General features: G+C 42.3%; 2 protein-coding genes and 1 pseudogene across 3 annotated transcripts; all 3 read left to right on the top strand.

Annotated features, from left to right (window-relative positions):
• The first annotated feature begins 20,016 nt into the window (after positions 1 to 20,016).
• On the top strand, positions 20,017 to 21,137 carry LOC308241554 (serglycin-like). The gene has a single exon (XM_080655063.1). The coding sequence runs from the start codon at positions 20,044 to 20,046 to the stop codon at positions 20,539 to 20,541; it is 498 nt and encodes a 165-aa protein (XP_080511189.1). The 5' UTR covers positions 20,017 to 20,043; the 3' UTR covers positions 20,542 to 21,137.
• A 15,261-nt stretch (positions 21,138 to 36,398) lies between these two features.
• Positions 36,399 to 36,767, top strand: LOC308241290 (small ribosomal subunit protein eS25-like; annotated as a pseudogene). The gene has a single exon. The product of its transcript is annotated as a small ribosomal subunit protein eS25-like (transcript).
• Positions 36,768 to 38,136: 1,369 nt separating this feature from the next.
• LOC308241289 (nmrA-like family domain-containing protein 1) lies at positions 38,137 to 66,564 on the top strand (the record flags this gene model as incomplete). Its single annotated transcript, XM_080654699.1, has 5 exons — positions 38,137 to 38,176; positions 44,977 to 45,215; positions 48,676 to 48,925; positions 53,791 to 53,981; positions 66,385 to 66,564. 5 exons carry the CDS (start codon positions 38,137 to 38,139, stop codon positions 66,562 to 66,564), a joined length of 900 nt encoding a protein of 299 aa, XP_080510825.1.
• Positions 66,565 to 67,982: the final 1,418 nt, after the last annotated feature.

The following is a 67,982-nucleotide window of genomic DNA, read 5'->3' as shown; positions in this document are numbered from 1 at the left end:
AGTCCAGGAAGCGCACAGAACCCCAAACAAAAGGAATCCAAAGAGGACCACACCAAGACACATCATAATTAAAATGCCAAGAGCAAAAGACAAAGAGAGAATATTAAAAGCAGCAAGAGAAAAACAATTAGTTACCTACAAGGGAGCACCCATAGGACTGTCAGCTGATTTCTCAACAGAAACTATGCAGGCCAGATGGGAGTGGCAAGAAATATTCAAAGTGATGAATAGCAAGAACCTACAACCAAGACTACTCTACCCAGCAAAGCTATCATTCAGAATTGAAGGGCAGATAAAGAGCTTCACAGATAAGAAAAAGCTAAAGGAGTTCATCACCACTAAACCAGTATTATATGAAATGCTGAAAGGTATTCTTAAAGAAGAGGAAGAAGAAAAAAGTAAAGAGAAAAATTATGAACAACAAATACATATCTATCAACAAGTGAACCTAAAAATCAAGTGAATTAAAAACCTGAGGAACAGAATAATCTGGTGAATATAATAGAATCATGGGCATAGAAAGGGAGTGGACTGATAATTCTCAGGGGGAAATGGGTATGGGGGGTTCATGAAGAGACTGGACAAAAATCATATACCTATGGATGAGGACAGTGGGGGGGAGGTAAGGGCAGAAGGTGGGGTGGGAACTGGGTGGAGGGGAGCTATGGGGGGAAAAAGGAGAAACAATTGTAATAATCTGAATAAAGATTTATTAAAATAAAATAAAAAAATAAAATAAAATATCTTCCTCCTCAAAAAAAAATGGCTTTTATTATGTAGACAGAATTGTGCAACCATTACCACAATCAATTTTAGAACAGTTTCATTACCCCCAAAATTACACCTGTACTCATTAATAGTCATTCCAATCTCCTTTGTCACCTTCTCAACTCTAAGGAATCTCATATCTACTTTTTCTCTATAGTTTTGCCTATTCTGGACATCCTGTATAATAAAGAGCTAATATGCAAATGGTCGTTGTGCCTTCGTGCCATCCTGCCTTGAGCCCTCACGCCCTCGCGCTGGGGTAGGGGGACCTGAGGCTGTGCCCCCCGCCCTGCAGGGCTTGACATGGGTGGGTCCGGCCAAGTCTGGGTCTCCTGTGATATCAAGACGTGTGTAGGTGGGCGGAGACTTGACTCTGGGTCCCGCGGCGTGCCCCAGACTTTGACAGGAGGGAGATTTTCATATACATTTTACTAATTTTCTTCCATCTTTGACACTTCTATTATAGAGAAAGGGCAAATAGCAATATTAAAATACTTCCTCTAATTAATTCCCTTTTAATGTGCACAAATTTCGTGAACCGGGCCACTAGTTTCATATAAATGGAATCATGTTACATGAAGTCCTTTGTGACTGATTCTTAAACTTAACATTTTTAAGGTTCTTTCATGTTGTAGTATCTATCAGTATTTTATTCCTTTTCTTTTAAAATGTTTATTATTTTAAATTAATTTTTATTGTTGAAAGTATTGCAGATGTCCCCTTTTCCCTCCCCCGGGGTCTCCCTTCACCCGGCTCCAGCCCCTTCCCAGGCCTTCCCTGCACTACTATCTGTGACCATGGGTTATGCGTATATGCATATAAATTTTTTGGTTAATCTCTCCCCCTACCCCCTTCCCTCTGACATCCGCCAGTGTTTTGCATGCTTCCATGTCTCTAGATTTATTTTGTTTGTCAGTTTAATTTGTTCATTAAATTACACATATAAGTGAGATCAAGTGATACTTGGCTTTCTCTGACTGGCTTATTTCCCTTAGCATAATACCCTCCAGGTCCCTCCGTGCTGTCTCAAACAGTTTACATTCGCCCTAGCCAGTTTGGCTCAGTGGATAGACCGTCAGCCTATGAACTGAAAGGTCCCAGGTTTGATTCTGGTCAAGGGCACATGCCCAGGTTGTGGGCTCAATACCTAGTGGGGGACTTGCAGGAGGCAGCCAATCCATGAGTCTCTCTCATCGTGGATGTTTCTATCTCTCTCTCCCTCTTCCTTCCTCTCTGAAATCAATAAAAATATATTTTAAAAAAAAACAGTTTACATTCAATATTATTTTGTATTAGTTTCAGTTATACAGCATAGTGATTAGACAATCATAAATGTTATATAGTGTTCCCCTGATATTATCCAGTACTCACCTGGCACCATACATAGTTATTACAATATTATTGACTCTGTTCCTTATGTTGTACTATACATCATGACTATTTTGTAACTACCAATTTTTACTTTTTTTTCAATTGTTTAAAGTATTACGTATGTCTCCCCCCTACCCCCACTCTTTGACCTTCCCCAGCCACTCCCACCCCCGAGGGCACGCCCACACGGGCCAAGTGTCTGTGTCCATTTGTTATTCTAATATGCATGCATACAAATCCTTTGGTTGATCTCTATTCCCGCCTCCACTCCCCTTCCATTTGTCTCTGGATCTATTTTTGTTCATCAGTTTATGTTTATCATTATATCCCACATATGAGTGAGATCATGTGATATTTATCTTTCTCCGACTGGCTTATTTCACTTAGCATAATGCACTCCAGTTCCATCCATGCTATTGCAAATGGTAAAAGTTTCTTCTTTTTTATAGTGGTGTAGTATTCCATTGTGTAGATGTACCACTGCTTTCTAATCCACTCATCTGCTGATGGGCATTTAGGCTCTTTCCAACTCTTAGCTATTGTAAATTGTGCTGCTATGAACATAGGGGTGCATATATCCTTTCTGATTGGTGTTTCTGGTTTCTTGGGATATAGTCCTAGAAGTAGGATTACTGAGTCAAATGGGAGTTCCATTTTTAACTTTTTGAGGAAACTCCATGCTGACTTCCACAGTGGCTGCACCAGTCTGCATTTCCACCAGCAGTGCATGAGGGTTCCTTTTTCTCCACATCTTCACCAGCACTTGTTGTTTGTTGATTTGTTGATGATAGCTGTTCTGACAGGTGTGAGATGGTATCTCATTGTTGTTTTGATTTGCCTCTCTCAGATGATTAGTTACTTTGAGCATGTTTTCATATGTCTCTTGGTCTTCTGTATGTCCTCTTTCAAAAAGTGTCTATTTAGGTTCTTGACCCATTTTTTGATTGAATTGTTTATCTTCCTTTGGTTAAGTTGTATGAGTTCTCTGTAAATTTTGGAGATTAAACCCTTGTCGGATATAACATTGGCAAATATGTTCTCCCATGCAGTGGGCTTTCTTGTTTTGTTAATAGTTTCTTTTGCTGCACATAAGCTTTTTATTTTGATGTAGTCCCATTTATTTATTTTCTCTTTATTTTCCATTGCCCTACTAGCTGTATTGGTAAAGATATTCCTACGACATATATCTGATATTTTGGTGCCTGTGGATTCTTTTAAGATTTTTATGGTTTTCCGTCTTATGTTTAAGTCCTTTAGCCATTTTGAGTTTGTTTTTCTGTATGGTGTAAGTTGGTGATCTAATTTCATTTTTTTTTGCATGTATCTGTCCAATTTTCCCAACACCATTTATTGAAGAGACTGTCTTGACTCCATTGTATGCTCTTGCCTCCTTTGTCAAATATTAATTGAGCATAATGGCTTGGGTCGATTTCTGGGTTCTTTGTTTTGTTCCATTGGTCTATATGTCTGTTCTTGTGCCAGTACCAGGCAGTTTTGAGAACCACAGCTTGGTAATATAGCTTGATATCTGGTATTGTGACCCCTCCAACTTAGTTCTTCTTTTTCAGGTTTGTTGTGGCTATTCAGGGTCTTTTTTAATTCCATATGAATTTTTGGAGAGTTTGTTCTAAGTTTTTGACATATGCCGTTGGTATTTTAATGGGGATTGCATTGAATTTGTAGATTGCTTTGGTTAGTATGGACATTTTAGTGATGTTGATTCTACCAATCCGTGAACATGGTATGTTCTTCCATTTGTTAATGTCTTCTATCTCTTTTTTTCAATGTCCTGTAGTTTTCCGAGTATAAGTCTTTTATCTCCTTAGTTAAGTTTATTCCTAGGTATCTTAATATTTTTGGTGCAATGGTAAGTAGGATTGTTTTTTTAGTTTCTCTTTCTGTGAGCTCATTATCCTATATAATAAAAACCTAATATGTTAAGTGACCAGTCATCTGATCATCCATTCAACCAATCAAAGTGTAATATGCTAATGACATGCTAAGGCCACTCAACTGCTCACGATGACGTGCACTGAGCACCAGGGGGACGATAGTCAACTGGTCAACCAGTCGGTATGACATGCACTGACCACCAGAGGCAGATGCTCTGACTTGTAGGTTAGCTTACTGCTGGGGTCCGACCGATCAGGACTGAGCAAGATGGGCCAGACACACCCTGGAGCCTTCCCACGGCCCCTCCCAGGCTGGCCAACCTCCCATGTCCCTGCGGTTTCCGATCCTGCACTGGTGGGGTCCCTCAGCCTGGCCTGCACCCTCTCTCAATCCAGGACCCTTCAAGGGATGTCAGAGAGCCAGTTTTGGCCCGATCCCGCAGGCCAGGCCAAGGGACCCCACTGGTGCATGAATTTGTGCACTGGGCCTCTAGTTGGTGTATAAAAAGGCCATAGATTTCTGGGTGTTAATTTTGTATCCTGCTACATTGCCGAATTCATTTATTAAGTCTAGTAATTTTCTGATGGAGTCTTTGGGATTTGCTATGTACAGTATCATGTCATCTGTGAGTAAGGACAGTTTTACTTGTTCTTTTCCAATTTGGGTCCCTTTTATTTCTTCTTCTTGTCTGATCGCTATGGCTAGCACTTCCAGTACTATATCGAATAGGCGTGGTCAGAGTGGGCATTCCTGTCTTGTTCCTGTTCTTAGGGGAAATAGATTTAGTTTTTGCCCATTGAGTATGATGTTGGCTATGGGTTTGTCATGTAGGTTTTATTATGTTGAGGTTTGATCCCTCTATTCCCACTTTTCTGAGAGTTTTTATCAAGAAAGGGTGTTGGATTTTGTCAAATGCTTTTTCTGCATCAATTGATATGATTATGTGATTTTTGTCTCTCAGTTTGTTTATGTGATGTATCACATTTATTGATTTGCAGATATTGTACCATCATTGCATCCCCGGAATATATCCCACTTGGTCATGGTGTATGATCTTTCTAATGTAATGCTGGATCCGATTTGCTAGAATTTTGTTGAGGATTTTAGCATCTATGTTCATCAAGGATATTGGCCTGTAGTTCTCTTTTTTTTATGGTATCTTTATCTGGTTTTGGAATTAGGGTAATGCTGGCTTCATAGAAAGAGCTTGGAAATGTGCCTTCCTCTTGAATTTTTTGGAATAGTTTGAGGAGGATAGGTTTTAGTTCTTCTTTGAATGCTTGGTAGAACTCCCCTGTAAAGCCGTCCGGACCAGGGCTTTTGTTTGCTGGAAGATTTTTGATTACTGCTTCAATTTCTTTGGTACTTATCAGCCTATTTAGGTTTTTTTATTCTTCGTGATTGAGTTTTGGGAGCTTGTATTTTTCTAGGAATATGTCCATTTCGTCTAGGCTGTCCAGATTGTTAGAATAGAGATGTTAAAAAGTATTGTTCCAGAATCCTTTGTATTTCTTTGGGATCAGTTGTTACTTCACCTCTTTGATTTCTGATTTTGCTTATGAGGGTCCTCTCTCTGTTTCTTTGTGAGCCTGGCTAGAGGTTCATCAATCTTGTTTATCCTTTCAAAGAACCAGCTCTTGGTTTTGTTGATCCTTTGTAATGTTTTTTTTTGGTCTCTATGTTGTTTATTTCTGCTCTGATCTTCATCATTTCATTCCTTCTGCTTACACGGGCTTTTCTTGGTGCTCTCTTTCTAACTCTTTGAATTGTAGGGTTAGATAATTTATTGCCATTTTTTCTTGTTTTTTGAGGTAGGCCTGTAGAGCTATGAACTTCCCTCTCAAGTCTGCTTTCACTGTGTCCCATAGATTTTGTATTGTTGCATTTTCATTGTCGTTTGTTGACATGATGCTTTTTATTTCTTCTATGATCTCTCTGGTAACCCAGTCATTATTTAATAGCATGTTATTTAGCCTCCAAGTGTTTGATTTGTTTCATTGTTTTTATTGTACTTGATTTCTAATTTTATGCCATTGTGATCTGAGAAGATGCTTAATATGATTTCTATCTTCTTAAATTTGAAGAAACTTTGCCTGTGTCTCAATATGTGGTGTATCTTTGAAAATTACCTGTGTGCACTTGAGAAGAATGTATAGTCTGTGGCTTTGGGGTGAAATGTTCTGAAGATGTCAATTAATTCCATCTGATCTAGTGAGTCATTTAGAATTGATGTTTCTTTGCTGATTTTTTATTTAGAGGATTTATGCAGTGGTGTCAGTGGGGCAGTTAAGTCCCCTACTATGACTATATTGCTGTGGATATCTCCCTTGATATCTTCCAGAAGTTTTTTTTATGTATTTGCGTGTTCCTTTATTGGGTGCATGTATGTTTACCGGAGTATCTTCTTGTTGAATTTCTCCTTTTGGTATAATGAAGTGGCTTTCCTTGTCTCTTGTTATAGTCTTCACTTTGAGGTCTAATTTGTCAGATACAAGTATTGCTACCCCAGCTTTTTTTTTTTTTTTTCATTTCCATTCACCTGAAAAAAAATTTTTTTCCATCCCTTTACCATCAGTCTGTGTGAGTCCTTTGTTCTGAGGTGGGTGTCCTTTAGACAGCATATACATTGATAAGGTTTTCTTATCCATTCAGCTACCCTATGTCTTTTGATTGGGGCATTTAATCCATTTACATTTAAAGTTAGTTTTTGATAGGTACTTGCTTGTCCCATTTTTATTCTTTATGCTTGTGTTCCTTCTTCCCTTCCTATTTCTTCTTTATACAGCAGACCCTTTAGCATTTTTGAATTGGTGGTAATAAACTCCCTTAGCCCTTTTTTGCCTGATTTCACCTTCAATTTTGAATGATAGCCTTGGTGGGTATAGTATTCTTGGATTCAGACCCTTGCTTTGCATGACTTTGTATATTTCATTCTATTCCCTTCTGGCCTGATGTATTTCTTTTTAAAAAAATATATATTTTATTGATTTTATTACAGAGAGGAAGGGAGAGGACAGAGAGACAGAAACATCAATGAGAGAGAAACATCGATCAGCTGCCTTTTACATACCTCCCACCGGGAATGTACCCCCAGCCAGGGCACATGCCCTTGACCAGAATCGAACCTGGGACCTTTCAGTCTGCAGGCCGACTCTCTATCCACTGAGCCAAACCAGCCAGGGCCTGCCGCATTTCTGTTGAGAAATCAGTTGATAGTCTTATATGAGATCCCTAATAGGTAAATTTCTGTCTCTCTCTGGCAGCCTTTAATATTCTTACTTTGTCGTTGGTGTTTGCCAATTTAATTATAATGTGTCTTGGTGTAGGTCTTTTTGCGTTCATCTTGTTCGGGAGTCTGTGAGCTTCTTGGACTTGTGTAAGTTTTTTCTTCCCAATATCAGTTTTCTGTCATTATTTCTTCAAACAGGTTTTCTATTCCTTGCTCAGTTTCCTCTCCTTCTTGCACCCCTATTATGCGGATGTTGCTTCGTTTCATGTTATCCCAAAGCTCCCTTAGGCTCTCCTTCTGTTTTTTAATTTTTTTTCCAGTTGCTGCTCTGCTTGGGTATTTTTTCCTATCTTGTCTTCTAGCTCACTGATGCGGTCATCAGCTTCTTCTAGTCTACTGTTGATGCTTTCTATTGTGTTTTTTATTGCAGCTATGTCACTCTTCATTTCTTCTTGGGTCTTCAAATCCTCTTGGTTGTTACACATGTTGTTGAATTTGTCTTCCATCCTTTTCAGCATCCTTAAGACCATTGCTCTGAATTCTTTCTCTGACAAATTGCTTGCCTCCATTTTGTTTACTTCCTTTTCTGGTGATTCCTCCTTTTCCTTCGTATGGGGCTGTTTCTTTGTCTCCCCATTTTCACCCTTCTCAGGGTGTCTGTTTATGTGGCTCATTCTCTACCATGTTGACTTAAAGGCACAAAATACAACTCGACAAGACACAACACAGAGGGCACAAAACACAAATGTATTCACGATACCAATAACCCCAAATAAAGGTGACCACCAGAGAAAAGACAATTAGAGGAGAGATAAGGTCGCAAAAATGATATTGAGAAAAGGAAAAAAAGTAAGAGGGAAAAGAAAAAGAAAAAAAAGGGGGGAAATATATGTATATGGGGAGAAAAATCCAAAAAACCAACAACTAATCCAAAAAATGCAAACAATAAACACCCAGAAAAGAAGGAAACTGAATGTGAAGAGGCAGAGCTTATTTCCAGAATGTAAGTTCATGGAATTGAATGGGAAAATGGCCATGATTCAGTATAGAGGAGGTAGAAAGAGAATGGGTGTATAAGAATAAGAGTAAAAAACAAAATACTAAAAAAAAGTAGAAAATAATAATTGAAAAATAATAATTAAAAAATAATAATTAAAAAATATATATGAGAAAAAAATAAATTTTCCCCTTTCTTAAATCTACCTATCTATGTATTCATCTATTTTTGGAAAAGGAGAATAGAGAGCAGATAGGCCTGAGTTGGTGATTGAAACTAGTTAAGCTATTAGAAGAAGAGAACAAGCGAGGAGATGAAAACCAAAAGCATAAAATAGAAAAACAACAACAAACTAACAAACAACCAAACAAACAATAACTACAAAAAAGAAAGAAAGAAAATTTGGGTAGTAAGAAAGAGAAAAGAGAAGTGTGCATGAACTTGGAGCATGGGAGAGGAAATTATATATATGAGTCAGTCAACAGAGACTACTTTAATACTAATGCATCAATAAAACAGATAAAGAAGATCAATTTGTAACAGGAAGTAAATAAAAGAATAGAGAAAAATTAAAGTAGGAATAGAAGAGAAACATGATGAAAAAGGGAAAGTGTGGGTGAAAGTGTTGGCATAAAGGAAAAAATGAGATAGAGTAAAATAATGATAAAAAATAAAAATAGAATGTAGAAGACTAATCCAAAAAAAGTGGTAAAAAAGGTAAAAAAAATAATAAATTAAAATAATTTAAAAAAATAAAATGAGAAAATTTTTTTTAGTTTCTTAGGTTATAGATAAAAAATAAAAAAGTGAAGTTCATTCGCTTCAGCAGAGCTTCAATGTCCTATAGGGGCTGGTTTAAGACCCCTCTCTACTCTTCTTCCTGTCAGGTAGTCAGCACAAAGTTGAAGTTCCCAGCGATCCAGGTTTCAAGCAGGTGGGATCAATCTTCCCACTTTGTTTTTCTGCCTGCTTTCGGTCGTATTTACACAAGCATCTATTTCTGACATAGCCCTTAGGTGGCATGTTTCTGTATTAGTTTCTGGGACCAAATGGCCCCTCAACTCATTCCCCCAGGGGTCCCTGGGGGTATTTAGAATCTTCCTTTCCCTGCTGCACTCAAGACTGGGTGCAGCTGCACTGCTAGGAGGAGCCTGGTCTTCAGGAGAAAAATGACTTCAGGGTTGAAGGGATGGACTGTCCCAGATCTGGCTTCCTACTTGTCTCTCCCCATTCTGCTCCCCAGTTTCCACAAAAACCACCTTCCCCTGCAGTCTCGGTGAGTATTTTTTAATTGAAAGATCCTATGCACTGGGTATAGCTGTGGTCGGCAAACTGCGGCTCGCGAGCCACATGCGGCTCTTTGGCCCCTTGCGTGTGACTCTTCCACAAAATACCATGGCCTGGGTGAGTCTATTTTGAAGAAGTGGCGTTAGAAGAAGTTTAAGTTGAAAAAATTTGGCTCTCAAAAGAAATTTCAATCGTTGTACTATTGGTATTTGGCTCTGTTGACTAATGAGTTTGCCGACCACTGGGGTATGGGAAGTAAAAGCAAGGAGGTTATAAAGACAGAGCAGCCCTGACTGGTTTGGCTCAGTGGATAGAGCCTCGGCCTGTGGATTGAAGGGTCCCAGGTTCGATTCCAGTCAAGGGCATGTACCTTGGTTGTGGACACATCCCCAGTAGGGGGCTTGCAGGAGGCAGCTGTTTCTCTCTCATGGATTTTTCTAACTCTCTATCCTTCTCCCTTCCTTTCTGTAAAAATCAATAAGATATATTAAAAAAAAAGAAAAAAAAAAAAAAAGACAGGGCAACCATGCCACCTCGCGTCTTTCTCCCCCCACCCCTGGCACTGCATGGAACTTCAGGCTGCCTTTCTGGGTACAGCCTCCCACGGCTAAGGGCTTAGATCTAGAGTCTCCTGCTGCCAGCAGCCCTGTGGACCCCCTTCCACATTCAAGGGCTACAATGACCCCAAGGGACGCGGATTTGGTGCAGAGACTAGAGTCCCTGAGACTCTAGTCCCGGCTGCATGGGTTTCTTCCTCCAGCTCAAATCCCTGATCCCACCTCTCTCCAGGCGTTCTCTGATCTTTTCACCACAGATTGCCTCAACAGCTGTGTTTAATTTGACAATTCAGGGCAGATGTTATTCGATTCAGCTGTTTCTTCTATCTGCTCTGTGAGAAGGTGTAGCACCTGTCCACCTATTTGTCTACCACCTTGTCTCCCCCTGGACCCGTGGTCGGCAAACTGCGTCTCGCGAGCCACATTCGGCTCTTTGGCCCCTTGAGTGTGACTCTTCCACAAAATACCACGGCCTGGATGAGTCTATTTTGAAGAAGGTGTGTTAGAAGAAGTTTAAGTTTAAAAAATTTGGCTCTCAAAAGAAATTTCAATCGTTGTACTGTTGATATATGGCTCTGTTGACTAATGAGTTTGCCGACCACTGCCCTGGACAAACTTTTTAGTTGCCCTTGGCTGGGGAGGCTGGAGTCTCGGTGTTTGTTGGTTCACAGCAGAGGCAGCCGGCCCCTGGGTGTTTTGGCTCTAGTGTCCCAGGGTGAAGGTAAATCTGGGCTTCGGATCCCAGCTGCTCTCCCCTTCAAGACAGTGCAGTCTCTGTAGCAGAGTTGGCTTCCCTGGGAGAGATTTCAGCACTAGTAGAGACTGTCCAGCCTGGGAAGCCTGGTCCGCCAGTCCCTGATAGTCCTTTGGAATATAACTGTTCCTCACTCACAAATACACACACTCCCTGCACATCCATGCACTCTCCTTTTGCTCTCTGACTCACTCACAATATCTTGCTCACTGCCATCCTGTTGGCCGCCATCTTGGATCTCCAATTTTTACTTCTTAATCCCTTCAACTTTTCACCCAGTATCCAACCCCCACCCCTATGGCAACCATCAGTCTGTTCTGTGTGTCTATAAGTTTGTTTTAATTTTGTTTATTTTGTTCTTTAGATTCCACATATAAGTGAAATAATATTTATCCCTTTTCATTGCTGAATACTATTCCATTGCATAAATATATCACATTTATTTATCCATTCATCAGTTGATAAATTTTTGGGTGGTTTCCACTTTTTAGCTATTATGAATAATGCTTCTATGAACATTCATGTACAAGTTTTTGTATGAACATACATTTTCAGTTCTCAATTCTTTTGGGAAAATACCTAAGAGTGGAATTGCTGGGTTGTATGGTAACTCTTTGTTTAACTTTTTGAGGAAGTGCCATTTAATTCTAGCCACCCTAATGGATGTGAAGTGGTATCTCATTGTGGTTTTGATTTGCATTTCCCTAATAATGATGTTGAGCATTTTTATGGGCCATTTGTAGGTAGATCTTCTTTGAAGAAATGTGTATTCAGATACCTTGCCCATTTATTAGTTGGGTTATTAATATTTTTTATTGAGTTGTAAGATTTGGTGATTATATTCTTGCTTGGTTTAAAGTAGTCATCTGGGACAGCATCAGTATTTAAGGCACCTGACGCCCAGAGATTTGGTGATGACTCAAGATCTCGTTTTACATAATATCCAGAGCCAACTTCATCTACTTTTATGGTTTCAATCAGGGACTTAAATGCTTACTGGAGGCCTGGTGCATGACGTTCATGCACTGGGGGATACGGGGAGTCCCTCAGCCTGGCCTTCACCCTCTTGTAATCTGGGACCCCTCAGGCGATGTCTGCAGAGGGGTCCTTAGCACTGCCGCAGAGGTGGGAGATGCTCCTGCCACTGCCGCTGCACTTGCCAGCCATGAGCCTGGCTTCTGGCTGAGTGGCGCTCACCTGTGGGAGAGCACTGACTACCAGGGGGCAGATACTCAATGCAGCTCATGCATTGAGTGTCTGCCCCCTGGTAGTCAGTGTGCATCATAGCAACTGGTTGTTCAGCCATTCAGTTGATTTACATATTAGCCTTTTATTACATAGGATGGTTTCCAAATTGATGTTTACAGCATTAAACACCATCCTCAGTTTTATGCTTAAATTCCAGTTGTCTACTGGAATATTTTTTAAATTTTGTTTGTTAATTTATTTTTGCTCTTTAGATTTCACATGTACACTGAGTGGCCAGATTATTATGATCTCTGAATGCATAATAATCTGGCCACTCAGTATGTGTGTATATATATATTAGAGACCTGGTGCATGAATTAGTGCATGGGTGGGGTTTGGCCAGCCTGGCCAGGGGGATGGGACATGGGCAGTTGGCCAGCCTGCCTGCTGGTCAAACTCCTGGTCGAGGGGACAATTTGCATATTAGCCTTTTATTATATAGGACTAGAGGCCTGGTGCATGAAATTCGTGCATGGGGGTTGGGGAGGTGTCCCTCAGCCCCGCCTGCACCCTCTCCAATCTGGGACCCTTTGAGGGATGTCTGACTGCCCGTTTAGACCCTAGGATCGGGTCTAAACGGGCAGTCAGACATCCCTCTCACAATCCAGGACTGCTGGCTTCCAACTGCTTACCTGCCTGCCTTCCTGATTGCCCCTAACCACTTCTGCCTGCCAGCCTGATCACCCCCTAACCACTCCCCTGCCAGCCTGATTGATGCCTAACTGCTCCCCTGCCGGCCTGTTTGTCCATAACTGCCCTCCCCTGCAGGCCTGGGTCCCCCCCAACTGCCCTTCCTTGCAGGCCCGGTTGCCCCCAACTTCCCTATTCTGCTGGCTGGGTCACCCCTAACCGCCCTCCCCTGCAGGCTTGATCACCCCCAACTGCCCTCCCTTGCAGGCCTGGTCCCTCCCAACTGCCCTCCCCTGCTGGCCTGATCGCCCACAACTGCCCTCCCTTGCAGGCCTGGTCCCTCCCAACTGCCCTCCCCTGCTAGCCATCTTGTGGTGGCCATCTTGTGTCCACATGTGGGCAGCCATCTTTGACCACATGGGGGCAGCCATGTTGTGTGTTGGAGTGATGGTCAATTTGCATATTACTCTTTTATTAGATAGGATAGAGATCTGGTGCATGGGTGGGGGCCGGCAGGTTTTCCCTGAAGGGTGTTCCGGATCAGGATGGAGGTTCCCTTGGTGCGTGGGGAGACCTGGGCAAGGGGCCTGTGGTGGTTTTCAGACTGGCCATGCCCCCTGGCCAGCCAAGCGGAGGCCCTGGTATTTGGGATTTATTTATCTTCTATAATTGAAACTTCGTGGCCTTGAGTGGAGCCAAGCCTCCTGCTCACTCCATGCTGCAATCATTTCTATTGGGATTTATGTATCTTCTATAATTGAAACTTTGTAGCCTTAAGCTGAGTCCAAGGCAGGCCAGGGAAGGCAGAAAGCTTGGCTTTCTCCATCTCCGGGAGCAACTCAAGCCTCCTGCTCTCTCCAGCTCTGTGGCTGCCGCCATTTTTGTTGGGATTTATTTATCTTCTATCATTGAAACTTTGTGGCATTGAGTGGAGGCCTGGGCTGGCAAGGGCAGGCGGAAAGCTTGGCTTCCTTCATTGCCAGGGAAACCTAAGCCTCCCTCCTGCTCTCCATGGTTGCAGCCATCTTGGTTGGGTTTATTTGCATATTTGCTCCTGATTGGCTGGTGGGTGTGGCTTGTGGGTGTAGTGGAGGTACTGTCAATTTGCATATTACTCTTTTATTAGATAGGATATTGTAGAGAGCACCTGGTAAGGCACATGGGCATTCTTTATTGTCAGCTGAACCCAAGGCGACAGGCGAAGCCGCATCTTGGATACACACTTACCAAAAAGGCAGGTGTGTTATCAGCACTGACTCTTACCTTTACCCAGGTGTCAGGGAGTGGGCTTTGATATGTAAATCCAGTCAAGCACCAGGAATGCTTGGACCTACTCAAGAATGCAAATAATCTCCTTTGTCTTGACTTTTGGTGAAACTTCCTGGTATTTGGGGGTATAAAATAAACATGCTGTATTGGCTCTGGGTCACTGTCTCTCCAGCAGAAGAGGGCAGCAGTCCCACCCAGTTCCCAGCTTTTCCCTTCCATTTTGTGTCTTGTTTCTTTCTTTCTTTTATTTCTCAATCCCCAGCTCCTCTACTCAGGAATTGGACCTGCTTGCTAGCTGCGCTGGACGTGGAAAAGAGAAATATTTTTACATTATCTGGTGCCCAACGTGGTCTGGCAAGACCCCGCCATATTTGGCACCTAATGTGGTCCCGCTGAGTACAGAGGCAAGAAGCGAGGGGATCGCTCCAAGAAGTGTGCGCACCACAGATTAAAGAAGTAAGGTAAGGAGCGGATTGTTGCAAGTTGTATTAGCTGGGTGTAAAACGTGGGTAATTCTCAAATGCTTACAACTATGCTCAAAGCTCAAGGATGCTCTGTTAAGCATAGTCAGATTCTTGATTTCTTAAGTTTTGTTGATGAAATGTGGGAAAAGGTCAGAAAGCAGTTGCGTGACTGATACTCAGCAGAAGGTCCAGAGAAGATTCTTATTCCTACTTTAATTCATGATGGCCTTGATCCAGCACAGGAGAGTTTAAGAATGTCTAATCAGGATGTAGCCGTGGCCTTACAGCCTACAGTGGAGGGGTGCGAATCTCTAAGAACACCACCTCCCCCCTCTGCGCCTCCTCCGCCTCCACGTGTCGCTCCTGCGACTGCAGTCAAAAGCCCACCTGGTAAAGATTTATCTCGTAATTATGAGCAGGAGCTAGAGTTTGAGGCAGAATGGGACAAGCATCACTGTGAGCAGGATAAGAAAGGTTTTGCTCACAGCTGCCCAGCCTTTACGGCTGGATGCAGGCGCTTGGCCAAAAATGACTTCATATTTCATTTTGTTGGAGGCTCAAACTACTTGTATTAGGCTGAACCAAGTAGAAAGGATTAAAGGAATTTCTCAGCAACTGCCAATGATTCTTTATCTTAAAAAATCTTTTTCTTTCCTTAAAAAATAAAAAATAAATAAAAATAAAAACAGTAGACACTAGACCATTACTGAATTTTCCCCCAAAGCAAGAAGGAGGTGGGGGAAGGGAGACACGTGACAATCCAATATGGACGCCCACTCCCCAAGAAAGCCATTTTATTTTATTATTTTATTATTTTATTATTTTTTTAAAGCAGACTTTTTTTTTAGAATGTATTTTATTGATTTTTTTACAGAGAGTAAGGGAGAGGGATAGACAGTCAGAAACATCGATGAGAGAGAAACATCGATCAGCTGCCTCCTGCACACCTCCCACTGGAGATGTGCCCGCAACCAAGGTACATGCCCTTGACCGTAATCGAACCCGGGACCCTTCAGTCCGCAGGCCGACGCTCTATCCACTGAGCCAAACCAGTCAGGGCAAGAAAGCCATTTTAAAAGGTCTCAAATCTGCCATCTTTAAGCATGGCGAGGGAAAAAAATAAAAGTCAAGCTTCTGAGCCAGGCCTGTCCGCCGGAAACTTAAAAACTTTGAAGTTTACCAAATCAAATGATAAAAACTTATATCTAAGTATATTGAAATGATATAATACTGAAATGTTGATCTGAGTATGCCTCGTATGAAGTCTAGAGGATAGAATTTAATCTATTAATTGAATATGCCTTCTATTTTATTTGAAATGTATCTTTAAAAATGTAAAAGTATTATTGATTTGAGAAATGCTAAGTATTTAATTTGCTACCTAAAACTTGAAGATCTAAAAGTTTAAGGTTCAGATTGAATTGGGAGAAATTATATAATTGTGATAACTAAATGCCTAGAGTATAGCAATTTATTTTTGAGAAAATAAAATGTTGTGTTTTCTCTGATAATTAGGAATTCAAAATATGTTGCTTATTGGTCTAATTTTTTTTTTAAATATATTTTATTGATTTTTTTACAGAGAGGAAGGAAGAGGGATAGATAGTCAGAAACATCGATGAGAGAGAAACATCGATCAGCTGCCTCCTGCACACCCCCTACTGGGGATGTGCCCGCAACCAAGTCACATGCCCTTGACCGGAATCGAACCCGGGACCTCCCAGTCCGCAGGCCGACGCTCTATCCACTGAGCCAAACCGGTTTTGGCACTTATTGGTCTAATTTAAAAAGAGGATTAATTCTGTGATCCAGTTTAAATTTAATTGATATTCCTTAAGATAATTTAAGTATATAATCTTTAAATCATATATAAATATTTTATCTTTCCAAGTTATTTCAAGACTTTGAGAGTAACTTTTGGACATTTCTCGGGCCCTGAAATGTTTTCAGAAGTCTGTTCTCTCTTAAAAGAAATATTTTTTAATTAAACCAATTGATACTTGAAATCTCATGGAAAGCTTTATCAAATAAAAATTAATCAATATATTTTACTTATATTCCTATATTTTAAATGTTATGAAGGTTTTGGCCTCTAAGGAGGGCAAAATATTTCTTAAAATCCAATAGCAAAATTGTAAGTTGGAATTTAAAGTAACAAACAACTCATAGCCGCCTGCATTTTAAATAGGTTGGTTGTGGGGAAGCGTTTGTGCTTTGTGAATCAGACCTATAAGTTTACTGAATTTGCTTGCTTTGCTTTTTAATAAAAATACCTACTTAAATTACTTTATAAATTAGCTTTTTAAAATATAATCAAGGTCTCATATAAAGTAAGTCACATGAGAAGCCAATGTTTTTATAAGTAATTGAATCCAAGTAAAATCTAAGAACAGATTAGAAGCCACCATGAGGACTGCCTGACATGGCAGCCACCATGTTGGCCTCATGGCTTGCTGCTCCCATGGGGGCTGCCATCTTGAAGCAGCAGGCCCCCCCCCCCGCTTCCTTTGAATAAGCCAATGTCTTTATAAGCAATTTAAATAAGTCTTCTAAGAAAGTTACTGAAGGCTTCCCATAATCCTCCTGTGTATGCAAATAAGCCAAAGGGGATACTCTTTAAGAATATAATTATAAATTTAATAAAAAGCAGAAGTTTGAAAATTTTGAAATCTCTTCCACTAATATTTACAGTGTAAACTAAGATTGTTGTTAAAGTATTAAAGCTGACAGTAAATTAGTAGTCAACTTTAACATAAAAGTGCTTGTGATATGGCTACTCAGACGTATGACCCAGTACTTGTTATTGGTGTAAAGAAAGACAAAGATTTTTAAATAAAACTCTCTGTAGCCTAAAAATTATTACAGAGGGAAATAAAGAGATTTCTGTCAAATGTCGTAAGGATTGTAATTAAAAGTCAATATATTTGGCCACATAAACTGAAGTAAATAATTTCTGTTTTTGCCTCCCTGATAAATTTTATGTAAAGTTGAAGACTAATTGCAGAAACTTAATGTCATTTACTGTCCATAACCTAGGAAAAATAAAGTTAAAGTTAATAAATAAATTAACCTTATTTCAGACTAACTTAAATTGGCTACTTGAAATAAGTGAATATTCATAAAAACTTAATTGTACTGGACAAAAAAACAAAACTGTTCCTGAAGTATTAACAAAAATTTTTTATTGATGGTTCATCTCATAGTAAAATTGCTAAAAATGCTATCAATCTAAAGCAGTCATATTTCTGTGCAAAAATAAAAAGTTATCAAGACTGCATTAAAAAATTTTACAAAAGCCTCATAATAATAAAATAAAAAAAGGGGGATAGTAGAATAATATCCTGAAAGAAATATCCTGTAAGTAAATTACATCAAACCTTAATTGCTTTAAAAATTTTTACTTTAAAAATTATTTTTCGGTCATGTTCAGAGAGGATCCAAGATGGCGGCATAGGTAAACACCTAAACTGCTGCCTCACACAACAATTTCAAAACTACAAATAAAAGACAAAACATCTATCACCCAGAACCACGGGAAAGCTGGTTGAGTGGAAGTTCTACAACTAGAAGGAAAGAGAAAAGAGCATTGAGATGTACACAAGTGCTGAAAAGCTGAGGTATGGAGACGCATGAATCGGGCTGGCAGCGGGCGACTGGAAGCGCTGCTTTTTTCAACCCGAAGGGAGACAAGCTCCCAATTACTCCGAACTCCAGTTTCTGGGGAGACACTGGAGACCCAAACTCCTACGGGGAGAAGCTGGACTGTCTGCCATCGGGTCAGAAAGTGAGGGTGGCTTGCTTGCAGGGCTGCGCGCAGGAATAATTGTTTACTGCGCTGGGGCGCGGGATGCGGGGACGCGGTCGGAGACGCAGAGCCGGCTTACTGGCAGTCATCGCTGTTTGCCATGCCCTAGCCTAGTGACACCCTGAGACCCCGCCCCGCACAACCTACAAACCCACCCAAGCTCCAAGCAGCGGCTTTAGCATATGAATGACCTGCCCTATCGCAGCTTAACCTAGCAAACTTGCAGCCCAGGTCAGACAGCTCCAAAACTCCAAACCCCAAGCAAAGAGGAGAAAACTGTAGTTCTCGCTGTAGCTCCTGCTGGGTGGCCTCAGACAGTAGCTGACCTGCACCCCATTAGAGATCCAGAAGCCAGTGTACCTAGTGGTCAGTGTGAGACACCAGATTTCAACTCCTCACATCCATAAGTGACACATTCAAGAGGCAGACTCAGTGAGCACCAAAGCCCCACTGAAACAAGTCCTGCACCATAAGCATGTCTCCAGCGCAGCAGTTCTTCCATTATAGACACAGCGGGTCCTCACAGCCAATTGGCCTGGAGGTCAATTCCTCCCAGTGTACCAACAGCAATCAAGGCTTAACTACACCAAGACTTTGCACTCAGCCCACAAAGGGGTGTACCAAGAGCATCCACCTCAGGTGATTGGGGAGGCTGAGCTACTGGCCCCTATAGGTCACCTACCACACAAAGCCACTCCATCAACACAGGGAAGCAGCAAAATGCAGAGACAAAGAAACATATCACAAATGAAATAAATGGAGGAAAGCAAACTACTGGATGACATAGAGTTCAGAACCACATTTATAAGGTTACTCAAGAATCTTCTAAGAGAGCGAAGATGAAATGGCACGTGGCAGACGTGTTGAAAGGGAGTGTGGCTGAACCTCGGATGGAAGTAAGGAAAAGGCATGTGGCTCTTGTTTATTGTGTGACTTCAATGTGGAGCCTGTACCTCGTGTTCCTCAGTCTGGAACCTGGGAAAACGCTGTTGCTTCATTTACAGGGCCAGTGGACTGTGTGTTTCCTGAGGCCCAGTAAGTAGCCTGCTGAGGGGACAACCTCTCCTTGTTTCAGATTTTCAGCTTACTCAAGGCCAGACGATCCAAAACTCAAGCTGAAAAATATCACCAGGAGAAAAGGTGAAAATGTAAATGCCATCCAATCGTAAGAAATACTCAGTGTGAAGGAGCAGAGGAATGCAAAAGCATTTTTGTTGCACCCAGTTCTTTATAACAGAAAATACTCTATTCTTGAGGAAGAGGGAGAATCTGTGATCCAACGGGAGAAACTGAGTCCAAGAAGGAGGAACCAGTTATCTGAAATCTGACAACATTTTCTTGTAGTTGAGAACTCAGCTTTGAAGTTTCACTTCCTGAGCTGGGCTCAGTGAGTTATGCTACTCCTGAAGAAAAAGAAAATTAAGAATATTTTATGTGGAAGGTGCTCAGTGATTTAAAAAAAAGAAAAGCTGTACCTAGCTCCTTATCTCATCAACAGTGCACTGGACTCAATGCTAGCAATTTTGTGTTAAATTGTTACTTGAAGAAAGAGAAAAACAAACTCTACTCAATGCTGATTCTACTGGTTTAATGGAAAAAAATTTCTAACAGGCAATGGCAAACAGCAGAGCTTTTGAAAACCCAGACCTGGGAGAGAAATGCTGTTTCATAATGGGAAATTATGACGTGAGCTCTGGGCAGGGTCTGCGGTTTTAGAACCCTTTCTAAAAGGGACAGAGAGCACCTTCTGCATTTCCTAACTGTGGGGTTGATGTGCAAGCGGCAGAGCTTTGGAAGGCTGGTCACGATGCAGGTGCTTCTCCCATGCAGTCGGCTGGTCCTGGCTCTCGCCCTCGTCCTGATTTTGGACTCTTCAGTTCACGGTTTACCTGTGCGGAGAGCCAGGTACCAGAGGGTCCGCTGTAATCCCGACAGCACTTCTGCAAACTGCATTGATGAAAAGGGACCACTGTTCGACCTACTTCCAGGCGAATCCAACAGAATCCTCCCGCCAAGGACTGACCCCTTTTTAATGACGAGATTCCAGAACTTGAATGATGTCTTCCCTCTTTCTGAGGACTATTCTGGATCAGGCTCTGGCTCTGGCTCAGGATCTGGAAGTGGCTCTGGAGATGGCTTCCTAACTGGAATGGAGAGTGAATACCAATCAGTAGATACAAATGATGCTTTTTATTACAACTTTAAGCCTGTGCCTGCAGATGATCAGGACTTGGGTCAAGATGGACCAGAAGAGAATTTTATTATATAAAAGAGAGGGTTTCCCACCTTGATACCAGCCAATGCATTCAGTATATTTTGTGTACCACAGTTAAATGATTAATTTGGGGACAAAAAGTTTTATAGAAATTTTAAAACATCTGAAAAAGAAGTTTAAGTTTCATCAACTTTTTTCTCATGAATTATTAAAGCCTCCTTTATCTATACTATTGTCTTAGAAAATATTTGCACTTTCTTTATATCAGTATTCAATCAATATTTCTATGAATTAAATAGATTCCTCATGTCTATAAAATTGCTTTACAGAATAAATTATACTGTTTTTCTTTTTAAAAAGGAGTTTGAAAAGCAAATTGACAGGCAATATTTCATACCTAAGTCTTCAGGAACCTGACTTTGATCGTGAATTATAGATATGCCCTTTTTTAAGTGAACACAACAACAAACAGATGAAACACAGTGAATTTAAAGAGTGGGTATTTGACATGTTTTACAGTGTAAAGGGTACTGCCCTAGTATTACCATTGGATGTGTTTGCAGAGCTACTGGACATGGTTTGTTTAGAAGCATGATTGCTGTTTCAGTTATAAACTTAAGACCCAAAGTAAAGCACAGTTGTGCTCTCCATACCTCATACTGCTTTACCTTTTTTTCCTGGATACCTGTGTATTTTCCAATGTTGTTCTATTAAAGCAGAAGTATAATCAAAAAAAAAAAAAAAGAATCTTCTAAAAACCGCTGAGGAACTTAGTGAGACCTTTAAGGATCTTAATGAGAATGCCAAAAAAATGGAAAAGGACCAGTCAGAAATTAAGCATACCCTGTCTGAAATAAATATACAGAAACTCAACTGTAGATCAACATACCCCAAGAATCAAACCAAAGATCTGAAATGTGAGGAAACAAAAAACACCCAACCAGAAAAACAAAAAGAAAAAAGAATCCAAAAATATGAAGATAGTGTAAGGAGCCTGTGGGACAACTTTAAGTATACCAACATCCGAATTTTTGGGGTGCCAGAAGAAGAGAGAGAGCAAAATATTGAAAACCTATTAGAAGAAATAATGACAGAAAACTTTCCCTACCTGGTGAAAGAAATAGACTTACAAGTCCAGGAAGTACACAGAACCCCATACAAGAAGAAACCAAAGAGGACCACACCAAGACACATCATAATTAAAATGCCAAGGGCAAAAGACAAAGAGAGAATCTTGAAAGCAGCAAGAGAAAAACGGTTAGTTACCTACAAGGGAGTACCCATACAACTGTCAGCTGATTTCTCGGCAGAAACCATGCAGGCCAGAAGGGAGTGGCAAGAAATATTCAAAGTGATGAACAGCAAGAACCTACAACCAAGATTACTCTACCCAGCAAAGCCATCATTCAGAGTTGAAGGGCAGATAAAGAGCTTCACAGATAAGAAAAAGCTAAAGGAGTTCATCACCACCTAACCAGGATTACATGAAATGCTGAAGGGTATTCTTTAAGAAGAGGAAGAAGGCTGAAACCGGTTTGGCTTAGTGGATAGAGCCTCGGCCTGAGGACTGAAAGGTCCCAGGTTCAATTCCGGTCAGGGCATGTACCTTGGTTACAGGCACATCCCCAGTAAAGGGTGTGCAGGAGGCAGCTGATCGATGTTTCTCTCTCATCGATGTTTCTAACTCTCTATCCCTCTCCCTTCCTCTCTGTAAAAAATCAATAAAATATATTTAAAAAAAAAGAAGAGGAAGAAGAAGAAAAAGGTAAAGAAAATTATGAACAACAAAATGACATCAAATACATACCTACCAACAAGTGAATCTAAAAATCAAGTGAATAAGAAATCCGAAGAACAGAATGGACTCATGAGTATAATAGAATCAGGGACATAGAAAGGGAGTGGACTGACAATTCTCAGGGGGAAGGGGGTGTGAGGGGTGCGGGAAGAGATTGGACAAAAATCTTACACCTATGGATGAAGACAGTGGCGGGGGGTAAGGGCATGGGGTGGGGTGGGGAATCAGGTGGAGGGGAGCTATGTGGGGAAAAAAAAGAGGAACACCTGTAGTAATCTGAACAATAAAGATTTATTAAAAAAAAAAAGAAAGAAATGGTCATGTTCAGACAAAGAGCTGCAGCCTTTATAACCTGGAGACAAAGAGACTCCTCCAGGATTGCTTTTTTCCCTTTAGAGAAAGAACAGGTTTTTCCATCTGGGGACCCCTGCACAAGGAGAGTTTGTAGATGCTTCCAATAAACTTCCACATTTTTTACTAAAGAAAAAAAATTATTTTTCATTTATAATGCTGATAACAAGACGCCCATAAAATCTTATGGTGTCAAAATAAGCTAAAGAAAAATCATTTGGACAAAAATCAAAAGGATCCCAAGTCTAATTTATAGAAAAGTTTTCTTGATTAACTTTTGGTCGAGAATATGTTTGTATATTTCCAGGAAAGCCCATATGGATTCCTGCAACAACGGATCCCAGAGAGGATCTGATAGGACTGTTCCAGCCACAGAAATAGCAGTGGCCCCCGAGAACAGAGGAGAAACAGTCCAGAAATAAAGATGGTGAAGACGCCTTGCCATGCTAGCAGTCAGCAGCTGTGCATTGCTGCAGGTTGCCCAGGACCAAGGGCAAAGAAGGTCGGTGTGCGTGTGCTTCCAGACCATGTGTGTGCACCCTTCTGCATTGAAGTCAAAATACTTGATGTTTTGTGTTCTACCAGGACCCCTGACTTGGGGGGCGGGGGGGCTTGCCTTATTTCTAACACAGGAAATGGTATTAGCTGCCACATTAAAAGAGATGTTATACCTCAGGCATTAACCATTTTTGCAGTTGGATCCCGTTCTGGAAAGGCTGGATCTACTGCAGCAGGGGAGCAAAGGTCCTTCAAACCCCTTATTTCAGTAGAAATACAAGCTCTTATTTATGCCTTAACAGATTTTGCTACGGACCCCATCAACCTATAGTGATAGCGCTTATGCGGTAAGTATAGTCAAAATTATTGAAACAGCTACTATAGGGCACACTAATTCAGAGGAACATTTTCATTTATTTTTCAGCCTTCAAAATGTTATTTGAGAACGACAATTTCCATGTTTTATTGGAAGCAATGTCCTCAGTGTGTTATCCACCTCCCTGTGCCAACTTTAGGGGTAAATCCCCGAGGACTTAAACCTAATCAAATCTGGCAAAATGGATGTCACTCAATAGTGGAAAGAGCCAATCGTACTCTTAAAATGCAATTACTAAAACAAAAAGGGGGAGACGGATGTTATGTGTCACCTCGGGACAGACTCAGTCATGCTCTTTATGCTTTGAAATTTTTGAATTGTGATGCACAGGGTCATACAGCAGCCGAAAGCCATCAGGCCTCCTGTACAATAGTCTCCACCAAGTTAGTTAGGTGGAAGGAAGCATAAACCAGACAAGAGTTTTATCAGATTCGGTAATAATGTGAGAAAGAGTTTGTGTTTTATATTTTTCCAGAAGGAGCAGTGCAGCCAATTTGGGTGCCAGAGAGTTAGTGCCTCACCACAATAGACCCAGACAAGCTCCTTGTCCCTTCACTCAAAAGGACTGAGAGTTGCCCCATGACAGCAAAGTGGAAGAAGAAGAAAACTGAAAGCTACGCAAGGGACTGAGGTGCCAACATGGGGTCATCTGAAGAAGTTAACAACTGAAGCGCCGTTTATAAGTAGAAAAGCAAGAAGTGGAAGCTACTTCTTCAACCATGTTCCTGCTTATGCTAGCGTCTGTTAGCTGCCAGTCTTCTGCAAAGTCTTGTGCAGCCAAGTCCGAGGACTCTGAGTAAATTACACCAGCAGCAAAAGAAACTTTCTTTCATTTAGTAGCTAAAAATGTTAACATGTCTGTAGTTTTGATTTCTCTCTTATTGCTGTGTTGCATTGGCATTGTTTTGATTTATTTTAATAGCCAGAGTTTTGCTCTTGACATTCAAGTTTTAAAATGATAACATGTATATGGTTTGGTTTTTTCATTGTTTGCAATTGTTTTAATATTAGAGCTTTATTCTTGATGTTTAAATTTTACTTTTATTATACTATCTTAAAAACAAAAAAAGGGTGAGATGTAGAGAGCACCTGGGAAGGCACATGGGCATTCTTTAATTATTGTCAGCTGAACCCAAGGCGACAGGCAAAGCCACATCTTGGTTACACATCTTACCAAAAAGGCAAGGGTGTTATCAGCTTGACCTTCATTTCAGCCCAGGTGTCGGGTAGTGGGATTTTGATATGTAAATCCAGTCAAGCACCAGGAATGCTCTGGCCTACTCAAGAATGCAAATAATCTCCTTTGTCTTGACTTTTGGTAAAACTTCCTGGTATTTGGGGGTATAAAATAAACATGCTGTATCAGCTTTGGGTCACTGTCTCTCCAGCAGAAGAGGGCAGCGGTCCCACCTGGTTCTCAGCTTTTTCCTTCTATCTCTGTGTCTCTTTCTTTCTTTTATTTCTCAATCCCCAGCTCCTCTACTCGAAGAACCAGATCATTCTCTCTTTCCGTGCTGGACGTGGAAAAGAGAGACCCCGTCAGCCAATGACTGCCTAGGAGGAGGAGCTTTTGACAGTGACTGGCATAGAAACTGACCAATCAGAACCAAATTGGCTGGCAGAGGAGGGCAGTTGGGGGCCAGATCAGGCCTGCAGGGGAGGGCAGTTGGGGGCCAGATCAGGCCTGCAGGGGAGGGCAGTTGGGGGCAACCAGGCTGGCAGGGGAGGTCAGTTGGTGGGGACCAGGTCAGCAGGGGAGGACAGTTGGGGGCCATCAGGCCAGCAGGGGAGGGCAGTGGGGCGAGAACAGGCTGGCAGGGGAGGGCATTTGGGGGCTACCAGGCCGGCAGGGAAGGGGAGTTGGGGCAACCAGGCCAGTAGGGGAGGGCAGTTGGGGGTCATCAGGCCAGCAGGGGAGGGCAGTTGGGGGTGATATCAGGCCAGCAGGGGAGGGCAGTTGGGGGCGAGATCAGGCCGGCAGGGGAGGGCAGTTGTTGGTGAGATCAGGCCGGCAGGGGAGGGCAGTTGGGGGTGATCGGGCTGGCAGGCAGAAGCGGTTAGGGGCAATCAGGCAGGCAGGCAGGTGAGCAGTTAGGAGCCAGCACTCCCAGATTGTGACTGTGGGATCGGGCCTAAACCGGCAGTCGGACATCCTCCGAGGGGTCCCAGATTGGAGAGGGTGCTGGGGGGCGTGGTCGGCCTGGGCGAGGGGCTGATGGCCGTTTGGGGGTGGTTTGGAGGCCGGCCAAGCCCCCAGCTTTGTCCGGAAGGATGTCCGGAAGGTCTCTGGGTCTAATTAGCATATTACTCTTTTATTAGTATAGATTAGTATAGATTATACTTTTAGTTGGTTACTGATAGTGTGAGAAATGCTATTGGTTTTGTATATTGATTTAATATGGAGAGAACTTATTGAACTTACTAGTTCTAATAGTTTGCATCTAGATTCTTCTTTTAAAATATATTTTTATTGATTTCAGAGAGGAAGGGAGAGGGAGAGAGTAGAAACATCAATTATGAGAGAGAATAATTGATTGGCTGCCTTCTGCATGCCCCCTACTGGGGATCGAGCCCACATCCCAGGACCTCTTGGTCCATGGGATGATTCTCCATCTACTGACCACCACAGTCAGGCTGTATCTAGATTCTATTGCTATTTTTAGATAGGTGATACATTCATTTGCAAATAATGATAATTTTACCTCTTTCTTTCCAAATTTTATAACTCTTATTTCTTGTTATTACTTGATATAAGGTACAAGGAGGAATCTAAAGATTTAAAGAAATTGGAACATTATAGTGGATTTCTCTTTTGCAATCTGTTCATCTCCCCTCTAGCTATGTCCTGAAAGAACCCAGGAGATACTTCTCTCATTCAAGCACTGAGAAATACTTTCATGAAATGAACACCAACGTTAAAAAAATAGACCTATGGAGCCCAGCTGGTGTGGCTCAGTGGTTGAGCCAGGGACCAGGAGGTCATGCTTCGATTCCTGGTCAGGGCACATGCTGGGTTATGTGCTCGATCCCCAGTGTGGGGCGTGCAGGAGGCAGCAAATCAAAGATTCTCTCTCATCATTGATGTTTCTATCTCTATTTTCCTCCCTTTTCCTCTCTGAAATCAATAAACATATATTTTTAAAAATAGACCTATAGAGATTGTTCTTTGTCAATATTTAGCTTCTGTGGGTAATATGAGGTAGAGGATGACCCCAATATTCGTAATTTGGACCAATTAAACCAATGCCAACTAGTCCTTATATTCCTGGAATTATTGTAGTTGTTCTGGAAGTCCTGGCCATCCACAGGACTCAGAATCACCTTAATTAAATTTTAAATGAGAGTAGATCATTTCCACCAGGTGGTGCCATGCCGCAACTGGAACAGATGTGCTTACAAAGCACTGGATCTGAATCTATGGATCAGTCCTAGTTTGGCTCACCCGGAGCATTTTATTAGATCCTCAATAACATATTTCTGCATTTTTGGCAATTGATGTTTTGGATTTGACTTTTTTAATGTGTTTTATTGGCATATTACCGTAGAAATTTACCATATTTATTATGTGGCATAATCTCTGTATTGTCTTTCTGACCTATAGAGTAAGAGTTATTATGGTAGAAAAGCCAAGTGGAAGCCCCTGGAATTCTTCTTTCCTATCATCATAGTGAAATTTTGTAGAACCACAGATATTAGGGCCAACATCGAAGAATTTTGAGACACAAAGATAGTGGTTCCTTTCTTAGACCCATTTAACTCACAAGTTTGACTGTGCAAAAGGCAAATGAGTATTAGAGAATGACAATGGATTACTTTAAAGTTAATTAGGTGATAACCCCAATTGAATTTGTTATTCCATATGGTCTCCTTTTTTGGGGAAATAAACGTAAGGCCTGGTAACTAATACCTAGCTGTTGATCTAACAAATTATATTTATTCTTGATCCCAATAAAGTGAGAACATCTTTTTCCCAGGAGGGACAGCAGTACAACTTCATTGTCTGCCATCAAACTTAGCTCAATTCTGACTCTGTGCTACAGGAGGATTTATTGTTTCATCAGTCCACAGGCTGTTACACACTAGCCCACTACATTGATGATATTAGGATACAATGACCTACATGCCTTTGTAAAAAACAATTATGTCAGAGGGTGGGAGAAGAATCCCATAAAATTACAATGGTGTGTCATCTCACTGACATTTTTGGGGACCAGTTGGTTTCTCTCCAAATGGAAGGACTAATAGTTGCACCACTAAGAAAGAGGCATAATTTTTGATGGGTTGTTGACCAGTAATGGTAAATCTGGTGGTAAAAAATTATGAAAAGTATAGCCCTAGCTGGTGTTGCTCAGTTGGTTGGGCCTTGTCCAGTGCACCAAAAGGTTGCTGGTTCAATTCCTGGTCAGGGCACAATGCCCTCGTTGTGGGCTCGATCCCCAGTGGCGGGTGTGCAATCAATGTTATGCTCTCACATAGATGTTTCTCTCCTCTCCCTTCCTCTCTCTAAAAATCAATAAACTTATTTCTTTAAAAAGAAAAACTATCATAACCTTACATAGGTAGTTGTAATTCTAGGATGTAATTTAATTCTCTCAAGAATTCAAGTCTTAGAATTAAAGTTTGATTAGCTGAGGTGCTGCTGGCTATCCACAAAGATAACAATGGGTAGTTGAGAAGGCAAGCTGTAATACCAGCTATGGCCTTGGATTCAGTTGCATTTTTATGTACATATCGATATATTTGGGGCTGATTTTTAGCTTTGTTCTCCATTTCCCTCAATATTTGATATAGAAAAATAAGCTTGTTAAGTTAAAGAATAGTGGGAAAATTTTCAAGATGGAATATAAGAGAATTAAAAGATAGATGAGCATCATCCTGAGATGATCCTGAGTACAATAATTGAGATTTTGGTTTAATCACATTTAAGAGAGGTTAAAGATATAAGAGGTAGTTGCATTATGTTAGATATTAGTGTAAGTGTGGGAAGAAACATATATGTTGATTTTGGGGAGCCAAAAGGGTAGACTATGTGAAATTTGCCTCTCTCATGGTCACTTAGCATCTGAATTCCTTTCCCATGTTTAGAGGAATCTCCACACAGAACAGAATCTGATTCTAATGCAAAAGTCATGGATCCCAGATATTTGCTTTCCCCTATTATTAAATATTTCTCTCTTTACTGCGTCCAGCGTGGCTAGAGAGCAGACAGGAGTCCTGAGTAGGGGCAACGGGGGATTGAGAAAATGAAAGAGACAGACGCAGAACCAGTAGGGAAAGTTTGGACCGGTTGGAACAGCTGTCCTCTGATGGAGAGACAGTGACCCAGAGCTGGTGCAGCACATTTATTATATACACATGATTCCAGAAAGTTTTACTAAAGTTTAAAACAAAGGAAATTATAAGAAATCCTGGTTAAAGGAGACAGAACCTCACCTCACATTCACCCTGCTTGGCCCTGGAGGATGGCTGGTTAGCCAGAGACAGGTAAGATTCCTCAGGGAAGGAACAACCTAAGAAGCACAGTCGCAGAGGGGCCATCAGGAGAGAACTAGGGGGTCAATGGAGGTGGGGCACAGACCCTCACCCCCCAAACTTGGCAGGGGCCTGAACCCTCACCCCTTCTGAGGGAGGTCTCCTGCCCCCATGGCTGCTTCGCTTCCCATGCCCAGCTTAAATCGGGACCCAGGCAACAGACAGAGACTTGGCCAACAGCAGCTGCCCTCTCAATGCAGCAAGACTTGTTTGAGTTGTCTTGTACCCATGGTGTGGGGAAGTGGGTTTTTGATATCTAAATCCAGCCTAGCACCAGGAATGCTCAGGGCCTACTCAAGAAGGCAAATAATCCTTTCCACTAATATTTACAGGGTAAAATAAGATTGCTGTTAGAGTATTAAATTTGACAGTAAAATAGTACTTAAGTTCTCAGACTAATTTAAATTGGCTAATTGGAATAAGTGAATATTCTAGAAAATTAATGTTACTGGACAAAAAGCTATTTCTAAAGTGTTAACTAAAATTTTTATTGGTAGTTCATCTCATGGTAAAATTGCGTAACATGTAATGAACCTAAAGCAGTCATATTTTAGTGCAAAAAATTAAAATTTAAAAGCTATCAAGACTACATTATAAAATTTCCAAAATGCAATATTTAAATCAAAAAAGGGGGGATAGTAGAAGAATATCATGTAAGGAAAAATATCCTGTAAGTAAATTACATCTAGGAAATTTTTACTTTAGAAAATTAACTTTTTTTTTTTTTTTTAAATAAATCTTTATTCAGATTATTACAATTATTTCTCCTTTTTCACCCCATAGCTCCCCTCCACCCAGTTCCCACCCCACCTTCTGCCCTTACCTCCCCCCCACTGTCCTCATCCATAGGTGTATGATTTTTGTCTATTCTCTTCATGAACCCCCCATACCCCTTTCCCCCTGAGAATTATCAGTCCACTCCCTTTCTATGCCCCTGATTCTATTATATTCACCAGATTATTCTGCTCCTCAGGTTTTTAATTCACTTGATTTTTAGGTTCGCTTGTTGATAGATATGTATTTGTTGTTCATAATTTTTCTCTTTACTTTTTTCTTCTTCCTCTTCTTTAAGAATACCTTTCAGCATTTCATATAATACTGGTTTGGTGGTGATGAACTCCTTCAGCTTTTTCTTATCTGTGAAGCTCTTTATCTGCCCTTCAATTCTGAATGATAGCTTTGCTGGGTAGAGTAATCTTGGTTGTAGGTTCTTGCTATTCATCACATTGAAAATTTCTTGCCACTCCCGTCTGGCCTGCATAGTTTCTGTTGAGAAGTCAGCTGACAGTCGTATGGGTGCTCCCTTGTAGGTAATTAACTGTTTTTCTCTTGCTGCTTTTAATATTCTCTCTTTGTCTTTTGCTCTTGGCATTTTAATTATGATGTGTCTTGGTGTGGTCCTCTTTGGATTCCTTTTGTTTGGGGTTCTGTGGGCTTCCTGGACTTGTAAGTCTATTTCTTTCACCAGGTGGGGGAAGTTTTCGGTCATTATTTCTTCAAATAGGTTTTCAGTATCTTGCTCTCTCTCTTCTTCTGGCACCCCCATAATTCTGATGTTGGTACGCTTGAAGTTGTCCCAGAGTCTTCTTACATTATCTTCAACTTTTTGGATTTTGTTTTTTGCTTTTTGCTTTTTCGGTTGAGTGTTTTTTGCTTCTTTGTATTTCAATTCTTTGACTTGATTCTTGTGTTCCTCTATTCTGTTTCTGGGTCTCTGTATAATATTTTTTATTTCAGTCAGTGTATGTTTAATTTCTAGTTGGTCCTTTTTCATATCTTCGAGGGTCTCGTTATATTTATCGGCCTTTTCTAGGATATTCTTAAAAAGTCTTATAACCGTGGTTTTGAATTCTATATCCAGTCGTTTGTTTTCCTCCATTTCTTTCGTTTGTGATCTGATTCTTTGACCCCGCATTTTCACTGATTCCCTGAGTTGGTAAGGTAGATATTTGTGCTAGGTTTCCAATATGGCCCAGTGGGTCTGCTTCCCCAGTTAAACTGAGGTGGACACTCTTGGTGCACCCCTTTGTGGACTGTGTGTACAGCCTTGTTGTAATTAAGTCTTTATTGTTGTTGGTATCACTGGGAAGAATTGACCTCCGGGTCAGTTGGCTGTAAGGATCAGCTGTGTCTATGCTGGGAGAAGCCCGGTGCTGGAGACAGCCCTATAGGATTAGACTTGCCAAATTGCAATAGCCTCTGTGCTCAGCTTGGATTGGGTGGAGCCTCAGTCTTGGCTTCCTGTCAGCCCCGCCCCTGCGCGCACGTGCGCTTTCAGTCCTCCGCCTTCCCCAGCTCGAGTCTCCGCCCGAGAGTCCAGACTCCCCCCACAAGAGCGTGGGTCCCCAGGGGCTCGCCTGGAACTGGGGTTCACTGCAGTCAGAACTGGGGCTCAGTGCAGTCAGAATCCTCTGACTCCCCTCCACTAGGGAAAGCCTGTGGCAACCCCCGCAGCCTTTGTGCGCACCGGCGCTCGCGCGTGTGTGCACTTTCAGTCCTCCGCCTTCCCCGGCTCCCGAGTCTCCGCCCGAGAGTCCAGACTCCCCCCACAAGAGCGTGGGTCCCCAGGGGCTCGCCTGGAACCGGGGTTCACTGCAGTCAGAACTGGGGCTCAGTGCAGTCAGGATCCTCTGACTCCCTTCCACTAGGGAAAGCCTATGGCAACCTCCGCAGCCTTTGTGAGCACTGGCCCGTGTGCACCTTCAGACTTCTGCCTTTCCCAGCTCAAGTCTCCGCCCAAGAGTCCCGACTCCCCCTGTAAGAGCGTGGGTCCCCAGGGGTTCGCCCGGAACTGGGGTTCAGTGCAGTCAGAACTGGGGTTCAGTGCGGTCGGAGGCTTCCTTCCCCCTTCCGCCAGAGGAAGTCAGCCAGGCTCTCAGCCGCCCTTCCTCTCTGCGCGCACAAAGCCCCTTTGCCGTACCTCCAATTCTCTGTGAGCTTTTCTCCTTCCTTCTAGTTGTAGAATTTTCACTCAGCCTGCTTTCCTGTGGTTCTGGATGGTGTCCGTTCTGTCTTTTAGTTGTAGTTTTGAAATTGTTGTGCGAGGCAGCAGTTTAGGTGTTTACCTATGCCGCCATCTTGGTTTTTTCTCTAGAAAATTAACTTTCATTGGTAATGCTAACAGCAAGACACCCATGAAAAACACACATGGTGTCAAAACAAGCCAAAGGAAAATCATTTGGGCAAAAAAATGAAAAAGGATCCCACGTCAAATTTATAGAAAAGATTCCTTTATTAACTTTTGGTAGAGAATATGTTTGTATATTTTCAGAAAACACCTCCAAGACCATGTGGATTCCTGCAACAGAGAGGAATTGACAAGACTGCTCCAGCCATGAAGACAGAAGAGAAACATTCCAGAGATGGAAGACGCTGATGACGCCTTGCCATACTAGCAGTCAGCAGCTGTGCATCGCTGCAGGTTGCCCAGGACCAAACCAGAGAGGGTCGGACCTGCATTACCACTATTTGTCCACCATTCAGAACTGAAATATCATAGCTGACATGTACACATAAGGATCTGTTTGACATTGAAATTGGGACTCAAAAGAACTGTTCGCCCAGAAAGAAACTCACTACAGACTGACTCATTTGCCTCTCAACATAACCATTATTGCTTGTCTCATTTTTGGTTCTTATAAGTGTATTTCTAGTATCACATGATCTCACTCATCTAGGGGAAATAATGAACAACATAAAGTGATGAACAAAAACAGACCCGGAGACAGGGAAGTATCGATCAGACTGTCAAACCTCAGAGGGAAGGTAGGGGAGGGTGGGGGTTAGGGGGAGAAATCAACCAAAGGACTTGTATGCATGCATATAAGCCTAACCAGTGGTCACGGACAACAGGGTGGTGGGGGCATGCATGGGGAGGGGTTTGGGATGGGAATGGGGGGATGAGGACAAATATGTGATACCTTAATAAAGAAATTTAAAAAAAAAAGAAAGAAAAAGAAATTATGGTTAAAGATCAAGCTATAATTTTTCCTTCTTGTGGCTTCTTTGTAATCGTCATTCCTGGCTAAGCCCAGATAATTGTGCCCGTTCCTTGTGCCTGGCTGAATTTAGATAATGAAACCTACCCCCTGGCACCTGAGGTAAGGGTCAGGCTGACGACGTACCTGCCTCTGGCATGGTACGTCTCCAGGATGTGGCTCTGCCAATGCCACTGGACTCAGCTGACAATAATTAAAGAAATGCTCATGTGCCTTCCCAGGCGCTCTCTACAAGGTACCACCCCAGTCTTGGAATCAGAAGTTAGTGATGCAAAGGAACAATATTGTAGAGAATACATTCTGGAAATGGGTATAGGCACCAGCAGCAGCTACATGCAGTTACCAGAGGCAGCAGGGTAGCGGTTCTAATTCTCCTGTCCATATCCAGAGTCCACAGTGTTGGTGGTTATAAGCTGTGACGTCTCAGCGGCAGCAGTCATGGTATTTTTGCCAGACCAGTTTTGTGAGATCATTTTGAGATATGTCCTGGCTGCTCAGCCTCTCTGAGCTTTGTTCTCAGCATTTCTGAATTCTGAGATTGTCCCATATCATTTGAATAATTTCCATAATCAGTGTCTGTTGTGTGCAAATAAGAATCCTGATTAATTAAATCTTTATTTTTTTATTTAAAAAATTTTAAATTTAATTTTTAAAATCTTTATTGTTTAAAGTAGTATATATAATATTACATATGTCCCCTTTTCCCCCCATTGACCTCTCCCTGGCCACCCCCACCGCCCAGCACATGCCCTCACCCCACTAGTGTCTGTGTCCATTGGTTATGATTATATGCATGCATACAAAATTGGTTGATCTCTTACCATGCCCCCCCTCTCCTGCCTTGCCTCTAAAGTCTGATGGTCTGTTCGATGCTTCTGTCTCTGGGTCTACTTTTGTTAATCAGTTTCTGTTGTTCATTATATTCCAAATGAGTGAGATCATGTGATATTTATCTTTCTCTAACTAGCTTATTTCGCTTAGCATAATGCTCTCCATGTCCATCCATGCTGTTGTGAATGGTAAGAGTTCTTTCTTTTTCACAGCAGCATAGTATTCCATTGTATAGACATACCACTGTTTTTTAATCCATTCATCTACTGACGGTCACTTGGGCTGTTTCCAAATCTTAGCTATTGTAAATTGTGCTGCTATGAACATAGGGGTGCATATATCCTTTCTGATTTCTTGGGATATATTCCTAGAAGTGGGATTAGTGGGTCAAATGGGAGTTCCATTTTTACTTTTTTGAGGAAATGCCATACTGTTTTCCACAGTGGCTGCACCAGTCTGCATTCCAACTGCACAAGGATTCCTTTTTTTCCATATCCTCACCAGCACTTGTCGTTTGTTGATTTGTTGATGATAGCCATTCTGACAGGTGTGAGATGGTACCTCATTGTCGTTTTGATTTGCATCTCTCACATGATTAGTGACTTTTTCAAAAAATATATTTTATTGATTTTTTACAGAGAGGAAGGGAGAGGGAGAGTTAGAAACATCGATGAAAGAGAAACATTGATCAGCTGCCTCCTGCACACCCCCTACTGGGGATGTGCCCGCAACCAAGGTACATGCCCTTGACTGGAATCGAACCTGGGACCCTTGAGTCCACAGGCTGACGCTCTAACCACTGAGCAACACCGGTTAGGGCTGATTAGTGAATTTGAGCATGTTTTCATATGTCTCTTGGCCTTCTGTATGTCCACTTTTGGAAAGTGTCAATTTAAGTCCTTTGCCCATTTTTTGATTGAATTGTTTATCTTCCTTTTGTTAAGATGTATGAGTTCCTATACATTGTGGACATTAGGTCCTTATCGAATATAACATTGGCAAATATGTTCTCCCATCCTGTGGGCTTTCTTGTTTTGTTGATGGTTTCTTTTGCTGTGCAGAAGCTTTTTATTTTGATGTAGTCCCATTTGTTTATATTCTCCTTAGTTACCACTGCCCTAGGAGCTGTATCAGTAAAGATATTGCTACGACATATGTCTGATATTTTGATGGCTATGGATTCTACTAAGATTTTTATGGTTTCCCATCTTATGTTTAAGTCCTTTATCCATTTTGAGTTTGAGTTTATTTTTGTGTATGGTGTAAGTTGGTGGTCTAGTTTCATATTTTTTTTTTGCATGTATTTGTCCAATTTTCCCAACACCATTTATTGAAGAGACTGTCTTGACTCCATTGTATGCTCTTGCCTCCTTTGTCAAATATTAATTGAGCATAATGGCTTGGGTCAATTTCTGGGTTCTCTGTTCTGTTCCATTGGTCTATATGTCTGTTCTTGTGCCAGTACCAGGCAGTTTTGAAAACAGTGGCTTTGTAATATAACTTGATATCTGCTATTGTCATCCCTTCAACTTTGTTTTTCTTTCTCAAGATTGCTGTGGCTATTCAGGGTCTATTTTTATTCCATATGAATTTTTGGAGAGTTTGTTCTAGGTCTGTGAAATATGCCATGGGTATTTTAATGGGGATTGCATTAAATCTATAGATTGCTTTGGGTTGCATGGACATTTTAATGATGTTGATTCTACCAATCCATGAGCATGGTATATTCTTCCATTTGTTTATGTCTTTCTCTTATCTCTTTTTCCAATGTCCTGTAGTTTTCTGAGTACAGGTCTTTTATCTCCTTAGTTCAATTTATTCATAGGTATCTTAATTTTTTTGGTGCAATGGTACATGGGATTTTTCTATTATTTCTCTTTCTTTTGAGTTCATTATTGGTGTACAAAAAAGCCATAGATTTCTGGGTGTTAATTTTGTATTCTGCTACATCACCTAATTCTGGGACCCCTCGGGGGATGTCGGAGAGCTGGTTTCAGCCCAATCCCCGCAGGCCAGGTCGAGGGACCCCACTGGTGCACAAACCTATTCACCGGGCCTCTAGTTTTATTATAAGAACATTGAGAAATTGTTGAATACATACCATGTTTCTACTTGTCCTGGAAGGGATTAGCCTAGTTAAAAAAATGAAGTTTTTGATTTCCATCCAGTGCAAATATTTACAGGTTGGTACCTGCCCATTTTAGCTTTTCCTGTTCAGTCACTTCTTGTTTTTCCTATAGGTTATTTTTAAAGTAAACTTTCTAATGAAATATAAACAGAGAAAACTACAGATTCTAACTATATAGCTTGTGAGGATATGTAAAAAAAGGAACCCTCGTGCACTGCTAGTGAGAATGCAGATTGGTGCAGCCACTGTGGAAAACAGTATAGAGTTTCCTCAAAAAAGTAAAAATGGTACTCCCGTTTGACCCAGTAATCCCACTTCTAGGAATATATCCCAAGAAATCAGAAACACTAATGGGATCTTGGTGAGACAGCAGTGGAGCCTTGCTCTCCAAGTCTTGCAATGCTGCCCAAGGATGACAAGAAGAGGAAAGATGCTGGAAAGTAGGCCAAGAAAGACAAACACCCCCATGAACAAGTCCAGGGGGAGGCCAAAAAGAAGAAGTCGTCCAAAGGCTAAGTTTGGGATAAGCTCAATAACTTAGTCTTGTTTGACAAAGCAGGATATGACAAATTCTGTAAGGAAGGTCCCAACTATAAGCTTATAACCTCAGCTGTTGTCTCTGAGAGACTGAAGATTTGCAGCTCCTTGGCCAGGGCAGCCCTTCAGGAGCTCCTTAGTAAAGGACTTATTAAACTAGTTTCAAAGCATAGAGCTCAAATAATTTATACCAGAAACACCAAAGGTGGGGACGCCCCAGCTGTTGGATAAATTTCTATAAGATTCAAAAGCAGGAAAAACTAATCTATGGTAATGGACATCAGAATAGTGGTTACTTTTGGGGATAGTGATTGGAAGGAGCTTAAGGGGGCTTCTGTAGGGGCTGCTGTAGGGCTGTAATGTTCTATTTCTTTTTTCTTTAATAAAGTTTTATTTTTCAAAATGTACAGCCGGTCAGACCTGTTGTTCATGCATCTTCTCCAACAGCTGGGGCATCCCCACCTTTGGTGTTTCTGGTGTAAATTACTTGAGCTCTGTGCTTTGAAACTAGTTTAATAAGTCCTTTACTGAGGAGCTCCTGAAGGGCTGTCCTGGCCAAGGAGCAGTGAATCTTCAGTCTCTCCGAGACAACAGCTGAGGCTATTGTGTTGTCTGTTGTAGTTCATTATTTATAATTATGTATAACAGGATATGTAAAAATTAAATTACAAAATTTTTATTAAAACGTTTCTTACATATCATTATATTGGCTGGACCGCAAAAATATTCGTATTCAACAGCCTAGGCTGGATGCCTAGGTGGCAACTCTTTTTTTTTAAGTCAGCTTAAAAAATGTGCATGTCATAGTATTATGCTCTAATCAAAGTGTGAGAATAATAATGTCACATCATGCCTAGTCCTCTGACCTCCTACCAGCATATTACATAAAATGAACTACTCGTAGTCTATATATGTGTATGCATGTATGTGTGTATAGTATTTTCTTTACAACCCGGAATCACACAATATATGCAGTTCTCTATTCTGTTGATGGTCTTTCCCTCATTGAATAACTCATGGCGTCTTCAGGTAACTGCAGCAACATCTCTGAAAAACCTTCCCTAACACCTCTAGTCTGGGTTTTGTGTCTTTCCTCCATAACCTATGTCCCCTCTGCCATTTCTCTCTACTGTAGTTTTTTTTTAAAATTGATTTTCAGAGAGAGAAGAGAGAGAGAGGTCGATTTGTTGTCCTGCTTATTTATGCATTCATTGGTTGATTCTTGTATGTGTCCTGATCGGAGGTTGAACTGCAGCCTTGGTGTATTGGGACGATGCTCTAACCAACTGAGCTACCTGGCCAGGGCTCTCTATTGTATTTTTATTTACTAGTTCATCTCCCTTAAAAGATCTGAATCAGCAGGCCCTCTAGTTCAATGCTTAATATACCAAAGGCACTCAATACACATTTGCTGAGCACAGGAGTGAGTGAGTAAGCTAGCTGGGAACAACCCAAAAACTATACAAATGAGGAGCACAATAAGGGGTGTGGTAATCAGACGTGGCTTATAGCTCTCATGCTTGAAGAGGAATTATTATAGCTGCTGTTGCTGCTGGAGGAAAGTTCAGCTACTCCACTAACTCCTTCTTTGTCCGGTAACATGACCAGCAAGAAGATAATTGCAGTGTTTGGAGCAACAGGTAAAAAACTTACTTTTAAAGTGCCTGCTGACTGCTTACTTTCCTGTCTTTTTGTTTTTAAAGTCAGAGCCTGCCAGTGAGGGTGACTTTCCTGCCCTTTGGAGGAAATTAAGAAAAGTGTCCTATTGCTTGGATTTCTGATCTGGTAAAGGGGCTGGTGATTTTATTTGTCAGAAACGGTCTCAGCAGGACAAGGACAACTGACATATTCTCTCTTTCTCAGTCGTGTGCTGACTTGGTATGTTTCATTTCACCATAAGCTATCCTCTGGAGACTGTTCTCCGTTCACTTCCTGACAAGAGAAAGAAGCAAGTGGGGGTCTGTAGGGCATATCTGTGTGCCTAACCAATACCCCAGCCATTCTGAAAGGATGGAGGGGGTGGGGGTTAGGCAAGTGTGCTGAGTGACTTTTCTGGCTGGGTCAGCTGCCCCAGCCTTTTAACTTCCCTCCCTGATTTCAATCTTATCTCTTTTACAATCTCTTCTTTACAGCCAGATCCATCTTTGCAAAATGTTGATCAAATACCCATTCAATCTGTTCTCATTTCAGCCTCCTGATGATCCATTTGAAACTATCAGATCATGACATGCCTCTGCTCACAATCTTCCAACAACTGCCTCCCCCTCCCCCATCTCACTCCAAGTAAAATGCAAAGTCCAGCTAATGGGCCCCCATCTTTTACCCTCCCCTTTACTTGCTCAGGTGTTCCTCAAGTACACTCCCACCTTAAGTCCTTTGCATTGGCCACCCCCTCGGTCTCCAGCTACCTACACTGCTTCCTCCCTCATGTCACCCAAGCCTCTGCTCAGATGTCCCCCTTTCCATGAGCACTTTCCAGACCTCCATATTTAAAATTGCAGCTCCACTCCCCCTTGCTGTTATCTGGCTGCCCTTCCTGCTTGATTTTCTCCCTTACCGCTTGTCTTTCCACAGGAGAAGATAAGCTCTATGAGCAAAGGAATTTTGTCTAAAAAGAGGAAAGGACTAAAGCAGGGAGAAGAGAGAAATAAATTTGCAAAAATAAGCAGCCAGTTATGACATTGACTTTAGAAGGAGTTCTTACCTTTTGAGACAGCATGGATGGACCTGGAGATTATTATACTAAGTGAAATAAACCAGTCAGAGGAAGAAAAACATCATATGATCTCACTTATATTTGGAATCTAATGAACAAAATAAACTGACAAAATAAAAACAGAAGCATGGTTATGTGGAAAAACTAACAGTTGTACGAGGGGAGGGAGGGGAGGGTGGTGAGGGGACTAGATGAAAGAAGGTGAAGGTATTAGTCCAAAAACATCCTATATAATAAAAGAGAAACATGTAAATTGACCATACCTCTGTTACACTCCCTAGCCAATCAGGAGTGAGTATGCAAATTAACCCAACAAAGATGGTGAGTTAATTTGCATACACAGGCACTGAGCAGCCTGAGTCCCGGGAACATCCTCGGGACCCAGGCCGCTCCTAGCCTGTAGGCCCACATGTAGGCCCTGAGTGACCGGGGTCCCAGAATGCCCCCGGCCACTCTGGGCCTATGGGCGCCAGTGCCAGGCAGCGGCCCGGGTCCACGGCCCCAGCCCGGCACCCACAATGTGGGGCTGGCTGCTGACCTTGGGCGTGTGGCCCCCCCCCCAGCCACTGGGACACGCCCCTAGCCCAGTATACACAACGCAGGGGGCCCTCTGAGCATGAGCTGCAGAGGAAACACCTTTTCTTTTCTTTTTTAAAAAATATATGTTTTATTGATTTTTTACAGAGAAGAGGGGAGAGGGATAGACAGTCGGAAACATTGATGAGAGAGAAACATTGACCAGCTGCCTATTGCACACTCCCCACTGGGGATGTGCCCCCAACCAAGATACATGCCCTTAACGTGAATCAAACCTGGGACCCTTCAGTGTGCAGGCCGACACTCCGTCCACTGAGCCAAACCAGTTTGAGTGTAAATACCTTTTCTGACCACTCATTGGCTAAGCTCCCTGTACGCCGTCACTTGCAGTGTTCTTAGTAACATGGGTTATAAGAATCCAAGAAGGTGATCTAGGGTTTTTCCACCACACTCCTGGAAGAAAAAACAAAGGTCTGCTGCTGGAGGGGCTAAGAAATGTCATATCCTGCCCTAGCTGGTTTTGCTCAGTGGATAGAGCCTCAGCCTGCCAACTGCAGGGTCCGGGATTGATTCTGATCAAGGGCATGTACCTAGGTTACAGGCTCCTCCCTGGCTGGGGCCCAGGTCAGGGCTCATGCAGGAGGCAACCAATCAAAGTGTCCTCACATTGATGTTTCTCTCTGTCTCTCCCTCTCTCTTCCACACTCTCTAAAAATCAATGGAAACATATCCTCAGATGAGGATAAAAAAAAAAAAAAGGAAATAAAGAAATGTCATATCCTATGAAAGACACATCTTGAAAATGCCTAAAGAAAGTTGTCATTTTTTCATGATGAAGGGACTGGAGTCTGTGTTGATGAAAACAGCTTGGCGGCTAGGGTGGCTGGCAGTGGCTGCAGCAGCGGGGTGATGGGGCTGGCGCCTTCCCCTGATCAGCCCGGTTGCCTCCCGCAGAGGGAGGCCAGACTGTGGCTTAGGCACACTCCATGGGGAGCGGGCCTAAGCCATCAGTAGGACATCCCCTGAGGGCTACCAGTCTTTGAGAGGGGGCAGGCTGGGCTGAGGGACCCCCCCCCAGTGCACAAATTTCATGCACCAGGCCCCTAGTCCTCCTATCTAATAAAAGAGTAATATGCAAATTAACTATCACTCCGCTACACCCACAAGCCACGCCGACCAGCCAATCAGGAGCAAGTATGCAAATTAACCCAACCGAGATGGTGGTTAATTTGCATATCCAGGAGCAGAGCGAAGATGAAGACAGCGTAGAAGAAGGAAGCCAAGCGTTGCAGAAGGGAGCGAAGTTGCAGAGAAGCAAGCAAGCGGGGCTGCAGAGAAGGGAGGGAAGCAGGTGGGGCGGGTGAGAAGGGAGAAAAGTAGACCACCGCAGGAAGCCCTATTGCAGGAATCTTCCTGCAACGGGCTTTTAGTATATACATAACACATAGACACAGATAACAGTGGGAAAGGGGGGTGGAGTAGGTGGAGGTAAGCAAAGGGAGGTAATGGAAATAGAAAGAGACTTTACTTTGGGTGATGGGCACACTATGCAGTGTGCAGATGTTTTCTTGAGTTGTATACTTGAAACTGTTATAGCATTGTAATAAGCTAGGAAAATTCCAGGACAAGCGGAATAGGAAAACTAAGGTAGTTAAACCAAAGTTTGAGCCAAAGCAACCCCGCCTAGGCTCTCCTGTTGCTTCTTCTATGCCCTTCTTTGTTTCACCGGCCTAAGTACATTTTTGCTGTGGTCAATAAATTCTTGCTTGCTTTTCTACCCTGTGTCTCCTCATTGAAATCTTTCCTTCAAGAAGACAAGAACTGAGTGTTAGGTCCATGCCAAGAGACGAGAATTTAAGAAATAATTCAAATGTTGAAGCCCTAGTGTCTAGTATCTCTGAATATGACTGTATTTGCAGATAGGGCCTTTGCTGAGGCAATTATATTAAAGTGAGGCCATGAAAGTGGTCCCTAATCCAGACTGATGTCCTTTTAAAAAGAGGAAATTTTGACACACAGACAAGCAGGAGGGGCTAGAGTGCACAAAGGAGGACACAGTGAGAAGGCTCTTCATCTGCAAACCAAAGGGAGAGATCTCAGGAGAAACCAACATGGCAACACCTTGATCTTGGGCTTCTAGCCTCAGAACTATGAGAAAATATATTTCAGTTGTTTAAGCCACAATCTGTGGAATTTTTTTATGGCAGGCTTAGCACACTAACATAGCCAACAAATATTTTTTATTGAATTTGTATAGATGTGTATATAATAGTTTTAAAAGTCTAATAGTCCTACAAGCCTTATAAAGAAATCCAGCAGACCCTGCTCTACCACTTTCCACATTTAACTCTTCTGTTTCTATTGGTATTTATTTCCATATTTCTAAATAATGTGATAATAAGCTATTTCTTGATTTTTCAATGTTAGATAATATTTATTGTCTTTAGCTCTCCTATATCATCAGTCCCAAATACATACTTCCTTTTTGCTCATCTTCCCTAGATAGTTTAAAACAATTTGTATATGGATGATGGACTAATATGGACTCTTATAGTGACTATGTCATTATTGTTCATACTTGACCCATATGGTATGCACTTTCTTTTCTCACCTAATTTCTTGTTTTCCCTGAAATTAGTAATTGTCTTAATTTTTTATTTGTTTAGTTTTCTTTCTACCTATCACTCATCTTTTTCTCTAATCTCTCCAGTGAAGCTGGATGATTTATCTCAAAATGAGGAAACACATCAATTAACCTCTTAGTTCTGTTTTTTTCTTTCCATGGAGACCTCCCTGGAATGCTACCTTTTTTTTTTTCTTTTCTTTCAAGCTTCCTAGGATTTCCTTCCCCATTATTCTAATAATTCTCTTTGCCTTTTCCTGGGTTTGGTTTCTATTTCCTGGGTTCTTTTTGTTTGCTTTACTTTGTCATTTTGCTGGAGCACACCCTCCAGTGGCTTACAGAAAACGTGTACATAAGCGTTATATTTTTGAGACCTTGAGTGTCTGGAAATGTCTTTATGTAGTATGTTTAGAATCAATTGATCATTTGTTTAGGTGTAAAATTCTGGAAAGAAGTTAATTTCTCTTCTAAATGACATTACTCCATTGTTTCCAATGTTATAAGGAAATCTGGTGCTATTTTTATCCCTCACCTTTGAATTGACTACCCTTCTGCCGAAGTTTGCAAAATATTTTTATCCCCAGTGTTCTGAAATTTCACAATTATGTAAATAATGTAAGATTTAACTTATTCATTGGGCTGGGCACTCAGTGGCCCCTTGATCTGGTAGCTCATTTGATATCCTTGAACTCTGGGAAATTATCTTCTTTGGTAATTCCATATGTCCATTTTCTCTAGTCTCTCATTCTGGAATTCCCCCTGGCTTGATCCTCTATTTTCTCCTTCCTGTTTTCCATTTCTTTTTAATTTTGAGAGATTTCTCCAACCTTTTCGATGGAAATCTTATTTCTGCTATAGTATTTTAAATTTCTGAGAGCTTCATCTTCTCTTCTGAATGCTCTCTCTCCTGCCTCCCTCTCCCTTTTTATTGGTACAGTATGCAGATGTAGTGTTCTGAATGCAAAAATCTTTCTCCAATCTCTGAAGACATTAATGCTTTAAAATTTTTCTTCTGCTTACCTTTATCAATTTGTTTATTTTGGTTTTGCTGGAGACTTTCTTCAAACATCTGGTGACCTTTGGCTGTGTGTTCATATTTACTACTAGAGCACTAAACTTCAACCAAAGCTCCTTGTGCAAATGCAGAGCTCATTGATGGCAGACCCTATAGGGATATATGTGGTGCATCAGTTGGGGTTTCACATGAAACAAGTGCCACACTCTTTCAGAGAAGCCAAGGAAAATAAAGGTTGAAAGGGAATAGACCAATAATGAATAAGTAAGCAATAGGAAGAAGGAGTAGAGGGCAGGAGAGATGACCAAAACCCAGGGAGAGTAGCAACATGGAGATAGCCACCTTTCTTCCTGTCCTTGGATTTCCTGCTGATGATGCCTCTTGTTGGCCAGACCAAACCTGAGAGCATGAAGAGAGCCCATTGATGGAGTCCAATACAGGTCAACCTCCCAGGGCACTAAGCAGGGTGTGGAAGGTGAAGGTAGATCTGAAGGCTGAAAAACATATTCAGGACAGATATCCAAACAGTTTGATAGAGGATCCCAAATGTTAGTAACCCAGCACAGTACCTGGCATATATCACAGAGTATTCAATAAATATTTGTAGAGTACATAAATTAGGAAAGTAATGAAAGTAATAATCATATCATCAATGACTTTGAATGCCATAAAAAAGAAACTTATGCAAGTTTTCAACTTAAAAATAAAATAGGAAGCTCTTTTAAAAGAAAATTTTGTGAAGAACCTCAAAATAAAATATACAACCAGATAAAAATAGATTTTCTCAGTTGAATCTGGGCTACAGGGTCTGGCACCCTGCTCACTTGGCCTCATTGTTGTTGGGGAACACACGAGACTTGGTTGGAAAGTTTGTAAGGAGGACATTCTGAGAAAAGGGAAGTGTGTGGAAGGCCACCTGCCCTGTTTATCAGAATTCCAACTTAGGGGAGACTTAGGGGAGTGTTGAAGGTGGATCCCCTAATTATTCCTTGACCTTTCCAAACAAGTCTGTGAATGTGCAGACCCCTGGGTGTTTACTGGAATCCTTACACCTAATCTTTGGGTGCCCTTGCCTTGAGGACAATGCAAGCACATGTGTCCTCCCAAGATTACTCACCCTATTGATTGTATCTAAAGATAAAAATTCCAATAAAAGCCTAATGAGGCAGGCAATTGAGGCTGCCTGGTTGCTATAGCCGGGCCATACCTTAGCCTCTCTTTCACAGCAAATGTGTGTCAGAATAATCCATTCATCTGTCACTCAGGCTCTGCTGGCCAGCCCTGGCAAGGTGGTGCCCTGTGTGAGGAGCCCCAGCAATTGTTACCTCAGGCCTCTCCCATTCTTTCTCTGCCCCGTGGACTTTTCAAAGGTGCCTCTGACACGGCGGTGAGAAACCTAGTTTGAAAACCACTGTTGCAAAAATGGGAATGCCTCCTGAAATAGTTATTATAACAGCTGTACTCTGAATAGTGGTACTTCCTGACCAGCTATTTTTTAGTGAACATTCCTCCTGAACCTTCCTCTGTTTCTTCTTCTCCAACACTGCAGGATCTCAAGGTGGCTCTGTGGCCAGGTCCCTTTTGGAGAGCAAAAAGTTTGCTGTAAGAGCAGTGACCAGGAATGTGACTCAACCAAATGCACTGGTGCTCCAGGAACTTGGTGCTGAAGTGGTAAAAGGGGACCTGAATGATGAAGCATTGGTGGAGACCGCCTTAAAAGATGCCTATGGGGTCTTCCTAGTGACCAACTACTGGGAACATCACAGCAAAGAGGAAGAAGTGTGTCAGGTGGGAACACCTTTGAGCCCTTTCCTCTTACTCTTCCTGGCTGCTCTGCCCTCCCTTGAAGGGGGTGGGCCTTAAGGCTGAGCAAAAATAGCCTCCACAAAATCTCTCTGGTATTTATGAAATATATGCACTTGAAGTATTTCTTTGATTGTGAAGTCAGTGTTCTATAGCACATGTCCATATCTCAAGACCATGGACATCTGAGGATGACTGTGCAGTGGAGCCGGTCATTTGTCTGTAGATGGCATGTGAAGGGTACCCCACAAATTAAGGTAACTCCGAAGTGAAAAGGAAAGAACAAAAATGTAATGAGTATATTTTTACTTCTGGCAGAGAATTTGGGGAGAAATTAATAATGGGTACATAGAAAAAAAAACTAAAGCAAATAAACCCAAAGTGATTAACAAAGGGAAAATAAAAGTTTGTAGAAAAAATAAATTTAACCATAGAATATTACTTGGTTCAAATTCAGCTGTGTGGTAGGCACTGCTTTTTGATCTAGCCCAACATATGATATTGGGAATAAGAGAAAAAGGGAATTGCATATATGTGTGATGGTGGTGTTTGGCTGTGTGTGTCTGAGAGAGAGAAAGAGAGAGAGAGAGCGAGAGAGCACATTAAAGATAAGGACTCATCTTTCAGAGTAAGAATTTAGTAGATGATATCTTAAACTGAAAAAAATCAAGCATTAGTAGTGCAAACATGTTATTTAGAAATAAACAGCTAAAAGAGATTAAAGTGGTTATTTCTTGAGAGCAGTTATCAGCATGAGGGCTCAGGGAATATCCTAATATATAAAAACCCTGGGTCCGTCACATCCGCAATGACCAGGAGGTTCAACCAATTGGAACTCAGTTCGTCAGTCAACGCTGGTTCGCCCTGGTGACCCAGAACTTACTGCTACAGCTGCAGGCACGGTGACCCAGCACTGACTGCTGAGGGGGCTGCAAATCAGGCCCGGAGAGAGGCCTGAAGAGAGAAGCAGGGTCTGATCCATCTCCTCTTTGGCAGCTGTTGATCATCACTGGCCTCTCCCTTTCCTGGCCTGGTCAGCAGCCGTGCCTCCATTTCTCTCCAGGCCTCCACTGGGGCTGCTGATCAGCCCCACCTTTCTGATCAGGCCCTGTTCATAAGCCCAGAGACACTGACTGGCATAGAAACTGACCAATCAGAACCAAATCTGGGTCAATGGTAAGGAGCTAATGACTGCCTAGGAAGCAGAGCTTTTGACGCTGACTGGCATAGAAACTGACCAATCAGAACTAAATCTGGGTCAACTGTGAGGAGCCAATGGCTGCCTAGGCAGTGGAGCTTTTGATACTGACTGGCATAGAAACCGACCAATCAGAAACAAATTGGCTGGCAAAGGAGGGCAGTTGGGGGTGAGATCAGGCTGGCAGGGGAGGGCAGTTGGGGGGAACCAGGCCTGTAGGGGAGGGCAGTTGGGGGCCATCAGGCCAGCAGGGGAGAGCAGTAGGGGGGGACCAGGCTTGCAGGGGAGGGTAGTTGGGGGCAACCAGGCTGGCAGGGGAGGGCAGTTGGGGGCGATCGGGCCGGCAGGGGAGCAGTTAGGAGGTGATCAGGCTGGCAGGCAGAAGTGGTTAGGGGCAATGAGGCAGGCAGGCAGGCAAATGGTTAAGAGCCAGCAGTCCTGGATTGTGAGAGGGATGTCCACAGGGATCGGGCCTATACCAGCAGTCAGACATCCGCCGAGGGGTCCCAGATTGGAAAGTGTGCAGGCTGGGCTGAGGGACACACCCCTCCCCCCGCACAGTGCACGAATTTCGTCCACCTGGCCTCTAGTCTTTGTCATTATAAGTTCAATCCCTCCCCCTGCCTTGACAGTACTATTTGAAATGATATATGTGTATAAATTGGAAAAATGTGAAGATTACATTTTTAAAATGTAATTGATGGGATCAGTCTTTTACAGAAATGACATAATTCAAAGAATTAAGAGCAGGAGTGAGCCATTTCAGGAATGTCTGTTAAATTAATTATACCATTTTCAGCTTGTCTTTTAGTGATAAACTTTGGAAGAACTCCTATTAGGAACTCTGGGTTCTAATTCTTATATTTACTTACTATGAAACCCAGGAGTACAAAGTCACTTCTCTGCTCACTTACTACCTGTACTAAACCAGATTAATTATGTCTTCTCTACTTGCTACATGGGGTTTTATAAGGAAAAAAGAGAAGGAAACAGTGGAAAGAAAAAAGAGAGTGAGAGAAAGAGGAGAGAGAGAGTGATGGGGAAAATAAGACATTTTTTGAGGGGCTAGTAGTCTGAATCTGTGCCAGTAACCTAATGTACATTCTTGATCGCCTATAATTAGTTCACTGCCCCTTTCTCCACAATCTGGTCTTGCAAGACCGGTTTACCTAAGTACTACTCTCATTTTACAGAGGCCATAAACCATGAACAACCCTCAGAGGGGGTTATCAGCGCTGGCGCCAGGCCAGGCATTTAGGTGTGGTCTCATGGCCCCCATCCCAACACATTGGGCTTTTTGCAAAGCCCGCAAAAGGTCCCAAAGTCCCATCCCATATTGGGGGGACAAAGAAACCAAAGGGTATAAAGGGAAAGCTTCCTCCATATTGGTTTGCTCAGGATTTAGAGAGAAACAGTCTCCCCTGCATCCTGTACCAGCACATGCGAAACATCTGAAAATAAATGGGTATTTCCTTTGCTTCCGGTACTCCTGTGTATTTTTCGGTCGCCTGGTAAATTCTGTAACAAGAGATAGAGAGAAGAGAGAGATGAAGGTGCTTTAGAAAATTTGGAATTGAAATACAAAAAAGAGAATATGTGTGTGTGTGTGCGAGAGAGAGAGTGTGTCTTTATTATGCCCTCAATATCCAAATGGTGTGCAGATATAATTAATTACCAGAAAACATTATTACACTGTATGAATATTGTTTTCTCAGGTATCCCTGGGGCTCATATATAAATAAATATGGCAGTTGATCCAAAGATACTGATAGCCTAGACTCTAGAGCAGCCGTGGGCAAACTACGGCCCGCGGGCCGGATCCTGCTGTTCTATCCGGTTCTCTTGCTCTCCCCTCCGCTCCTTTACTTTGACTTTATATTAGTTCACACAAACACTTCATCCATGCTTTTGTTCCGGCCCTCTGGTCCAGTTTAAGAACCCATTGTGGCCCTCGAGTCAAAAAGTTTGCCCACCCCTGCTCTAGAGGAAGAGACCAGATGTTCCTGTCTATTCCCACCAGGCTGCCTCTTAGCTTCTGATGAGGTTCAGTATTGTGACATGGTGGAGCCTCTGCCCACCAATACTGGTGGCCTCTCAGATGGTAACTTGAATATATTTTGATGCTGGAAGAGCTCCCTCTCTATGGAGGACAATATGAAAAGGAAGGGGGGAAGGGAAAGCATTACCTGCCGTCCTGTCCATATGCAAATACAGCGATCTATATAAAGAATTTTCTTTGTTCCTTAGGGAAAGCTGGTAGCAGATGTCAGCAAGCGCCTGGGTCTGAAGCACGTGGTGTTCAGCGGCCTGGAGAATGTCAAGCGTCTGACCGGAGGGAAGTTGGCAGTTGATCACTTTGATGGGAAGGGAGAGGCGGAGGAGTATTTCTGGTCCATTGGTGTTCCCATGACCAGCATCCACTTGGCAGCTTACTTTGAAAACTTCCTCACTTTATGGAAGCCCAAGAAAGCCTCTGATGGAGATTACTATACCTTGGGTAAGTGGAATTTGTAGTGAAAGTTGACCAGACACCTGCTGTCCTCCCTTCCTCCTCCTTTGCCCCTTCCTCCCTCTTTTCAGTGGACATATATCATTTGAGTGCCTGCTATGTGCTTACCTCTGTGTGAAGTGCTGAGAGGGATACAATATTGTTTTAAACTTCACAGAGAATGGGTTCGTGGACTGGAAACACAAAGGACTTTACTTCCAGTCTGAACAATCGGATGCTCTTTATACAAATGGTTAGCTATGCGACCTCAAACCTTAGTTTCCTCAAGTCTAATGGAAAAGTTGGACAAGATGATTTTTTTTGTTAATCTTCACTTGAGGATATTTTTACATTGATTTTTAGAGAGAGTGGAAGGGAGAAGGAGAGACACACAGAGAGAAACATCAATGTGAGAGAGACATATGGATTGGTTGCCTCCTGCATGCACCCTGACCAGGGCTGGGGATCAAGGCTGCAACGGAGGTATGTGCCCTTGACCTGAATCAAACCCAGGACCCTTCAGTCCGTGGGCCGCTGCTCTATCCACTGAGTCAAAGGGGATAGTATAAGGTGACTTCTAAGGTTCCTTCTAGCTCATCCATCTGACCTATGGTAGCAACAGGGAAAACATGCTCCTCTTGACCTGAGTCCCATGGTCAGAATCCCTAGAGGGGCCCTCACTCTCCAGAGAAAGAGTCTGATTCTGAAGGACTGGGCTGGGGCCAGGAGTGCTATAGTTTTAACAAGGATTCCTAATAATTCCAATGCTTCCAGTCTACTTGCTGGACTTCCTCTGCCCTTTGGCGACATTTTCTTTGTCCACAGTCCTAAGTGGCTCTGTGGAGTGGAGGAACTATGAGAGTATCAATGGCAGCAATTCAGTCTTTTTTCCTTGGCACATAATTAAGACTTATCAGAGGCATAACTAGTGACAGTCAAAGTCAATCTGGAACACCTGCCATACAACAGATGACTTGGGTCATATTTCAACAAGTGACTGCCTTTCTTCCTATGCCTTTACCAGGTTAGAGAAGCCAGCTCAGTGACATTTCCCAGGTCCTGAACTAGGGCATTGTAATCTCTTGGTTAGATTGGCCTGTACGAAGAGGTGATGCCTTCAACTTCTTCTGGTACCCAGTCCCATCTGGGGCTCCAAAGTCTGTATAACCCTGTCTTTGGTATTCCTGAGACTCAGGTATCATTCCCCACTATAGGAATAGCTAATATTTACTAACCACTTAGTAGGGGCCTGGCACTGCACTATTTACCTTCACTTCACAGATGAGGAAACTTAAGTAATATAGATTAAGTAACTTTCCAAAGATCACTAATAAGGCAGACCAGGACGTGGACCCTGGATATCTTACTCCGGAGCCATAGTCTTTACCACTGTCCCATAGTTGCTTTGAATCTCATCTGAAGACCTTCAACTCTCAAACAAAACAAGCCTCCAAGTCAGATGAGACTTAGCAAAGAGTGCCTCAAGGAGCTTAAACTGCTTTACAAATAGAAAATACAATTAGAATTTAATCTGAGCAGGCAATGTGCCCACCAAGAAATTGCGACAGGAAGGTAATTTTGCTACAAAAGATTAAATGTGATATTTAATCCCTGGCTGCTAAGCCTGAGGTCACTTTTACACTGGATTGAAATTCAGAGACCTTGATTCTTGTCCAGGCCTGTTGTTTCCTAGCTGTGAGGCAGCAGGCAAGTCAGTAGACTTAGTTTCTTCATTAAAAAATAAATCTTAATTATTGAAAGTATTACATATGTCCCCCTTTTTCACCCATTGACCTCTTCTAGCCCACCCTCACCCTCCACCCCAGGCCTCCAATAACCCTGTTGTCTGTGTCCATGGGTTATGCATATATGCATACAAGTTCTTTGGTTGATCTCTTCCCACCCACCCTCCCCACCCCCACCTTCCCTTTGAAATTCCACAGTCTGTTTCATGCTTCTATGTCTCTGGATCTATTTTGTTCATCAGTTTATTTTGTTCATTAGATTGCACATATGAGTGAGATCATGTGATCCTTGTCTTTCTCTGACTAGCTTATTTTGCTTAGCATAATACTCTGTAGGTCCCTCCATGCTGTCTCAAACAGTAAGAGATCCTTTTTTTTAAACTGCTGCAGAGTATTCCATGGTGTAAATGTACCACAGCTTTTGTATCCACTCATCTACTGATGGGCACTTAGGCTGTTTCCAGATCTTAGCTATTGTAAATTGTGCTGCTATGAACATAGGGGTGCATACATTCTTTCTGATTGGTGTTTCCAGTTTTTTAGTATATATTCCTAGAGTGGGATCACTGGGCCAAATGGCAGTTCCATATTTAATTTTTGGAGGAAACTCCATACTGTTTTCCATAAAGGCTGTACCAGTCTGTACTCCCACCAGCAGTGTACTAGGGTTCCCTTTTCTCCACATCCTCGCCAGCACTTGTCATTTGTTGATTTGTTGATGCTAGCATTCTGACAGGTGTGAGGTGATACCTCATTGTTGTTTTAATTTGCTTCTCTCTGGTGATCAGTGACGTTGAGCATTTTTTCATATGTATCTTGGCCATCTGTATGTACACTTTGGAGAAATGTCTATTTTGGTCCTTTGCCCATTTTCAAATTTGATTGTCCTTCTTTTGTTAAGTTGTATGAGTTCATTATATATATTTTGGATATTAACCCTTTATCATATGTATCATTGCCAAATATGTTCTCCCATACAGTGGGCTCCCTTTTCATTTTGTTGATGGTTTCTTTTGCTGTGCAGAAGCTTTTTATGTTGATATAGTCCCATTTGTTTATTTTTTCCTTAGTTTCCTTTGTCCTAGGAGATGTATCCATAAACATAATGCTGTCAATCTCTCCCTTAAAGTTCTCCAGCAGTTTTTTTTTTATATATTTAGATGCTCCTATATTGGATGCATATATGTTATCAGGGTTATATCCTCTTGTTGGATTGATCCCTTTAGTATTATGTAGTGACCTTTATTGTTTCTTGTGATGGCCTTCATTTTGAAGTCTATTTTGTCAGGTATGAGTATTGCTACCCCAGCTTTTTTTTTCATTTTCATTTGCATGGAAATTTTTATTCCATTCCTTCACTCTCATCCTGGGTGAGCCTTTTGTTGTGCGGTGGGTCTCTTGTAGACACCATATATTTGGTTCATGTTTCATATCCATTCAGAATTTCTTAATTTAAAAAATTAAAGTTCTGAGGCTAGATCATATCTACTTTGGGTTCAAGCCTCAGGATTCTGGGATTCTGGGGACCCATGAGAGGCTGTGACACACTGTAGGAAGGGCATGGGCTTTGGAGTGACACATGAGGGTTTGAGCGCACTTCTGCTGCTTGCTAGCTGAGTAACCTCTGGAAGTACCTGATATTCCTATATTTCAAGATTGCTTTTAAGATTAAACCAGCCAATATATTGGGCTCATTCATTCTTTCATCCATTCATTAAATATTTGAGGGCTTATTACTATGTTCTAGTCTCTTACTGGGGAATCAGTAATAAACAGTTCAAAACAAAGTCTGCCCTCGTGGAGCTCTTATTTGGGTGGAGGAGAGAGATAATAAACATAATAGATAAGTAAAGTGTATTGTACTAGTATGTTACGAGGTAAGTACTGTATAAAAATAGGGCAGGGTAAGTTATATGTGGAGTGCCAGCAGTAAGGAGGTGACATGTGAAACTTAAACAAGAGGATCAGTGGGCCTCTTTGAGAAGGTGATGTCTGAGCACCTTCTGATGGAGCTAGGTGGTGGTCTTTGTTAGTATTCAGGAAAGAACACTTTGGGAAGAGGGAACAGCTAGTGTGGCTGGAACAGAGCAAGGAAGGGAGAATAGTAGAAGGTGAGGCCAGAGCTAACAGAGGTCTGGTCCTGTAAACAATTGACTTGTCTTTTGAGGGACAGAGAGCCATTGGAGGGTATGGGCAGACATGATATGAGCTGATGTTAGTTTTACAAGGTTGACAAAGAGACCATGGAAACGCAAGAGTGGAAACAAGTAGACCAACTTTGCAATAATCTAAGTCAAAGATGATGGTCCAAGGTGGCTTTGACCATGGTGGTAGCAGTGAAGTTGGTGAGAAGTTGTCAGATTCTAGACATGCTATGAATAGGGTTAAAAAAAAAAAAAGAAAAGAAAAGGATGTGGGGTTTGAGAGAAGTGTCAAGCTAACTCTAAAATTTTTTACTTGAGAAACTGGAATGATAGACTTGAAATGGGGCAGTCTGTAGGAGGAGCAAGTTTTATTTTTTTTGGGGGGAGGCTATAGGAATTCATTTTGAAGCACATTGACATGTTTATTAAACAATCAAGTAAGGATGTTGAGCAGGAAGTTGGGCAATAGAGCCTGGAATTCAGCAGAGAAATCTGGATTATAGATATAACTAATTATACTTTGCACAAAGCAGATGCTTAGTAAATGGTGGCTTTTAAAAAATCAATACCCAGGTATTATGGTACTTGCTCAAACTAAACCTTGCAATGAATTGTGCATAGATTGTGGCCACTAGGTGTTACATTGCTATCCTACCTTTTGCTTAGTGGTTGATTAATTCAAGTTGGTAAGACTTACCCAGGATGTGATATAATTACCTATTTTTATCTCTTTCTTTTTTCCTTTTCTTTCTTTCTCTCTTTCTCTCTTTTTTTCTTTTCTTTCTCTCTCTCTCTCTTTCTCTCTCTCCCTTCCTTCCTCCTCCCTCCCTCCCTCCCTCCCTCCCTCCCTCCCTCCCTCCCTCCCTCCCTCCCTCCCTCCCTCTCTTTCTTTCTTTCTTTCTTTCTTTCTTTCTTTCTTTCTTTCTTTCTTTCTTTCTTTCTTTCTTTCTTTCTTTCTTTCTTTCTTTTTCTCTTTCTTTCCTAGCACTGCCTATGGGGGACATTCCCTTGGATGGCATCTCTGTTGCTGATATTGGAGCAGTCGTCTCTAGAATTTTTGATTCTCCAGAAGAGTTCTTAGGCAAGGCTGTGGGCCTCAGTGCAGAAGCACTAACAGTACAGCAATATGCTGATGTTTTGTCCAAGATTTTGGGGAAAGATATCCGAGATGCAAAGGTGAGTTCTTAGACGATATAAATGTGATCATAAGAGTGTACCTTGGGTCACACCCCACTGACTTAGACATTCTGGTAGACTCTCAATGAATTTAGGCAATGGTTCAGCTTAGGCTGTCAGAAGAAATTAAAAAGATTTTAGTTCCACCAATCTATCTTGTATTGGTGCATCTGAATCCCACTCTTATGGCTTTATTTCTTTGGCTTAAGGTTAATCAGCTTGTTAGAGTAAACTTACTTTTTTTTTAATGTATTTTATTGATTTTTTACAGAGAGGAAGGGAGAGGGATAGAGAGTTAGAAACATCGATGAGAGAGAAACATCGATCAGCTGCCTCTTGCACATCCCCTACTGGGGATGTGCCCGCAACCAAGGTACATGTCCTTGACCAGAATCGAACCTGGGACCCTTCAGTCCGCAGGCCAACGCTCTATCCACTGAGCCAAATCGGTCAGGGCTAAACTTACTTTTGTGTGGCAAGAACTTAGAATCTGAAGACTGAGGTACAACTTTTTCATATACACTACCCAACTCTTCTCTCATAAGCACTCTTTGCTGATCATTCCAGTCTGCCAGAGCTCTCGGTGGGCAAGGCACTTACCTCTCTGAGCCTCAGCTTCTTCATCTGTTAAGTGGGATAGTAGCATCTACCTCAGGGTGATCTTGTGGACATTAGAGAGAATATATTTAAGGGGCTTAGCACAGTGTTTGGTACATACATACCTATTGGTATATATCAAGTACCTATTATGTACCCGGTGCTATCTTTGAGGAGTTTACATCAGAGTGAAAATGTTAATGCACATGAAGTCACAGGGATCAGTACAGCTATACCACTATAGGTGCCTAATTGTGTTGTTCACACTCTCTGTGACCAAAGAAGGGTAGGAGAAGGCTTCATGGAAAAAGTTGCCTTGAGGTGGTCCTTGAGGGTGGGCAAGACTGTGTCTAGATGGAGGGAATGATGGGGCTGTCCTGGCTAAATTCTAGAATTCTAAACTCTAGCCTGGCTAAATCCACATGGATGAACCAGAGGCAGTATGAGAAAGTAAGCAAATCCTGGCTCTGTCCTTACCTATCTGTGGAATCTTGGCAAGTTACTTAACCTCTTTAATCTCAGTTTCTTCATTTGCTAAAAGAAATTATTATCTCTCTCTATATATAAAAGCCTAATATGCAAAGTGTCTCCTTGGGAGTTTGACCAACCTGGAGTTCGATCGCTCACTATGATGCACATTGATCACCAGGGGGCAGCACAGAAGGAAGGGAGGCCCCGGCTGGCAGCTGGCAGCTGCCAGGGACCCTACCCATGCTTGAATTTCATGCACTGGGCCTCTAGTACCTAATAAGATTGTTTAGAGGATGACATGATATACACTGAATGGCCATGTTATTATGATCTCTGAATGCTAATAATCTGGCCACTCAGTGTGTGTATATATATATATATATATATATATATATATATACTAGTGGCCCAGTGCACAAAATTCGTGCATGGGGCGGGGGGGTATTCCTCAGCCCAGCCTGCACCCTCTCCAATTTGGGACCCCTTGAAAGATGTCCTACTGCTGGTTTACAGGGATCGGGCCTAAACCAGCAGTAGGATATCCCTCTCACAATCCGGGACTGCTGGTTCTAGCCGCTCACCTGCCTGCCTGCCTGCCTGATTGACTCTAACCATTCTGCCTGCCGGCATGCTCATCCCCAAATGTCGCCTTCCCTGCCAGCCTGATCACCCCTGACCGACCCCCATGCCAGCCTGCTCACCTCCAACTGCCCCCCTGCTGGCCTGCTCTTCCCCACCTTCCCTCTCCACTATCCTGCTCACCACCATCTTTCCTCCCACTGGCCTGCTCACCGAAATTGCCGCCCCCCCACCCCGGTGTCCTGATCACTTCCAACTGACCCCCACTGATGGCCTGCTCACCCCCAACTGGCCCCCCTGCTGGTCTAGTTACCCCCAACGGCCCCACCCCAACCAGCCTGATCACCCACACCTGTCATCCCATCCTGGCCTAATCACGCCCCCCCCCCCCCCCAGCAACCCAAGCTCCCAGCCCCTCTATTTTTTCTTTTTTTCTTTTTTCAGTGCCTCCTTGAGCGGAGGCCAGGGCCGGCTGGAAGCAGGTATCTGGGATTTATTTATCTTCTATAATTGAAACTTTGTAGCCTTGAGTGGAGGCCAGGGCTGGCCAGGGTGGGCAGGAAGCTTGGCTTCCTCCATCGCCAGGGCAACCCAAGCCTCCTGCTCACTCCAGCTCCATGGCCACCGCCATCTTGGTTGTGTTAATTTGCATGCTCGCTCATAATTGGCTGGTGAGCGTGGCTTGTGGGCCTAGCGGAGGTATGGTCAATTTGCATGTTTCTCTTTTATTAGTGTAGATATATTTATTAGAGGCCTGGTGCATGAATTCGTGCATGGGTGGGGTCTGGCCAGCCTGGCCAGGGGGAGGGGACATGGGCAGTTGGCCGGCCTGCCTGTTGGTTGAACTCTTGGCCAAGGGGACAATTTGCATATTAGCCTTTTATTATATAGGATATATACTGAGTGGCCAGATTACTATGTGTTCAGAGATCATAATAATCTGGCCACACAGTGTATAAATGACAGGCACCTGGCACTGGGTTGGCAATTAGTAAGCCCTCAATAATTGATCATGTGAGAATGGCCTAGACTAGAGCGTGGATAGGACAGACCTTTTACAGAAAAGTGAGAGGAACTGATGAAACCACACATTACCAGCCATTTCTCCAAAGCAGATGTTGATAAGAGGAAGGAGAACAGGGCTTCTGAGAAGCAAGTATGTGTGCCTTGCAGAGACACCCTCAGAACTGAAAGGAGGCTCAATACCTTCTTTCAAGCTGGCAGGCATGGACTAGCCTGCCTCTTTGCCTCTCTTGGCTGCATTCCACCATCTGTAAAATGGTGTTTGGATGATTTCTAAGGTCATACCCAGCACATTCTCCCTACAGGAGGGGCCCACAATTAGGACCCACCACCTGCTTTTTTAAAAATTAAGATTTATTGGAACACAGCCACACCATTGTTTATGTATTGTCTCTGGCTGTTTTCATGATACATTGATAGAATTAAGTAGTTGTGACTTATCTCATATGACCCACAAAGCCTTAAATATTTATATCTAGCCCTTTAGGAAACAATTTGTTGACTCCCACTCTAGCATGTTTCCTAGAGTTAGGCCCAGAAAGTTGATTTTTCTTTTCATCTGCAACTCTTGCTTCCAGTGAGTCTGGAGTCATGAGCGGAACCTAGTTTCCCAATTCAGAGTCAGGAACAGGAGCTACAAGGAGGCTAAGAAACCCTAAAAAATTATTATAGGTGTCTTTAATGAAGAAAATAAGTTACCCCCAAACCCAAGATGACAGCCAATCACACAAAAGATGGACTCGTGAGAGGATCTGCAAAGTCAGTTGTACCTGGTGTAAATATACTTCCCAGGGACTGACCCCTCTCCAAGGGCATTTGCATTTGGGCCTTATATTGCTTTTGTTTCATGGGATTTGGAGTCTGTACGGAAGAAGGAGAGAAAGGTGAAGGGGTGTGGGCATGTGGAGAGTGTTCATTCTCAGAGGGCCAGGTAGACTTGCTCAGGACCTTCCAAGCATCATTTAATCAAATACTTGGTCCCTGACTCTTCTTGATACATCAAGTTATTTCACAATTCAGCAGAACTTCTCTAGCACCAGAAGTTCTAGGGCATTAGAAGCTGGAAATTCTACAGAATGGTTAATGCAGTGCTTAGTAACTAGTCTGACTTGAAGATGCTGCCCAGGGTTCTAGAGTGGGGAAATGCTTAGGCATCATGCTACTCTGGGGAAGGATGCATGTGGCCACAAGGTGGCGCTCCAGCACTGGCAGTCTGACTCCCCCTGCCAGTCTGGTCAGAAGGAGGCATAACTGCTTCAGTGAGTGCATGCCCTGGAACAGACGCCCATCAGGAACTCTGGTCTGGCTGAAACTGTCTGTCCAACCCCAAAAGGAACATGGTCCTCTCAGAAAGTGAGACACAACAAAAATCTCTTTCCTTCAAAAATCTGCAGAAAAGAATCCCTTATTTCACTAAGGAATATTAGTTGTCAAAGTTATAGGATGAGGGATTGACTCAAGGAGAGAGACATTTACAAAGTCATCTCCCATACTTCTCATGTAGTCTTCTTACTAAAATTTTAAATTGTTTTCTTATTTTAAATACTAGCAGCATAGAGCATGAAATCATGCGTGGGTAGGGTCACTAGGCCTATCCTGCGATAAGGGCCATCTCCCGCCTGCTTACCAGTCCCCAGTCCTCCCCTGCCGCCGCCAGCCACTGGTTCCCATTGATGGCCCCCGGTCCCGCCCCGCTGACTCAGCCAGCCACCCGGTTCTCCTCACCAGCCCCTGGCCCTGCTCTGCAGCCACCAGCCACCCTGTTCCCCTCACCATCCCCCGTTCCTGACCCACCACCGACGCCAGCTACCCGGTTCACCTCGTGGTCCCCGTTCTCACCCTGCCACTGCCAGTGGAACCTGTGGGTTGTGGGGGAGGGACTAAGAGGTTGTCAATGCACCTCATAGTGTCTGGTCGAGCAGTCGTTCAGGTCTTTATGCCGTTATGGTCCCTGGGCTTTTATTATATAGGATTGCAAATGTTTATTTTAGAAAATTATAAAAAAAGAGAAAAAATTATGTACTCAGAGATAGCAACTAATAAGATCTGACATAGAAGATGGCTCCTGACGGAAAGGCAGATTGCAAGATAGTGTGTGACTGAGAGAACGAAAGGAGAGTGTGTAGACGTACAGGGAGTGTATATTTGTGGGTGAGGGACAGCTACACTCCAAGGGACTTTTGGGGACTGCTGTACCGGGCTCCCCTGACTGGCAGCACCCACTGCTGCTGAAATCTTTCCCGGAACAACCAGTTCTGCCGCAGAGACCACACCATCTTGAAGGGGAGAGTGGCTGTTATCGGAAGCCTATACATCCCGGGACTCTACAACCACAACACCCAGGGAACAGCTGTGAACCCAATAACAATGGATCTCAAGCAGTGCAAATACACAGACTCGGATGAGCTCTGCACCTTCTCATGGAAAGGTCAGATTTCGACTAGGAAAAGGAGAGAGAGAGCTACATAACCAGATATGGGGAGAAGAGAGATCATGGGGAGACAAAGAAACAGCCCACATATGAAAGAAAAGGAGGCATCACCAGAAAAGGAAGTAAACGAAATGGAGGCAAGCAATATGTCAAAGAAAGAATTGAGAGAAATGGTCATAAGGTCGCTGAAAATAATGGAAGACAAATTCAACAACATGTGTAAGAATCAAGAGGAACTGAAGAAGAACCAAGAAGAAATAAAAAATGACATCGCTGCTATAAAGAACTGAATAGAAAGCATTAACAGTAGACTAGAAGAAGCAGAGGACCGCATCAGTGAGCTAGAAGACAAGGTAGAAAAAAATACCCAAGCAGAGCAGCATCTAGAAAAAAACTTAAAAAACAGGAGGAGAGCCTAAGGGAACTTTGGGACAACACGAAACGAAACAACATCCACATAATAGGGGTGCCAGAAGGAGAGGAACCTGAGCAAGGAATAGAAAACCTGTTTGAAGAAATAATGAAAGAAAACTTATATAGGGAAGAAAAAACTGACACAAATCCAAGAAGCTCACAGAGTCCCAAACAAAATGAACCACAAAAGTCGGAGGCAAAGGCACATTATAATTAAATTGGCAAACACCAACGACAAAGTAAGAATCTTAAAAGCAGCCAGAGAGAGACAGAAAGTTACCTACAAAGGATCCCCCATCAGACTAGCGACTGATTACTCAACAGAAACACATCAGGCCAGAAGGGAATGGAATGAAATATACAAAGTCATGCAAAGCAAGGGTCTGAATCCAAGAATACTATACCCAGCAAGGCTATCAATCAAAATTGAGGGTGAAATCAGGAGCTTCACAGACAAAAAAGGATTAAGGGAGTTTATTACCACCAAACCAGCAATGCAAGAAAAGGGTCCTGCTGTAAAAAGAAGAAATAGGAAGGGAAGAAGGAGCACAGGCATAAAGAATAAAAATGGCGATAAACAAGTACCTATCAATAATAACTTTAAATGTAAATGGATTAAATGCCCCCATCAAAAAACATAGGGTTGCTGAGTAGGTAAGAAAACATGATCCATATATCTGCTGTCTACAGGAAACCCACCTCAGAAAAAAAGGACTCACACCAACTGATGGTGTAGGGATGGAAAAAGGTTTTTCAGGTGAATGAAAGTGAAAAAAAAGCTGGGGTAGCAATACTTATATCTGAAAATTAGATCTCAAAGTGAAGGACATAACAAGAGATAAGGAAGGCCACTTCATAATACTAGAGGGAGCAATCCAACAAGAAGAAATAACTTTGGTAAACATATACGCACCCAATACAGGAGCACCTAAATACATAAAAAAACTTCCAGAGACTATCAAGGGAGAGATTGACAGCAATACAGTCATAGTAGGGGACTTTAATACCCCACTATCACCATTGGACAAATCCTCTAAATAAAAAAATCAGCAAAGAAACATCAATTCTAAATGACTCACTAGACCAGATGGAATTAATTGACATCTTTAGAACATTTCACCCCAAAGCCACAGAATATACATTCTTCTCAGGTGCACATGGGTCATTTTCAAAGATAGACCATATATTGTGTCACAGGCAACGTCTCTTCAAATTCAAGAAGATAGAAATCATATCAAGCATCTTCTCAGATCACAATGGCATAAAACTAGAAATCAACTACAATAAAAAAAATCAAACAACTGGAGGCTAAAAAGCATGCTATTAAACAATGAATGGGTTACCAGAGAGATCAAAGAAGAAATAAAAAGCATCATGGCAACAAACGACAATGAAAATGCAACAATCCAAAATCTATCGGACACAATGAAAGCAGTATTGAGAGGGAGGTTCATAGCTCTATAAGCCTACCACAAAAAAAAAAAAGAAAAAAGAAAAGAAACAATTGTAATAAATTACCTAACCCTACAACTCAAAGAGTTAGAAAGAGAGCGACAAGAAAAGCCCAGCGTAAGCAGAAGGAAGGAAGTAATAAAAATCAGAGTGGAGATAAACGAAATAGAGACCAAACAAACAAACAAACAAACAACAACAAAAAAAACAAAACAATACAAAAGATCAACAAAACCAAGAGCTGGTTCTTTGAAAGGATAAACAAGATTGATGAACTTCTAGCCAGGCTCACCAAGAAACAAAGAGAGAGGACCCAAATAAACAAGATCAGAAATGAAAGAGGTGAAATAACAACTGATCCCACAGAAATAAAAACGATTATGAAAAAATACTGTGAACAACTCTATTCCAACAAAATGGACAACCTAGATGAAATGGACATATTCCTAGAAAAATACAAGCTCCCAAAACTCAATCACGAAGAATAAAAAAACCTGAATAGGCCGATAGCTAATGAAGAAATTGAAACAGCAATAAAAAAATCTTCCAGCAAACAAAAGCCCTGGTCTGAATGGCTTTACAGGGGAGTTCTACCAAGCATTCAAAGAAGAACTAAAACCTATCCTCCTCAGACTATTCCAGAAAATTCAAGAGGAAAGCACACTTCCAAGCTCTTTCTATGAAGCCAGCATTACCCTAATCCCAGAATCAGATAAAGACACCACAAAAAAAGAGAACTACAGGCCAATATCCTTGATGAACATAGATGCTAAAATCCTCAACAAAATTCTGGCAAATCGGATTCAGCAATACATTAGAAAGATCATACACCATGACCAAGTGGGATTTATTCCAGGGATGCAAGGATGGTACAATATCCACAAATCAATAAATGTGATACATCACATAAACAAACTGAGAGACAAAAATCACATAATCATATCAATCGATGCAGAAAAAGTATTTGACAAAATCCAACACCCTTTCTTGATAAAAACTCTCAGCAAAGTGGGAATAGAGGGATCATACTCAACATAATAAAAGCCCTATAGGACAAACCTACAGCCAACATCATACTCAATGGGCAAAAACTAAACCCATTTCCCCTAAGAACAGGAACAAGAAAAGGATGCCCACTTTCACCACTCCTGTTCAACATAGTACTAGAAGCACTAGCCATAGTGATCAGACAAGAAGAAAAAATAAAAGGCATCCAAATTGGAAAAGAAGAAGTAAAACTGTCCTTATTTGCAGATGACATGATATTATACATAGAAAACCCCAAAGACTCCATATAAAAACTACTAGACCTAATAAATGAATTTGGCAATGTAGCAGGATATAAAATTAACACCCAGAAATCTATGGCCAATAATGAACTCACAGAAAGAGAAATGATAAAAACAATCCCATTTACCATTGCACCAAAAAAATTAAGATACCTAGGAATAAACTTAACTAAGGACATAAAAGACCTGTACTCGAAAAACTAAAGGACATTGAAAAAAGAGATAGAGGAAGACAAACAAATGGAAGAACATACCATGTTCATGGATTGGTAGAATCAACATCATTAAAATGTCCATACTACCTAAAGCAATCTATAGATTCAATGCAATATCTATTAAAATGGCATATTTCAAAGATCTAGAACAAATACTCCAAAAATTCATCTGGAATAAAAAAAGACCCCAAATAGCCACAACTGTCCTGAGAAAGAAGAACAAAATTGGAGGGATCACAATACCAGACATCAAACTATATTACCAAGCCATGGTTCTCAAAACTGCCTGGTACTGGCACAAGAACAGACATATAGACAAATGGAACAGAATAGAGGACCCAGAAACTGACCCAAGCCATTATGCTCAATTAATATTTGACAAAGGAGGCAAGAGCATACAATGGAGTCAAAACAGCCTATTCAATAAATAGTGCTAGGAAATTTCATCAGATACATGCAAAAAAAATGAAACTAGACCACCAACTTACACCATACATAAAAACAAACTCAAAATGGCTAAAGGACTTGAATGTAAGATGGGAAACCATAAAAATCCTATGACTCCATAGGCAGCAAAATTGCAGACATATGTCATAGCAATATCTTTACAGACAGAGATCCTAGGGCAAGAGAGACTAAGGAGAAAATAAACAAATGGGACTACATCAAAATAAAAAGCTTCTGCACAGCAAAAGAAACAATCAACAAAACAACAAGAAAGCCCACTGCATGGGAGAACATATTTGCCAATGTTATCTCCAATAAGGGTTTAATCTCCAACATTTACAGGGAACTCATACAACTTAACAAAAAGAAGATAAACAACCCAATCAAAAAATGGGCAAAGGACCTAAGTAGACACTTTTCAAAAGAGTACATTTAGAAGGCCAAGAGACACATGAAAACATGCTCAAAGCCACTAATCATCTGAGAGATGCAAATCAAAACAACAATGAGGTACCACCTCATACCTGTCAGAATGACTATCATCAACAAATCAACAAATGACAAGTGCTGGAGAGGATGCGGAGAAAAAGGAACCCTCCTTCACTGCTGGAGGAAATGCAGACTGGTGCAGCCATTGCGGAAAACAGTATGGCATTTCCTCAAAAATTTAAAAATGGAACTGCCATATGACCCAGTAATACCACTTCTAGGAATATATCCCAAGAAAACAGAAACACCAATCAGAAAGGATATATGCACCCCTATGTTCATAGCAGCACAATTTACAATAGCTAAGGTTTGGAAACAGCCTAAATGCCCATCAGCAGATGAGTGGATTAGAAAACTATGGTACATCTACACAATGGAATATTATGCTTCTATAAAAAAGAAGGAATTCTTACCATTTGCAGCAGCATGGATGGACATGGAAAGCATTATGCTAAGTGAAATAAACCAGGCAGTGAGAGAAAAATACCACATGATCTCACTCATTTATGGATAATAAAGAACATTATAACCTGATGAACAAAAGGATAGAGAAGAAGAGAAGCATCAAACAGACTGTCAAATTACAGCGGGAAGGCTGGGGCATGTGTGTCTGGTGGGGATAAGAGATCAACCGAAGGACTTGTATGCATGCATATAAGCATAACCAATGGACACAAGACACTGGGGGGGGGGGGCGGGGGACGGGGGTGAGGGCATGTGCCGGGGGATAGGGGAGGCTGTGGGAAGGTTAATGGGGAAAAAAAGGAGAAATACGTACTACTCTTTGCAATACTTTAAACAATAAAATAAAATTAAAAAAAAATATCTGACACATTATATTCTAGTCTTTTTCCAGTATATATATGTTTGTGTCTAGGTTTTTCATTTAATGTTATATTATGAGCATTTTTATTTTGTTGAAGTTCTTAAAAACATTAATTTTAAGAACTACATAATATTCTTAAAGTATATATACTAAAATTTATTCTGTCATTTCTTGTTTTTGCATAGGCAAGTTATTCTTAATTTTCCATATTATAAATGGCACTAGAGGCCCAGTACACGAAATTCGTGCACTTGCGGGGCGGGGGGGTCCCTCAGCCTGGCCTGTGCCCTCGCAGTCTGGGAGCCCTGGGGCGATGTCTGACTGAAGGCTTACTGGGCCTAACCCATCAGTCAGACATCCTTAGCATGGCCACGGAGGCAGGAGAGGCTCCCACCTCTGCTGTATGTTCGCCAGCTGTGAGCCCGACTTCTGGCTGAGCAGCGCTCCCCCTGTGGGAGTGCACTTACCACAAGGGGGCAGCTCCTGCGTTGAGTGTCTGCCCCCTAGTGGTCAGTGTGCATCATAGTGACCGGTCATTCCACAATTCAGTCATTTGCATATTAGCCTTTTATTATGTAGGATACGCTGTAGCTGAGGCCCCCTAGAACTATAAGAAATGCAAAAAATTCAGTTAACTCATTCTCGAATTGCCCCCACTTAATATCATATTGCCCCCCCTGTGGGGCGTGTGCTGCACCTTGGGAACCAGGGTGCTTGACACTTTTCCTCTCTGAGCTTCATTTCTGAATACATATGCATATACCGTGGGAATTGTAATCTCTTCTCTGCCTACCTCACTGTGTTGTCATGAGGAAGTTCTGAGCTAATAAACCTAGAAATGTTTCATCAAGTAAGTGATGTCTAAATGGGAAGGGATTGTTATTTTTAAGCCCACGGGTACCCTCGCAGGTACTGATTAGGGGAGGAAGGCATGATTGTTTCCTGGGACTGTAGCTATGGAAGCTTTGCAGAGGGTTCCACAGGCCTTGGAGGGGCAGGCTCTGGCCAGCAGCCCTGTAGTGGTGGTGTCAATGGAGGCGCTGGCCTGGGCGGGGGCATTAGGAGGGTGCTTCGGGTTGGGGGGGGGGGAGGGGGGAGGCGGAGAGGCAGAAGGGGAAGTAACTGTCAAACCTTCCTGCTTGGCGCCATTCTTTAAGTTGTACCTGCTCAGGGCGGGGCTCCAATCTCCTGGAGCGGGGTGGGGGCCGGGCCAGGGCAGAGCCAGGCGGGCTAGGAGGGCGGTTTAGCCACACCCCCAGAGAGGTTCAGCGCCCTTCAGCTGCAAAGACAGCGCTGCTGCTGTGGGAGCGGGGTGGTGAGGGGAAGGGTTTGACCCTGGGGGGCTGCTCAGGCCTGCCTCCACCCGGGTCTGGAGTTGTAGGGAGGAGAGGCCGGGGGGGCGCTGATGGGTGGTCGCCAGCGTGCTATTGTTGTGGGCGCCCCTGGTGGGGGTGGTGGGGGGGGAAGAGATCGGGAGTAGGAGGTGCGGGCTGCAGCTACCCCCCAGGCTGGGTCTTCTCCCCATCTGGTCAGCCTCCCCGTCCCCCGGGGGTACAGGGGCTGGGGTAGGGTGTCCATCCGTCCCCCTGGGGGTGCGGAGGCTGGGGTAGGGTGTCCGTGCAGGGGGATTGGAAGAGCTCCCCATGGCTGCTTCCTCTTCCTTCTTTGCAGTCTGGGTTCCTGTCAGGTGCTCTCCTCAGATCCCCGGGCACTTGGCTCCAGCCACCCGCCCCCTGCTGTGCATGCATCAATATCTTTATGGGGACACCATCACGGACAAATTAGCATATTACCTCTTTATATGTATAGATATGACAATCATTTTTTAAAATATTTTTATTGATTTCAGAGAGGAAAGGAGAGGGAGATAGAAACATCAATGCCTTTGAACTCTTTACTTGGATGTAAATATACTTCTACAAGTTTGAACTTATAATGGATGTTTGAACGTAGCTTCAAAGTTCAGATCAGAATTAGTTCAAAAAATCAGTTTTCTGTCAAATTGCTTATTAAAAAACTCTAGAACTTCTTGGGTTTTGGAGTTAGGCTGAAGAACGGTGGGCCTATATCATCATAAGGGTGAATCATTTATTCTCAGATTATTTTCACTGAGAGCTGAAACATTTCCTTTTTTAAAAATTTACTATTTTTTAAAATTTGTTCTTAAAAGGTCACCCTGGAAGCTTACGAGAAGCTGGGGTTTCCAGAAGTGGAGGAAATGGTCAACATGTTTCGTTTCTATCAGATGAAGCCATTCCGTGATGTCAAGCTCACCCACCGACTAAACCCCGAAGTCAAAAGCTTCAGCCAGTTTGTCTCAGAGAACAAGGAAGCCTTGATGGGCATTTAACTGTTCACACAGGCCCCTGACAACTTTCTTTGTCCCTGATTCTGGCCCTCTGTACAGCACATCTCCATTTACAGAACAGATACGTTAGAATGCAATTGTTTGCAACTCCAAAGGCGTCCCTGAAATTCTCTCTTAGGTAGGAAACATGGAAATGGTGATGGACACAGTAATTTGATTCACATATAACTTTCCAGCTAGTGATCAGGATGGTATACCTGTTTGGTTAAGTAAGAAGCCCCAGACCTGGCACCTCTGTAGCTCTGTCTACCAAGAGCCAACTAACCTCACCAGATTCTGGCCTGAGGAACTTGGAACTTCTTCCCTAACATGAATGGAGGGTTGCCACTCAGCCTTCTCCTGCTTAACTGATCCAGAGCCCTGGCTCTGAGCCTCTCCTTGGCAGCTGCAGTTTTTTGTTTTTTTTTTCCAAGTGCATTGTCAATTCACAGAGAACTAAGTAATTTTAATTTCTTTAAAATATATATTTTTATTGATTTCAGAGAGGAAGGGAGAGGGAGAAAGAGATAGAAACATCAATGATGAGAATCATCTATTGGCTGCCTCCTGCATACCCCCTACTGGGGACTGAGCCTGCAACATGGGGGTATGCCCTGACCAGGAATTGAACCGTAACCTCCTGGTTCATAGGTCAGTGCTCAATCACTGAGCCACTCTTGTGGGGCTAATTTCTTAAAAAAAACCAAACCTTTGTAGATAACTTTCTGGGGGAACATGGTATTCAATGAACAAGCACAAGTATTAAAAACTCTAAAATTCAGTTTTGCTTCAGGGTTGAAAGTTAACATTCTCTGATTCATTTATTAAACCATCTATAGAATCATCATTCAGTTACTGTATTCATGTATTCAGTCTTCTGTCCTTCATTTAAGCCAAGGGTGGGAAACCTTTTTCTGCCAAGGACCATTGGATATTTAGAACATCATATGTGGGCCATACAAAATTAACAACTTAAAAATTAGTTGCTATATTCGGTCAAACATTCAATTAACTCGCTCCTAATGCCTTTGCAGGGCCAGACCAAATGACTTCGTGGGCCTTATACGGCCCGTGGACTGGATGTTTCCCACCACTGATTTAGGCATTTCACAAACTTTATTTTTGGCACCAGTACTGATGGTGAATTTGTTTTTTTTTTTTTTTTTTTTTTTTTTTTTTTTTTTTTTTAAATATATTTTATTGATTTTTTACAGAGAGGAAGGAAGAGGGATAGATAGTCAGAAACATCGATGAGAGAGAAACATCGATCAGCCGCCTCCTGCACACCTCCCACTGGGGATGTGCCCGCAACCAAGTTACATGCCCTTGACCGGAATCGAACCTGGGACCTTTGAGTCCGCAGGCCGACGCTCTATCCACTGAGCCAAACCGGTTTTGGCTGATGGTGAATTTGGAACTTC

Source organism: Plecotus auritus (assembly GCF_963455305.1).
Source record: "Plecotus auritus genome assembly, chromosome: 2".
Lineage (NCBI taxonomy): Eukaryota > Metazoa > Chordata > Mammalia > Chiroptera > Vespertilionidae > Plecotus > Plecotus auritus.
Note: the sequence above shows the minus strand (reverse complement) of the source record. Positions and strands in the feature narration are given on the sequence as shown.

Coding starts and splice junctions, on each gene's coding strand:
- LOC308241554 (XM_080655063.1), top strand. CDS start 20,044: ATGTGCAAGCGGCAGAGCTTTGGAAGGCTGGTCACGATGCAGGTGCTT.